At 51.1% G+C, this 70,685-nt stretch overlaps 1 long non-coding RNA gene across 8 annotated transcripts; it reads left to right on the forward strand.

Moving 5' to 3' along the window:
• The first annotated feature begins 14,099 nt into the window (after positions 1-14,099).
• On the forward strand, positions 14,100-46,323 carry LOC144733818 (uncharacterized). 8 transcript variants are annotated; one of them, XR_013588402.1, is made up of 8 exons: positions 39,098-39,681; positions 40,213-40,307; positions 40,672-40,745; positions 42,155-42,226; positions 42,784-42,853; positions 43,057-43,217; positions 44,274-44,394; positions 45,066-46,323. It is a non-coding gene; the product is annotated as an uncharacterized LOC144733818 (long non-coding RNA). The 8 variants fall into 8 exon arrangements; XR_013588405.1 differs by lacking the exon at positions 42,784-42,853 and having other exon boundaries at positions 39,108-39,681; positions 43,057-43,188; XR_013588404.1 differs by lacking the exon at positions 42,784-42,853 and having other exon boundaries at positions 39,110-39,681; positions 43,057-43,188; positions 44,277-44,394.
• The last annotated feature ends 24,362 nt before the right edge of the window (positions 46,324-70,685 follow it).

A 70,685-nucleotide genomic window follows, 5' to 3' on the forward strand; every position in this document is an offset into this window, starting at 1 on the left:
TCCCCTCCCCCACTCGCGCGTGCACGTCAACACAAATATCGTACAAGGACGATTCTCCTCTCACACGGCTGCGTAGTCACGCCAACACACCAAAAGTGCTCTCCCCGGGCGTTAACGCACACACCTCCGTACCCGCACAATCGTACAGAGACCACGGCCTTTATGCGTACAACGACCACACACTCGCGAATGCAGTGCACGCTAATACCACGTTCCAAAAACACCCAACAACACGGTTTTGTTACTACGCTCGAGATTTTATTAGCCCTTGCTAACCAACCGAGCCACCCGTGTGTGTGTGCGGGACAGCAAGGCGCTTCTAACCCACACTCTGGTGCCGTGTAGCCCTATTCTATGCTGCGCTCTCTGCTAAACCGCTTTCCTACTCGTCCTTACCCCGAACTAACCCTCTCCTACGGATCCTACCCTCCGCTCTGAGGTGTTGTAAGGCGCGCAACACGATACCGTCTGTAGTCCTTGGTGACCTTGCGGCGCTCAGATCGTCCTGCAGACAATCTAGCGGCTCGCCCGATGACTCCTTCGTCGCTGACCCCGTGTCCAAACTCCAGAAGAAGAGAGTTCCCTACTGCCCCTGCGTTTTCTTTTAAACTATTTACATCAAAGGCTAGGCGCCCCCGTCCCGACCGCCTTGGTCTCTCGACCAATCCTGAGCCCAGGATTTCCCGCTCCCCTGCGATCCCGCCGGCCTTTGAACTTTCGACCAATCAGTCGTCCCGGGTCCTGATCCCAGCTATCTGCCTTGCTGACCCGTGTTTGTGTTTGTATGCGTTTCTAACTGCGGGGCTCTCTGAGCTCGCCGTGGTCGTGCGATCTCAAATCCGCCCACGGCGCCGCAGTGTTACTTGGCCTGGGAAGGGTCCTGTCCAATTCCCTGGCCCTGAGAAACCGTGGGGTAACCCCCCTAGGGGGCCCTCGGGTGAAAACTCAGGGTAGGTGACCCGACCACGAGGCCCTACGTGGGTGCGGGTGCGTGTTTATGTGGGGGGGGTGATGGGGGGCAGTGCGGCGGTGGAAGCCGGGTGGCTCCCTGGCTCGGCCGAGCGGCCCCGTCGCTGTGGCACCACATAGCCCCCCGGGGTGCCAGTCCCCGTCCCGGGTTGACTGGAGCACCTCGCCTGGGTTGCCCCCACGAGGTATCGCCGTGGGGTCCGCGGGATTCGCCCGGCCCTTGTTGCTGGCCTCGGGGGTGGCGGCTCCGTCTCCTGGGGCTCCGGCGGTGGTCTCCTCCTCCATTCCAACGGCTCCCCTCGGTCTCTGGCACTTGCGGGCTGGGGAACAAACTCAGAGGCGGTGGGGTTTAAGGGTCGCCGTCCTCGTCGCCCCCGGCCCCGCCCGGGGCCCCTCGGAGCCCGGGGCTCCGTGGGGCCCATATACTGCGCGAGGCCCCCGGGCACGGGGGGTGGGGGGACCCCGGGGTTTCGGGGTACTTGGACGGCGGGGTTCCCCCCCTCGGGGGCTGCTCGCCACGGCTTCAGTCGGCGGATGTTGACCACCATCTCCCGGCCCCTCTCTCCTCCCTGAATCAGCACCGTCCATGGTGAGATCTGCCGTCTCACAATCCAGGGTCCTCGCCAGTAGGTGGTCAGCTTCCCCACCTGTCCGGCACCGACGCGGGGAGTGTACAGCCACACCTCGGAGCCCGCAGTGTAGAAGGGGGGCTCCATACGGGGTCGGGCGCCCTGCTCTTGCCGCTGGTGCGCGGCCTCTCCGTTCGGGTAGGCTCGGCCCCTGGCCCCTCGCAGGGTCTCCAGCAAGTGCTCCACGGGGTGGCTCCCTTCCTCCCGTTGCGGCGGAGGGACACCGAACAGCAGATCTGCGGGCAGGCGAGACTCGCGACCAAACATCATTAGGAACGGGGTCTGTCCTGTAGATGTGTGAACGGCGGTGGTGTAGGCGAACAGGGCATAGGGGAGGTGTTCGTCCCAGTCCTGTTGATTCGCGGCCGCCATGCGTTTAAGCTTCCCGGCCAGAGTCTGGTTCATCCTCTCTACCATCCCGTTCGCCTGGGGGTGATATGCCGTGGTTCGGTCCTTCTGGATCCCGAACTCTCGGCACAGCGCCTGGAATAGTTCGGCCTCGAATTCACTACCCTGGTCGGTAATGACTCGTTCGGGGATCCCGCACTTAAGTACGTAGTTTTCCACGAATGCCCGGGCCACTACGAGGGCTGTTTTATCCGGGATAGCCACCGCCACGGGGGTAGCGGGTGAAGTACTCCACCGCTACAAGAATATATCGGTTGCCCCGGTGGGATCGTGGAAAGGGCCCCTGCAGGTCGATTCCGACCAACTGATTCGTCCGACTGACTCGGAACGGCCTCAGTGGTACCTGGTACCTCGCCGGCTTTTGCCCACACTGCTGACAGGCCCGGCAGCCCTGCACCCAGGCGGCCACATCTTGCGCCAATTTAGGCCAGAGATACTGGCGACGCAGAGTCTCCCGGGTGCGCCGTTCCCCATCATGGCCCCCGAGCGGGTGGTCGTGTACCAGTCGTAGTAGTTGGGGTCGCACATGTGCGGGAACGCAGATGCACCCCGGCTGCCCAGCGTCGGCCAGTTCTCTCACCACCCCGTTTTCTACACACAACCGGGCATACAAACCGCTCCAGGGCCCTGGTAGTGCATCCTTCCTCTCTCGCAGTGCCGCCTCCACCGCCGCCAGATCCGGATCCCGCTGCTGGGTTTGTCGCAGCTGCTCGTCGTCCAAGCCCGGGAAGGCGCAGCCGACATCCTCTTGGATCCGCCCGGTTGGGGTGGGATGATCCGTCTGTCCCCGGGCTCCTTCTGCAGGGGTTCCTGCGGCGCACACTGCACTCTCTCTCGGGGGGGGGAGTTTAGTTTCCGCGCGCTCCTTGAGTTCTGCTGCCTGGCGGCAGCGTCCCCCCGTGAAGCACGGGCAGGCGTCTCCCTCCCTCGTCTCAGCGCGCACCGCGGGCCGTCTTGACAAGGCGTCCGCGTTCGCGTGTGTCCGCCCCGCTCGGTACTCGATCTGCAGGTGGTACTCCTGCAGCTGCGCCAGCCATCGAGCCATCTGCCCCCGCGGTTCCTTGAATGTAAGGAGGAACTGCAGTGCATAATGATCGGTGCGCACACGACATTTCCTGCCGTACAAGTACGGTCGGAACTGTTTACACGCGAAAATTACAGCATACAGTTCCTGACGGGTTACACAATAGTTCAGTTCGGCCCCGCTCAGGGTCCGACTGGCGTACGCGATGACCCGCTCCGTCCCACCCTGCACTTGCGACAGCACCGCGCCCAGCCCACTGCTGCAGGCGTCAGTGTCCAAAATAAAATCGGTGGTGAAATCTGGGAAAGCCAAGGTGGGGGTGTGGGTGAGGTGGTCTTTGAGTGTGGTGAAAGCCGTCTGGCAGGCCTCCGACCACTGATAGGGGTTCTTAGGGGAGGTGAGTTGGGTGAGGGGGCGTGCAATCTCACTGAATCCCTTTACAAATCGACGGTAATAAGTGGCGAGTCCCAAGAATGACCTGATCTCCGTCAGGTTCCTCGGCCGCGGCCAATCCACTACGGCACGCACCTTCTCGGGATCGGTGCTCACCCCTGCCTCGCTGACTCGGTGTCCGAGGTACCCCACCTCGCGTTGCGCAATGTAACACTTACGTGGCTTGAGCTTGAGATGGGCTGCTCGCAGTCGCTGGAATACTTCCCGCAGCCTGGACCAGTGTTCGGACAGCGACCTACTGAACACTATTACGTCGTCCAGGTAAATCAGGCACTGTTCCCACTGCAAGCCCCGCATCACCAACTCCATCAACCGCTGGAACGTCGCGGGCGCGTTAGTGAGTCCGAACGGCAACACTCGAAACTCAAACAGGCCCATCGGGGTGGTGAATGCTGTTTTTGGCCGATCCTCCTCCGTCATCTCCACCTGCCAGTAACCGGACGCCAGATCGAGGGTGGAAAAATACCGCGCTCCTGCGAGACTGTCGAAGGTGTCGTCGATGCGTGGGATGGGAAAAGCGTCGCCGAGGGTGACTGCGTTCAATTTTCGGTAATCAACGCAGAACCGAGTCGATCCGTCCTTTTTCGTTACCAGTACCACCGGGGCAGACCAAGGGCTCGCGGAGGGCTGGATTATGTTATCGCGTAGCATATCCGTGACTGCCTCTTTGATCTGGGTCCGTTCAGGCGCGCCCACTCGGTATGCGGGGAGTTTGATGGGTCGGGCTGCACCTGTGTCAATTTGGTGCTTGACCAGGTCGGTCCGGCCCACGTCCGAATCGTGCTCACTGAACACGTCGGCGTACTCCCGCAATAACCCGCGCAGCTGATCGGCCTCCCCCTTAGGTAAGGCTGCCCAAGGCACATGTAACGCATCCTGCAGGGGAACAATCTCGGCTCGGGGGGTCGGGCCGACCCGCCAGGCCAGATCCTGGCTGTCCTCGGGGCGGCCAGGGTCCTCCGCCCAGAGTGCGAACACCGAGTCGTTCGAGTGGCGAGCGTGCAGGGGGTGTACGGTGGCTACCGGGGTGCGTCGTCGTATCATTGCCGGGGTACTGTGTGGGTTAAACACACGTATAAACAGCCGGCCCCCATCTGCGTTTACCAGTGTGGCTGACCCTACCACCCCGTATCGCGATGCCAACTCCGGGTGAGGAGTCAGCATTACCTCGCCCGATGGTCGGTGGGTTGGGTCGGTGGAGAGGGTTGCCACTGGCACCAGCATCTCGGCGAGAGGCCCGATGGTGACGGCCGACACCAGCGTAGCGGCCACGGGTGTGAAGCGTGGGCGATTCGGCTCCTGTCCTAGGAACGGAATCCGCTCCCCGCTGCCCTCCACCGTAGCGCATCGTTGCCGGGGCTGTACGTTAAGTCCCAACTTTTCCAGGAGGTCCGTTCCTGCAATGCACTCGTGGCACAACACACTCGAAACGTAGAATTCCTGTGTGCACACCTGGTTTCCTAGACGGACCTCGAGGGAGACCTTCCCCAGCAACCCCATCCCGGCTCCGCTTGCCGTGTGCAGCGCGCGATCCGGGGCCTGCAGGCAGCCCACGTCCACCCCGAGCATGCTGCAGTGCGCGGCGCTCATGAGAGAGGCCACGGCGCCCGTGTCCAGCAGGATCCGGGTGCGCTGCCCGTTCACCTGGCCTTCCACCAGCGACGTGGCTCCCGTTATCCCTGCCACCAGCTCCCGCAGCCAATCGCCCGAGGTCCCTGCGCCCTTGGGTGTTGTCGTTGTAACCTGTTTATGGATCACTCGCTCGCCATTATTATTACAGCTGGTTTGGGTCGGGTCTACGTCGATTTCATACCCCGGTGGTCCCCTCTCTAGGGGGGGCTTAGTGTTTGACCTATGCATCGGCCTCGCACGGGCGAGCTGAGGGCAGTCCCTCATGAGATGCCCTCGACGGTCGCACACATAACACGTCCTGGGAGGAGTGGCGGCTCTGTGGCGAACTTTCTGCCCACTCCCTCCTCCCCCCGTGCGCTGTTGCTCATACTCTGCTTCTAGTCGGGCTATCCTTCCAGTTAGCCCTCCTACCGTGGAGTCTAGGTCCCCCATTTCGGATCGGATGGTCTCAACGGAGGATTGCAGTTGGGTCATATTTTTATTCGTTTCCTCGCGTACCTGGGTTACTTGGCCGGAGACATTCTTTATACCCGTTTGTATACCGGCAACCCATCCCGGGGTTGTCTCGCGGGACACTGGAGGCTCTCTTTCCCGGCCCCTTACCGTCCTCGCGAGCTCCTGTTCCTCCTCCTCGTCTTCCGAGAGCAGGCTCGCAATGGCGCGCTCTCGTCCCAGCCCCCGGAGCTGCGCGCGTTCGCTGTGAATTCTTTCACACTTACGTGCGCGCTCGACAAGGGTGTTAAAGGGAAGACGTGGGCAGCTCATGTCTGGCTGCCACCACGCCGTGCGAGACAGGTACCGCTGGATTTTCTCGGCGGCCAGTTCCTCAATAACATCAGTTGCGTACCCCGGGCGTGCGATCTTTGTTAACTCGCGCACATCCTCGGCGTAATCACGAAGATCCTCGCCAGGTTGACGACGGCGCTTTCCTCTAAGGCCGATTTTGCTTCCTCCTCGTCACGCGTGCCAAAACGCTGATCGAGTCGGCGCATCAACTCCTCTAGCTGTGTCTGTGCGCTCGCGGGTAACGCTTCTACAAAATCGGCTGCCCGTCCATCAAGATTCATATTAAGTTGACGTACTGCCTGCGCGTCCGTCCATCCATTAATTTCCTTGGCCCCTAAGAGATTGCGGGCGAATGCCTTCCATGAAGGGGCCCCCCGGCCGGTAAATATTAGTCTTATTTTAGCGTGAGGTAACGCGGGGGTCCATCCCACTTCTGACACCAATTTGTGGGGGTCGCTAGCCCCCGAGATCCCTCCCTCGATAATACTAACGGCCGGACTAACATCATCAATCGCCCCCCCGCTGCTAAGCGAACCGCCGCTAGGCTCCTCACCCAGGGTGTGGGAGCCGTCACCCGAGGATTCCCCTCCACCGCGGGTCCGCGTAGCAGGCATGGATAACCACGCACGCGCACACCCACACACAGCTCTGCACGGCACTCACCCAACCCTGACCACTCACGTTAGGATCGCGCACCTGTGTTACACACGTCGTGAACGTGCGCGCACACACGCATACAGCTCCACACGCGATACCCACTCCTGCGCCGCTCTGCGCCGCGCTGGCCGCCCACGTTACGATCGCGCACCTTGGGCACGCCGATTACGCACGCCGAGAGCTTACGCAAGTAACGAGCGCACGCAAGCGGGGCACACGCCGACACGACGACTCGTCCCCTCCCCCACTCGCGCGTGCACGTCAACACAAATATCGTACAAGGACGATTCTCCTCTCACACGGCTGCGTAGTCACGCCAACACACCAAAAGTGCTCTCCCCGGGCGTTAACGCACACACCTCCGTACCCGCACAATCGTACAGAGACCACGGCCTTTATGCGTACAACGACCACACACTCGCGAATGCAGTGCACGCTAATACCACGTTCCAAAAACACCCAACAACACGGTTTTGTTACTACGCTCGAGATTTTATTAGCCCTTGCTAACCAACCGAGCCACCCGTGTGTGTGTGCGGGACAGCAAGGCGCTTCTAACCCACACTCTGGTGCCGTGTAGCCCTATTCTATGCTGCGCTCTCTGCTAAACCGCTTTCCTACTCGTCCTTACCCCGAACTAACCCTCTCCTACGGATCCTACCCTCCGCTCTGAGGTGTTGTAAGGCGCGCAACACGATACCGTCTGTAGTCCTTGGTGACCTTGCGGCGCTCAGATCGTCCTGCAGACAATCTAGCGGCTCGCCCGATGACTCCTTCGTCGCTGACCCCGTGTCCAAACTCCAGAAGAAGAGAGTTCCCTACTGCCCCTGCGTTTTCTTTTAAACTATTTACATCAAAGGCTAGGCGCCCCCGTCCCGACCGCCTTGGTCTCTCGACCAATCCTGAGCCCAGGATTTCCCGCTCCCCTGCGATCCCGCCGGCCTTTGAACTTTCGACCAATCAGTCGTCCCGGGTCCTGATCCCAGCTATCTGCCTTGCTGACCCGTGTTTGTGTTTGTATGCGTTTCTAACTGCGGGGCTCTCTGAGCTCGCCGTGGTCGTGCGATCTCAAATCCGCCCACGGCGCCGCAGTGTTACTTGGCCTGGGAAGGGTCCTGTCCAATTCCCTGGCCCTGAGAAACCGTGGGGTAACCCCCCTAGGGGGCCCTCGGGTGAAAACTCAGGGTAGGTGACCCGACCACGAGGCCCTACGTGGGTGCGGGTGCGTGTTTATGTGGGGGGGGTGATGGGGGGCAGTGCGGCGGTGGAAGCCGGGTGGCTCCCTGGCTCGGCCGAGCGGCCCCGTCGCTGTGGCACCACAGTGGCTCGGTTGGTTAGCAAGGGCTAATAAAATCTCGAGCGTAGTAACAAAACCGTGTTGTTGGGTGTTTTTGGAACGTGGTATTAGCGTGCACTGCATTCGCGAGTGTGTGGTCGTTCTATGCATAAAGGCCGTGGTCTCTGTACGATTGTGCGGGTACGGAGGTGTGTGCGTTAACGCCCGGGGGGAGCACTTTTGTGTGTTGGCGTGACTACGCAGCCGTGTGAGAGGAGAATCGTCCTTGTACGATATTTGTGTTGACGTGCACGCGCGAGTGGGGGAGGGGACGAGTCGTCGTGTCGGCGTGTGCCCCGCTTGCGTGTGCTCGTTACTTGCGTAAAGTGCGGCGCGGTGGTGGACCCCTGACCCCCGACCCCGCCGCTCGAGCGCGTAATCGGCTGCGCATTGTTGTACGGTTTGTCTCGCGCGCACGGCGGCGGCGGCTTGAGTCGTTGTGTCGGCGTGTGCCCCGCTCGCGTGTGCTCGTTACTTGCGTAAGCTCTCGGCGTGCGTAATCGGCGTACCCCAGGTGCGCGATCGTAACGTGAGCGGCCAGCGTTGGGTGAGTGCCGTGCAGAGCTGTGTGTGGGTGTGCGCGTACGTGGTTAACCATGCCTGCTACGCGGACCCGCGGTGGAGGGGAATCCTCGGGTGACGGCTCCCACACCATGGGTGAGGAGCCTAGCGGCGGTTCGCTTAGCAGCGGGGGGGCGATTGATGATGTTAGTCCGGCCGTTAGTATTATCGAGGGAGGGATCTCGGGGGCTAGCGACCCCCACACACCGCCTCCACGGTGGCCACGTGCATCAGCCAGGGCAGCCTCGTGGAGCACGAGGACGTCCTCATCGAGCAGGACCTCTTGGAGGAGGACGAGAATCGGCACCACTGACCGTGCCGCGAGCGGGGATCGAACACGAGTCGCGCGCGAGCCTCCTCCGCTCCTTTGCGTTGGGTCGTGTTTTTAAATCGAGCTATAAAAGTTTCTAAACCCAACGATGATCCCTTGTTTATCGAAGATGGGGGTGGATGAACGGTGCGGTGGTTTTTGTGCATTGCGCTGTGAACCCAGCGAAGCAAGTTCGATCCCCGGCCACCACTAAAAAGCAGTGCGGAGTGGTATCTGAACTGGTCCTGGATGCCCCCTTTGTTAAACCGCACTGACAAGCTGAGTGGAGTATGGTCAAACATTCCTCGTGAACAACACTGCTTTAGGATATTTGACCATTTTTTTTGTGTCCCAAATTTGTATTCATAAAAAATATTTTATTCCACATCCTCCCTCGCATCATACATTGCACTATTTTGACACTCCGGGCAGCAATTCCAAGGGGCATCGAAGGTATCGGGCATACCGGACTTATCAGGGCAGGCGGGAGGGTTTTTTTTCCCCCTTTTTAAAGTGCTCTTGTAATTGTTTTGATTTAACCTTGTTTTGGACTTTTTGTGTTTATTCACATTATAAACAGTGATGTGCACGAGGTGAAAAATGTTCCGAAAAAAAAGTATTTGCAGTCGGCATGTGAGACGTGATAACAATGGCTCTTTCATGCATCATGCTATCGTGCTGTGTAGCCAGATGGAAATTCAGTAGGTACCTTGAAACACATACTCTTATACTCTTAGTTCTTTCGGTAAAGTCACGTAGGTAAAAAATGAAATAAAAATTAATAAAAATAAAACAATAAAATTCACGACGTTTCGGAGGCAACACAAGTCTCCGTCATCAGGTGGGACCGTCACAGCCAGATTTGCTGCATCAAGTGAAGGAGGGATTCAAGATGTAAGCTCTTAAGTACCAGTAATTGTTTCTGTGGGGTGGTTTATTTGAAATATATCGGTTAGTGGAGGTACACTGGCCAACTGGAGAGCATCTACTCTATACGCGACTAATCTATATGCTTGGATGTATGTTTGTTTCTTTCTATACTCTCCACGAAATTCAATGAACAAGGAGTCTTTTGAAAACTAAAGTAGTTTATATTATATTAAAACAATACAAATACTTTTTAAATTTCGATTCAAAGCTTTCGTGACTGCAGGGATTTATCTTCTTGGTTTTTTCGGTAAAGTCATGTAGAAGGGAAATAATAAAATAATAAAAATAAAACATCATAAAATAATTCTCACAACGTTTCGACCACAACGCAAGCAGCCGTCCTCAGGTGAAGAACAGGTCTGTCGGAAAGACAGACGTCGTGAGAATTATTTTATTATGTTTTATTTGTATTATTTTATTATTTCCCTTCTACGTGACTTTACCGAAAAAACCAAGAAGGTAAATACTTTTTACCTGATAAATCTGCTTAGCTGCTCTATCATTTACAATAGCTTGGCAAGTGATGGCAAACTCTTGTAAATTCGTACAATGGATAGGGTTATAGAGGGCGGGGTGGCACAGAGAGCTGTTGAAACTTAATGGCTTCTCTTTAGTCTCCAATAAAACCACCTCCATAACAAGGATCAACAACATCTATACAGCATATCTCAATGTAAAACCAAATACACTTGTATGTGCGTGTAGCGCAAGGACGTGCGGTCAGGGGAGACAGAGCCTCACCTGTTATACTCCAATGAAAATAGCTGTTACGAAAAAAAAGAATCATCAAATAAAAAATATCATTTTCCACTGATCTGTGTTATAAATGTCATTTCTGTACGATTACAATAATTTTTATAGTCAAAATCGCCAAATTTGTGGAGCTCCGCTGCAAATACAGGAAGAGACGAGAGGTGAGGCAGCGACGCGCTCAGCCTCCCCTCTGATTGTGCAACCCCTGTTCTGTAATGCTGCGTGTTTTCATAAGGCGAATTGGATATTATTCGATGAATGTATTAGGGAACACATTTTTATAACACGTATACGAGTGAACAGAACTACGTTACGCGAGTAGGAATAAGCAGTTGTAAGGCTACCTCGGTGTAGCATCACACAAGGTGGGATGCTGCTGGATGCTCTTGATGCTACCCACACGCCTCAGTCTTTGTTCAGCCTGCGTACGCACATCAAGTGTTATCGCAGACCGTGGCTTACCCTACATTGTACAGAGTGCTTCAACATTTTTTTAACACTTATATGGGACTATCGTTTTTAAGGGAAAAAGAACGGATAATACACTGTAACATGATTAAACAAATTCATGTTAATAGCTTCAAAAAGTCAAAGAGTCTCCACTTGTTCGCCATCATTGTCAATGCATGCCTGGAATCTTCTTCAGGTGGCCTCCAGAGCCCAGAGGCGCATTTCTTGTGGTATTGTTGCAAATTCTTACAAGTATTACCATTTTTTTGAAGCACCCTGTACATTATTTATTGTAGCGCGATTTTCCATAACGCGGTGTTCTTCAGGAACGCAACTACTGCGTTACAGGAGTGCAGACTGTATAATCATGCAGGGTCTCGAACTCAGGACACTGCTACATCTTCCATATAGTTCGTCTCTTTGCTATATCTCTTCTGTCGTCTCACAATGAGTTTATGGATAGGAAAGGGGTGGGGGCAAAATTATATCTGCTCGGGGCCACCAAATAGGCCAGCACCACCACTGCCTGAATGTACCACGAGGAGGCGTTTCAAGTCTTGCGCTCGCAGTCTCAGACTCGCATACTCGACATGCCCCTCAACCATCGCCCACAAACACCGCCTTGTTGTGAAAGAGCCAACGCAAGAAGATCCCTGGGTTTGATCTTCCACGAAGCTCATGGTCCACCCTAAACTGTATTCACTGCACAAACCACGGCAGTAGATTCGGATACCTGATGCACAAGTGGAAAATGAAAAACTCCCCAGTAGTGTGTGACTGGTCATTCAGAACAGACCGTACAGCATACAATGATGCAACGCCCGATCCACAAATACGAAAGAGACATCTCAGTGATGATGATACACTCCACTGCTTTTGGCGCGATTGTCTGGCTTGACCATCTGAATGTGAGATTGCAGTTGTTGCTCTGCGTCTACATTAGCCATACGAAAGAAGATGAAGACCCATCGCCCAGCTTGAGGGCAGGGTGGGGTCTAAATAAGGAATTCACCATAAAAACACATGATTTCAGTAAAACAAATCCATATGATCTCGCAAGTGCGTGTCACACAACGACATATCAAACAGAATGTGACAATGAACTCACCTGCGAAATAGCAAACTCAATGTATCCGTGTGCTACCGATTTTGTCTTTATAGTATTCGCTATTCATGGTTTCCTGCTGCAACAAAAACACGTTATAGCAATTGTTTTTACCTTTAGCAGGGTCCAAGATAATGGATGGAGTGATGATGCAGTGGTTCATGCACTGCCCCATCTGAGTGTGATTCCTGGCCATGGCTGACATCGGTGACAAGTGACATTTGAACAGATCCTGTACCCCCCCAACCCATACCGAGCAGCATGGTAAAGTATGGTCGAACAACCCAAATGACCGACACGGTGTGTGGAGGCCCTTGTACAGCAGTGGACTGGCAAATGAGCTGTAATGTTTGCATTTGTATATGAAAGCGTATTTTGCCATAAACTGAAAAATCTGAGTCTTGCTGCTCCAAACGATCATGGGGTGAAATTCCATTCTGTATGCAGCTCTCAGCAAGGTGGTCAATATTCCACATTCCTTTGGGAGGGGGAACTCTATGGAACCACCACTTCTGCATTTCCACACAGTGGATTTTATTTTATAAACTCCCGACCTTCAGTGTAGCATTCTAGCACAATGTCAGCAACGGTTTGTCCAGAATTACCAGTAAGCCAGGGCCAATCTGGTTTCCTGTACCATGTTCAATGGTCCATCCGTTTAAGTGTAAACCTTAGATTCATCCATTCCATCAAATGCAGTATTGTAATTGGTATCTATCAGATACAATGCAATGCAATTCAACCACATCCCAATACTCTGTAAGGAAAAAAAATGGCATATTTTATCGAGGCAGTCTATAAAAACTAAAACTATAAACTTTATTTTACCAGGTGAGGCCCACTGAGCTATGTAGCTCTTTTTCAGAAGAGACCTGGCTCAGGTGTTTCACAATATTACGTGTTACTCTTGTTCAAGATAAATACAATTACAAGATGTTACCTCAAGTGTCTGGGATGGTTGCCCTGTATGCTGTCGATTGGCTGCGGTTTGTTATGATTTTATCCATCAGTGTTCAATACTCACGTGGGTCTCTTTCCTTTGACATATGATGGTGCTGTTTGTTGCTGGACGCTTGGCGTTTTTAGGACTCTGCACAGATCAACTTGAATATTTTGATTGTGTGGAATACCCTCCATATTTGCAATTAATCAATTACACTAATATTAGATTCTCAAGATTACAATTTAACCGCACTGTATAGCAGCACTTTCCAATTTGTTTCCAATATGACCCTATTTTAATACAAAATTAATCTTAAACTCACAATAACCAATAATAAAAAAAACATTTCAAGTGACAGGATATTATGTACGTTCATTTTATTTCGGTATTGCAGAACAACAAATGTGAAAATTTTGGATAAAGAAATGATGAAGCAATAATTTGGACTCAGCAGGTTAAGTGGGCTTGAGGCATGCGACACAGTTTCTTAAAATCTTGCGGTGTGGGTGACATTGCACATCCCACCTTCTTCAGCTGTCACATCCAAAGTCAGTGTGCTCACTCACGTGTACACTACATACTTGCAAAAGGCGGATTTTTTTCTTTTCCGTGAGAAAAAACTTGTCACGTGACATTTCAATGAGTTTCGTTTCAGCTGCGGTCACATCCATTGTTTTAGGCTGGGCATTGAAATGATTTTTGTACCCAATCACACCTTTTCACGTCAAAATCATGGAAATTGGTTGCGAAGTGTGCTTCCAGGCAGCTGAGGTGGTCAGTCTTCGCCCAAGTGGGGGCACGGGTCAATTTCGTCGTCTGAAAAAAACTTTGAAAATTGAGTGGAGCCGGCAGCTCAACTTCAACAAACTCATCTTCCACACACTATCTCTCACGGATGCTGTGATTTGATCGCTCATTTGTATATTTGTGGATTCATTGCATATTTGCATTCACGTCGTTTCGTTTCCCAAACACAGGCGCGTCTCGCTTAACGAGCGTTCTTCTTCACTAGAATCTGCTAGAACGCGCAATTTGAATTTAGCCCAATTTGTTCGCAACACGAGAAAATGTTCCCGAAACAAGCGGAGACCGATCAATCAAACGCGTCCCGTGTTGGCAAGGGGAGCTACGCGACAACGAAGTGATCGTCGTAAGGCGGTGCCCTGCGCACGCCGCCTGAGCACGTGACCCAGGTGGGGGCCACGTGGTGGTAGCAGCACTGTCATGGCGGCGCGTGGGGAGCGACTCGCGACTCCCGCTCACGGCCAACACCGGTGGCGATTGTACGAAGTGGTCATGGGACACTCCGAGATCGACTCTGCATCAAATGAGTACGGCCTGTAAACATCGCCACCGGGGAGGCAAAGGCGGCCGGGCGTGGCGTTAGCCACCACACCCACCCACCCACACCCGAGGATCGGCGGGCAGGGCCGCCATCGCAAACCAACAGCGGTGGGTAAGTGAGCTCTTTACTAATATTATTGTTACATTTATATATTATATCAGGTATGTAGTTTCTTCTTTTCGTTGTGCCCGACGCTTAAGGGCTAACTTTTTGGTAGCGGCAAGTTTGAGTAAAATTCACGTGTACAATATTTTGGCGGGAAAACTACTACTGTACTAACATTCGTGGAAATATCACATAATTTATTTGTGCGTTACCCCCCCCCCCCCTCCTAGAGGTTCACTCAACGTTTATTTTGCAAAATGAGCACTTTTCTCTCTCTCGAAAAAAGTGGTAAGCATTTAAAAGTAAAACTTAACCAAGTCGTCAATTTAAGTGTCGTTTGCATATTTTTGTTCGTATGTTTGATTATATTCTGTCTAGATTCGTTTAAAAATAATGGAACTACGAGACGTCCAGTTTGCAATCAGCTGCCTGCTCTACCCTCCCCTCCGTGCTGATATTTATTTTCAGAGCGTGACTTATGGCATTCAAAATGGTAAAATAAAGTGCCCAATATAATGTGGGTCTAAAGCCTTCCAAATATTTCACTTTAAACTATATACATGTATTAGCGAATGTCCAAAATATAAACTGCCTCGTGTTAACCTCCCCATTGTGTTGTCATCCTCGCGTCCGTCGGGCAAATATTTACCCGATTGTCCTCAGAGTAGTGGTTCTCAACCTTCTCTGGCTACTACTAGTCTTCTTGTAGAAGTGTTTCAACCGATTACCCTCACTTGCCTGACCCATCATGGCTCTGAGAAATACATGTTTGACTAATGGACCTCGATATGTTAACCAGTTCTCCATTTTGTGAGGTATTCCTAACTAGCCAGTAACTTGTAAGCGAATACAAAATCAACGACGTCATTTGTTCGCGCTCGCTGGTTACTTTTGGAAACAACATTGTTGATAATTAATGAATTTAGAAAGGTCTTTTATATCGTTCTAAGTTACGATATGGATTTAAATGTTAGCGTCGTAATTTTCAATTGGCAGATTCATACGTGATTATTCACCAGTGACTCATGTATGCTATAATTTCACACATTTATAAATCACCTCACGTACACCCGGTTGCGAACCACTGGCCTAGAGAAGCCATTAGTGACAGACATTACCATCACATCGACAATGAGGATGGCTTTGAGATCATACTCTTAGTTCTTTCGGTAATGTCACGTAGGTAAAAAATGAAATTAAAATTTATAAAAATAAAACAATAAAAATCACGACGTTTCGGAGGCAACACAAGCTTCCGTCTTCAGGTGAAACAGTCACAGCAAAATATCTGTACCTTATATAGTGGTTAAGGGGGGAGGAGCCAGGAAGGGCAGCGGGGGAGGAGGAGTTGTGAAGTGGTCAATTACTGCTTTTGTTATACTGCTGGGTGGGTAAATGAATTAGATACGATTAAGCCGCTCTTTGTTATGCTGTTTGTGCGCAAGTCACTGTGGGATGAATGGACTCGTGGTCAGGGACGTGTTGCGCAAGTAACTGTGGATGTACATAATAGAAAAGGGGCGGAAATGCCCATGTTTATACCAGTGTTGGCTGACAATAAAGAGTACTGTTAAACGTTAGGGATGTTAACACTCGGTGAAGTAAAATAGTGCCTGTCAGATGTGTAATTAAATCTTTTTTGCATGGTTGATAACATCTTTCCAATGATTACTAAGTCTGTACCCATCATCACGGTTGAAATTATGTCTGTGTTTGTATATCTGAATGGCTTCGTGTACAAACCTTTGATGGTAGCCACAAGGCTTGCAGAGCACCTTAGTCTCGGAGAAAACAATCTCATGAGAGCCCACCGAGTTGTAGCAATGATCGGCAACGGCGGACGACTCAATTTTGCCGTGTTTCAAATCTGACTTGTGCTCGCGGACACGATCAAAGACATGATGTTTCGTTTCCCCAATGTAACAGTCACCACAGCTGCAACTCAGTTTATAGACTCCAGGGTATTGCAAGTCAGGGATGACATCCTTCACAGATGGAATTAGATCACGGATTTTATGTACTGTACTGAATCGGACTTGGATCTTATGTTTGTTTAGAATTTTGGAGATATTTTTGGTCACGCCTGCTATGTATGGTAACGTGACAGGCGTGACCAAAAAGATCTCCAAAATTCTAAACAAACATAAGATCCAAGTCCGATTCAGTACAGTACATAAAATCCGTGATCTAATTCCATCTGTGAAGGATGTCATCCCTGACTTGCAATACCCTGGAGTCTATAAACTGAGTTGCAGCTGTGGTGACTGTTATATTGGGGAAACGAAACGTCATGTCTCTGGTCGTGTCCGCGAGCACAAGTCAGATTTGAAACACGGCAAAACTGAGTCGTCCGCCGTTGCCGATCATTGCTACAACTCGGTGGGCTCTCATGAGATTGTTTTCTCCGAGACTAAGGTGCTCTGCAAGCCTTCTGGCTACCATCAAAGGTTCAGATATACAAACACAGACATAATTTCAACCGTGATGATGGGTACAAACTTAGTAATCAACGGAAAGATGTTATCAACCATGCAAAAAAGATTTAATTACACATTTTTAGACCATCTTATCTGACAGGCACTATTTTACTTCACCGAGTGTTAACATCCCTAACGTTTAACAGTACTCTTTATTGTCAGCCAACACTGGTATAAACATGGGCATTTCCGCCCCTTTTCTATTATGTACATCCACAGTTACTTGCGCAACACGTCCCTGACCACGAGTCCATTCATCCCACAGTGACTTGCACACAAACAGCATAACAAAGAGCGGCTTAATCGTATCTAATTCATTTACCCACCCAGCAGTATAACAAAAGCAGTAATTGACCACTTCACAACTCCTCCTCCCCCCTTAACCACTATATAAGGTACAGATATTTTGCTGTGACGGTTTCACCTGAAGACGGAAGCTTGTGTTGCCTCCGAAACGTCGTGATTTTTATTGTTTTATTTTTATTAATTTTAATTTTATTTTTTACCTACGTGACTTTACCGAAAGAACTAATAGTTTGAATCCTTGTAGTCACGAAAGCTTCAAATCTAGATGGCTTTGAGACCCAAGGCTACATGGAATGCACAAATACGTTTAAAATGCCAATGTATTCTTTGCGCGGCATTGACCTGCAAGGCTGTGAGCCTGAAATCGATGAAATGATGCAAAACTATCCCACCCAGTTGGGTCGCATAATTGAAAATGACCCTGAAGAAAAATGCAGTCGTGTATTTTGACGGTACACTATATGAAATGCACAATCGATGATTCATTTAGATGAAGGGTGAGCAGTCAGATTCATTCCCTCACCCATGTTAACAATTTTGGTCTACCACACCGACTACTTGGTCTCATACACATTGCACACCAAATGACTTGGTGTTTCTACGTTGGCAGTGGTACACAAGCACAACAACAAATAAATTGACGCATTCGTCAATAACACTGGCTTTTTTTCAAGATAAAATATCGACGGTAAACCCTCTCAACCCGCAAGGGTTATGTTCTTAAAAACGCTCGCGAATGTAGAAACCTTGTTCAACAGGAAAAATGGGGTTATATTCCTGGCACGAGTGAACATAGGGGGGAATGGTAAAAGTTTAATAACACTGACTGCAATAAATAATAACATGAATGGCAATGTTTTTTTTATTCCCTTTCATGATGATGATTTGATGACAATGGAGATGGTGAGGAATTCAGGTGGACGACTCCTCGGGAGATACAGGTGTTTGATAACAACGCACAGTTATAATTTTAGCACTCGAGAGTATGTCTGTGATGAGGTGACATTTTGGCGTCGACTGTGAGATCCATTAAGAATAAGGCGAATGCAATCAGGGAAAGTGTTGCGGCTAGTGCCCCCAGTGCTATCTTCTCGTATCAAGAACTTATCCAATTTTTCCTGTTGAACAAGATTTCTACATTTGCGAATTCTGGATTCGTGACTTTATAAGACGGCTGTAACCCTCGCGTCGTCAACTGCGAGCCGTTGGGGAGTGTCAGGGAAAAGCTGTCCCAGGTCGTCCAGGAAGCCGTTAACATGACTTTTATGATTTCATGGGTGCCACACATTTCTATTTACAGCGATTTTCAATGTACTGCTGGATCAGGGCTTTCCTACTAGAGCTCCTTCGGATTTCCATAAGTCACACACACACACTCAGACACGCTCCCAACCACATATACTCGCTCACACTCTACACTCTGCAAAACATACAGACTCAGCACGTGGTTTCAACTCAGCACTTGCCCCAACGTAGCATTGAGGATATGGGGGAATTTTTGTGTTTGTTGTTGTTTCAGGACCAGGACCCCCCGGTGACGGGGAGTCTATCTGCACGATCGTCACCGGCGCGTGGAGTCACCGGCTCACCGGCCACTCCCAGAATGCGTGTTGGAAGGGCAGGTGGTGCACAGCGACACGTGATACGTGTGCAGTGGATTCCTAAATATCAGCGTCTTATCTCCACTTACACATGGCAGGTTTTCTCCCGGTTTCCTCCCACATGATGCTAATCTGTGACGAGTAATGGAATTTGTCGTCAAACATCCAAATGTGGCAGCACCCGCCTCACGGTGTCTTCGTTAAATCACTGGCATTGCTGTTACGATGGAGAGTGACGTAGCCGTGGAGACAGGCGTCCTCAACGTATGTTGTTGTCTCGCTACTCCCGGGGGAGGTTGGCTGTTGTTGTGAAGTCGTCCCACCCTGACTGTCCCCGCCCACCAACACCACCTTCCCCACAGTTCCTGCACGAGCTCCCAACACGTGGAGCAAGACGTCGATCATCGTGCTGAACCACGCCTCGCGGCACGACCCAGAAACACACCTATGAACCAGACACGATTCTTAAGTGTCCCAGAGTTGATTTTATGTCACCAGGTGAGGACTCGAGAGAGGAGCTTGGAAGAATTTGCAAGGGTGAAATAGAGCAAGAACAACCGCATCCCGTGAGGAATCAAGAATATTCCATGAACTCCCTGTGGTGGGAGTCTGCTCGGGTAGATCCTGATCCCGCTCCTCCCTCCTGTGCTCCCCCGCTGCAGCTCGATGCGCTGCCACATCGTCCACCCAGCAGCAAATCAATCGGCGAGCGTCTGCTTCTCTCTGTGTCTGACCCCCGCCCCCACAGCGCAGCTGGGGTCTGCACCCAGCTGTGGCGCGGCGAGTGTGGTGGGAACTCAACACCAGCGGGGCCACTCGCCTACCTGGAACTGCGCGCCGGTCCCGGGGCAGCTGGCATGGCTACAATGCAACGCAAACTCGCAGGGAAGAAACAGGTGCGTTTGTGGAGGGGAGTAGAGTAAGATGGAAGGGGAGAGGCAGGGGAGTGTGTGGAGAGGCGTAGAGTGGGATTTCAGAGGAGCGACAGTGAGGGTGTGGAGGGGAGTCCTTTGAAATGAGGGGAGAGACTGGTGAGTTTGTGGAGGGGAGTAGAGTTAGAAGAGAGGGGAGAGACAAGTGAGTTTGTGGAGGGGAGTAGATTTGGATGAGAGGGGGGGGCAGGTGAGTTTGTGGAGGGGATTAGAGTTAGAAGAAAGGGGAGAGAGGCAGGATAGTGTGTGGAGAGGAGTAGAGAGATATGAGCGTGGAGAGACGGGTGAGTTTGTGGAGGGGAGTAGAGTGGGATGAGAGGCAGGTTAGTGTGTGGAAGAAAGTACAGTGGGATGAGAGGAGAGACAGGTCAGTGTGTGGAGGGGAGTCGATTGGGATGAGAGGGGGAAACAGGTGAGTGTGTGGATGGGAGTAGAGTGAGGTGAAAGGGGAGAGGCAGTGGAGTGTGTGAGGGGAGTACTGTGGGATGAGAGGTTAGTGACTGTGAGGTTGTGGAGGTCAGTAGAGTGAGATGAGACGAGAGGTACAGGTGAGTTTGTTTAAGGGAGTAGATTGGGATGAGAGGGGGAGACAGGTGAGTTTGTGGATGGGAGTAAAGTAAGATGGAAGGGGAGAGGCAGGTGAGTGTGTGGAGGATAGTACAGTGAGATGAAAGAGGAGTGACTGGGTGTGTGGATGGGAGAACATTGGGATGAGGGGAGAGACTTGTGAGTGTGGAGCTGAGTAGAGTGGGATGAGATGGGAGAGACACGTGAGTTTGTGGAGGGGAGTAGAGTGGGATGAGAGGGGAGAGACAGGTGAGTGTTTGGATGGGAGTAGAGTGAGATGAAAGAGGAGAGGCAGGTGAGTGTAGCCTAGAGTGAGATGAGAGGGGAGAGACAGGTTAGTGTGGAGGGGAGTACAGTGGGATGAGAGGGGGAGACAGGAGAGTGTGTTGTGAGGAGTAGTGAGATGAAAGGGGCGACACAGGCGAGTGTGTGGAGAGGAGTAGAGTAAGATGGAAGGGGAGAGGCAGGTGAGTGTGGAGGAGAGTCCAGTGGGATGAGAGAGGAGTGACAGTGAGTGTGTGGAGGGGAGAACATTGAGATTAGGGGAGAAACAGGTGAGTGTGTGGAGCGGAGTAGAGTGAGATGAAAGCGGAGAGGCAAGTGAGTGTAGCCTAGAGTGAGATGATAGGGGAGAGACACGTTAGTTTGTGGCGGGGATTACAGTGCGATGAGAGGGGTAGACAGGAGAGTGTGTTGTGAGGAGTAGTGGGATGAGAGGGGAGAGATAGGTGAGTGTGTGGAGAGGAGTACAGTGGATAAGAGGGGACATAGGAAGCCGAGTGTGTGGAGGGGCGTAGAGGCAGATTCGAGTGGAGTGACAGCGAGTGTGTGGAGGGGAGTTCATAGAAATGAGGGGAGAGACTGGTGATTGTGTGGAGGGGACTGCAGTGGTGTGAGTGTGGGGAGAGGAGTAGAATGAGATGAAAGGAGAGACAGCTGAGTGTTGCCTAGATTGAGATGAGAGGGGAGAGAGACAGCTGAGTGTGTGGAGGTCAGTAGAGTGAGATGAGAGGAGAGGTACAGGTGAGTTTGTTTAAGGGAGTAGATTGGGATGAGAGGGGGAGACAGGTGAGTTTGTGGATGGGAGTAAAGTAAGATGGAAGGGGAGAGGCAGGTGAGTGTGTGGAGGAGAGTACAGTGAGATGAAAGAGGAGTGACTGGGTGTGTGGATGGGAGAACATTGGGATGAGGGGAGAGACTTGTGAGTGTGGAGCTGAGTAGAGTGGGATGAGATGGGAGAGACACGTGAGTTTGTGGGGGGGAGTAGAGTGGGATGAGAGGGGAGAGACAGGTGAGTGTTTGGATGGGAGTAGAGTGAGATGAAAGAGGTGAGGCAGGTGAGTGGGGAGGAGAGTCCAGTGGGATGAGAGAGGAGTGATAGTGAGTGTGTGGAGGGGAGAACATTGAGATTAGGGGAGAGACAGGTGAGTGTGTGGAGCGGAGTAGAGTGAGATGAAAGTGGAGAGGCAGGTGAGTGTAGCCTAGAGTGAGATGATAGGGGAGAGACACGTTAGTGTTTGGAGGGGATTACAGTGGGATGAGAGGGGTAGACAAGAGAGTGTGTTGTGAGGAGTAGTGGGATGAGAGGGGAGAGATAGGTGAGTGTGTGGAGAGGAGTAGAGTAAGATGGATGGAGAGAGGCACGTGAGTGTGTGGAGAGGAGTACAGTGGATGAGAGGGGACATAGGAAGCCGAGTGTGTGGAGGGGCGTAGAGGTGGATTCGAGTGGAGTGACAGCGAGTGTGTGGAGGGGAGTTCATAGAAATGAGGGGAGAGACTGGTGATTGTGTGGAGGGGACTGCAGTGGTGTGAGTGTGGGGAGAGGAGTAGAATGAGATGAAAGGAGAGACAGGTGAGTGTTGGCTAGAGTGAGATGAGAGGGGAGAGAGACAGCTGAGTGTGGCCTAAAGTGAGATGAGAGGGGAGAGAGACAGCTGAGTGTGGCCTAGAGTTATATGAAAGGGGGAGACAGGTGAGTGTGTGGATGGGAGTAGAGTGATGTGAAAGGGTAGAGGCAGGGGAGTGGGTGCGGGGAGTACAGTGGGATAAAAGGTTAGTGACTGAGTTTGTGGAGGGGAGTAGAGTGGGATGAGAGGGGAGAGGCAGTTGAGTGTGTGGAGGTCAGTAGAGTGAGATGAGAGGAGAGGTACAGGTGAGTTTGTTGAAGGGAGTAGATTGGGATGAGAGGGGGAGACAGGTGAGTTTGTGGAGTGGAGTAAAGTAAGATGGAAGGGGAGAGGCAGGTGAGTGTGTGGAGGAGAGTACAGTGAGATGAAAGAGGAGTGACTATGTGTGTGGAGGGGAGAACATTGGGATGAGGGGAGAGACTTGTGAGTGTGGAGCTGAGTAGAGTGAGACGAGAGGGGAGAGACGGGTGAGTTTATTGATGGGAGTAGAGTTGGATGAGAGGGTCAGACAGGTGAGTGTGTGGAGAGGAGTAGAGTAAGTTGGAAGGGGAGAGGCAGGGGAGTGTATGGAGGGGGTACAGTGAGATGAGAGGTTAGTGACTGCGTTTGTGGAGGCGAGTAGAGTGGAATGAGAGGGGAGAGGCAGTTTAGTGTGTGGAGGTCAGTAGAATGAGAGGAGAGGGACAGGTGAGTTTGTTGAAGGGAGTCGAGTGGGACGAGAGGAGGTGACAGCTGAGTGTGTGGAGAGGAGTAGAGTAAGATGGAAGGGGAGAGGCAGGGAAGTGTGTGGAGGTGGAGTACAGTGGATGAGAGGGGACAGAGGAAGCAGAGTGTGTGGAGGGGCAGAGAGGGGGATTCGAGAGGAGCGACAGTGAGTGTGTGGAGGGGAGTACATTGAAATGAGGGGAGAGACTGGTGAGTGTCGAGCGGAGTAGAGTGGGATGAGATGGGAGAGACATGTGAGTTTGTGGAGGGGAGTAGAGTGAGATGAGAGGGGAGAGACAGGTGAGTGAGGAGAGGAGTAGAGTGGGATGAAAGAGGAGAGGCAGGTGAGTGTAGCCTAGAGTGAGATGAGAGGGGAGAGACACGTTAGTGTGGAGGGGAGTACAGAGGGATGAGAGGGGGAGACAGGATAGTGTGTTGTGAGGAGTAGTGAGATGAAAGGGGCGACACAGGCGAGTGTGTGGAGAGGAGTAGAGTAAGATGGAAGGGGAGAGGCAGGTGAGTGTGGAGGAGAGTCCAGTGGGATGAGAGAGGAGTGACAGTGAGTGTGTGGAGGGGAGAACATTGAGATTAGGGGAGAAACAGGTGAGTGTGTGGAGCGGAGTAGAGTGAGATGAAAGCGGAGAGGCAAGTGAGTGTAGCCGAGAGTGAGATGATAGGGGAGAGACACGTTAGTTTGTGGAGGGGATTACAGTGGGATGAGAGGGGTAGACAGGAGAGTGTGTTGTGAGGAGTAGTGGGATGAGAGGGGAGAGATAGGTGAGTGTGTGGAGAGGAGTAGAGTAAGATGGATGGAGAGAGGCACGTGAGTGTGTGGAGAGGAGTACAGTGGATGAGAGGGGACATAGGAAGCCGAGTGTGTGGAGGGGCGTAGAGGCAGATTCGAGTGGAGTGACAGCGAGTGTGTGGAGGGGAGTTCATAGAAATGAGGGGAGAGACTGGTGATTGTGTGGAGGGGACTGCAGTGGTGTGAGTGTGGGGAGAGGAGTAGAATGAGATGAAAGGAGAGACAGCTGAGTGTTGGCTAGAGTGAGATGAGAGGGGAGAGAGACAGCTGAGTGTGGCCTAAAGTGAGATGAGAGGGGAGAGAGACAGCTGAGTGTGGCCTAGAGTTATATGAAAGGGGGAGACAGGTGAGTGTGTGGATGGGAGTAGAGTGATGTGAAAGGGTAGAGGCAGGGGAATGGGTGCGGGGAGCACAGTGGGATAAGAGGTTAGTGACTGAGTTTGTGGAGGGGAGTAGAGTGGGATGAGAGGGGAGAGGCAGTTGAGTGTGTGGAGGTCAGTAGAGTGAGATGAGAGGAGAGGTACAGGTGAGTTTGTTGAAGGGAGTAGATTGGGATGAGAGGGGGAGACAGGTGAGTTTGTGGAGGGGAGTAAAGTAAGATGGAAGGGGAGAGGCAGGTGAGTGTGTGGAGGAGAGTACAGTGAGATGAAAGAGGAGTGACTATGTGTGTGGAGGGGAGAACATTGGGATGAGGGGAGAGACTTGTGAGTGTGGAGCTGAGTAGAGTGAGACGAGAGGGGAGAGACGGGTGAGTTTATTCATGGGAGTAGAGTTGGATGAGAGGGTCAGACAGGTGAGTGTGTGGAGAGGAGTAGAGTAAGATGGAAGGGGAGAGGCAGGGAAGTGTGTGGAGGTGGAGTACAGTGGATTTAAGGGGACAGAGGAAGCAGAGTGTGTGGAGGGGCAGAGAGGGGGATTCGAGAGGAGTGACAGTGAGTGTGTGGAGGGGCGTACATTGAAATTAGGGGAGAGACTTGTGAGTGTCGAGCAGAGTAGAGTGGGATGAGATGGGAGAGACACGTGAGTTTGTGGAGGGGAGTAAGAGTGGGATGAGAGGGGAGAGACAGGTGAGTGTGTGGATGGGAGTAGAGTGAGATGAAAGAGGAGAGGCAGGTGAGTGTAGCCTAGAGTGAGATGAGAGGGGAGAGACACGTTAGTGTGGAGGGGAGTACAGAGGGATGAGAGGGGGAGACAGGATAGTGTGTTGTGAGGAGTAGTGAGATGAAAGGGGCGAGACAGGCGAGTGTGTGGAGAGGAGTAGAGTAAGATGGATGGAGAGAGGCACGTGAGTGTGTGGAGAGGAGTACAGTGGATGAGAGGGGACATAGGAAGCCGAGTTTGTGGAGGGGCGTAGAGGCGGATTCGAGTGAAGTGACAGCGAGTGTGTGGAGGGGAGTTCATAGAAATGAGGGGAGAGACTGGTGATTGTGTGGAGGGGACTGCAGTGGTGTGAGTGTGGGGAGAGGAGTAGAATGAGATGAAAGGAGAGACAGCTGAGTGTTGGCTAGAGTGAGATGAGAGGGGAGAGAGACAGCTGAGTGTGGCCTAAAGTGAGATGAGAGGGGAGAGAGACAGCTGAGTGTGGCCTAGAGTTATATGAAAGGGGGAGACAGGTGAGTGTGTGGATGGGAGTAGAGTGATGTGAAAGGGTAGAGGCAGGGGAGTGGATGCGGGGAGTACAGTGGGATAAGAGGTTAGTGACTGAGTTTGTGGAGGGGAGTAGAGTGGGATGAGAGGGGAGAGGCAGTTGAGTGTGTGGAGGTCAGTAGAGTGAGATGAGAGGTACAGGTGAGTTTGTTGAAGGGAGTAGATTGGGATGAGAGGGGGAGACAGGTGACTTTGTGGAGGGGAGTAAAGTAAGATGGAAGGGGAGAGGCAGGTGAGTGTGTGGAGGAGAGTACAGTGAGATGAAAGAGGAGTGACTATGTGTGTGGAGGGGAGAACATTGGGATGAGGGGAGAGACTTGTGAGTGTGGAGCTGAGTAGAGTGAGACAAGAGGGGAGAGACGGGTGAGTTTATTGATGGGAGTAGAGTTGGATGAGAGGGTCAGACAGGTGAGTGTGTGGAGAGGAGTAGAGTAAGTTGGAAGGGGAGAGGCAGGGGAGTGTATGGAGGGGGTACAGTGAGATGAGAGGTTAGTGACTGCGTTTGTGGAGGCGAGTAGAGTGGAATGAGAGGGGAGAGGCAGTTGAGTGTGTGGAGGTCAGTAGAATGAGAGGAGAGGGACAGGTGAGTTTGTTGAAGGGAGTCGAGTGGGACGAGAGGAGGTTACAGCTGAGTGTGTGGAGAGGAATAGAGTAATATGGAAGGGGAGAAGCAGGGAAGTGTGTGGAGGTGGAGTACAGTGGATGAGAGGGGACAGGAAGCAGAGTGTGTGGAGGGACAGAGAGGGGGATTCGAGAGGAGTGACTGAGTGTGTGGAGGGGCGTACATTGAAATTAGGGAAGAGACTTGTGAGTGTCGAGCAGAGTAGAGTGGGATGAGATGGGAGAGACACGTGAGTTTGTGGAGGGGAGTAGAGTGGGATGAGAGGGGAGAGGCAGTTGAGTGTGTGGAGGTCAGTAGAATGAGAGGAGAGGGACAGGTGAGTTTGTTGAAGGGAGTCGAGTGGGACGAGAGGAGGTGACAGCTGAGTGTGTGGAGAGGAGTAGAGTAAGATGGAAGGGGAGAGGCAGGGAAGTGTGTGGAGGTGGAGTACAGTGGATGAGAGGGGACAGAGGAAGCAGAGTGTGTGGAGGGGCAGAGAGGGGGGTTCGAGAGGAGCGACAGTGAATGTGTTGAGGGGAGTACATTGAAATGAGGGGAGAGACTGGTGAGTGTCGAGCGGAGTAGAGTGGGATGAGAGGGGAGAGACAGGTGAGTGTTTGGATGGGAGTAGAGTGAGATGAAAGAGGAGAGGCAGGTGAGTGTGGAGGAGAGTCCAGTGGGATGAGAGAGGAGTGATAGTGAGTGTGTGTAGGGGAGAACCTTGAGATTAGGGGAGAGACAGGTGAATGTGTGAAGCGGAGTAGAGTGAGATGAAAGTGGAGAGGCAGGTGAGTGTAGCCTAGAGTGAGATGATAGGGGAGAGACACGTTAGTGTTTGGAGGGGATTACAGTGGGATGAGAGGGGTAGACAGGAGAGTGTGTTGTGAGGAGTAGTGGGATGAGAGGGGAGAGATAGGTGAGTGTGTGGAGAGGAGTAGAGTAAGATGGATGGAGAGAGGCACGTGAGTGTGGAGAGGAGTACAGTGGATGAGAGGGGACATAGGAAGCCGAGTGTGTGGAGGGGCGTAGAGGTGGATTCGAGTGGAGTGACAGCGAGTGTGTGGAGGGGAGTTCATAGAAATGAGGGGAGAGACTGGTGATTGTGTGGAGGGAACTGCAGTGGTGTGAGTGTGGGGAGAGGAGTAGAATGAGATGAAAGGAGAGACAGCTGAGTGTTGGCGAGAGTGAGATGAGAGGGGAGAGAGACAGCTGAGTGTGGCCTAAAGTGAGATGAGAGGGGAGAGAGACAGCTGAGTGTGGCCTAGAGTTATATGAAAGGGGGAGACAGGTGAGTGTGTGGATAGGAGTAGAGTGATGTGAAAGGGTAGAGGCAGGGGAATGGGTGCGGGTAGCACAGTGGGATAAGAGGTTAGTGACTGAGTTTGTGGAGGGGAGTAGAGTGGGATGAGAGGGGAGAGGCAGTTGAGTGTGTGGAGGTCAGTAGAGTGAGATGAGAGGAGAGGTACAGGTGAGTTTGTTGAAGGGAGTAGATTGGGATGAGAGGGGGAGACAGGTGAGTTTGTGGAGGGGAGTAAAGTAAGATGGAAGGGGAGAGGCAGGTGAGTGTGTGGAGGAGAGTACAGTGAGATGAAAGAGGAGTGACTATGTGTGTGGAGGGGAGAACATTGGGATGAGGGGAGAGATTTGAGAGTGTGGAGCTGAGTAGAGTGAGACGAGAGGGGAGAGACGGGTGAGTTTATTGATGGAAGTAGAGTTGGATGAGAGGGTCAGACAGGTGAGTGTGTGGAGAGGAGTAGAGTAAGTTGAAAGGGGAGAGGCAGGGGAGTGTATGGAGGGGGTACAGTGAGATGACAGGTTAGTGACTGCGTTTGTGGAGGCGAGTAGAGTGGAATGAGAGGGGAGAGGCAGTTGAGTGTGTGGAGGTCAGTATAATGAGAGGAGAGGGACAGGTGAGTTTGTTGAAGGGAGTCGAGTGGGACGAGAGGAGGTGACAGCTGAGTGTGTGGAGAGGAGTAGAGTAAGATGGAAGGGGAGAGGCAGGGAAGTGTGTTGAGGTGGAGTACAGTGGATGAGAGGGGACAGAGGAAGCAGAGTGTGTGGAGGGGCAGAGAGGGGGATTCGAGAGGAGCGACAGTGAGTGTGTGGAGCGGAGTACATTGAAATGAGGGGAGAGACTGGTGAGTGTCGAGCGGAGTAGAGTGGGATGAGATGGGAGAGACATGTGAGTTTGTGGAGGGGAGTAGAGTGGGATGAGAGGGGAGAGACAGGTGAGTGAGGAGAGGAGTAGAGTGGGATGAAAGAGGAGAGGCAGGTGAGTGTAGCCTAGAGTGAGATGAGAGGGGAGAGACACGTTAGTTTGTGGAGGGGATTACAGTGGGATGAGAGGGGTAGACAGGAGAGTGTGTTGTGAGGAGTAGTGGGATGAGAGGGGAGAGATAGGTGAGTGTGTGGAGCGGAGTAGAGTGAGATGGATGGAGAGAGGCACGTGAGTGTGTGGAGAGGAGTACAGTGGATGAGAGGGGACATAGGAAGTCGAGTGTGTGGAGAGGCGTAGAGGCAGATTCGAGTGGAGTGACAGCGAGTGTGTGGAGGGGAGTTCATAGAAATGAGGGGAGAGACTGGTGATTGTGTGGAGGGGACTGCAGTGGTGTGAGTGTGGGGAGAGGAGTAGAATGAGATGAAAGGAGAGACAGCTGAGTGTTGCCTAGATTGAGATGAGAGGGGAGAGAGACAGCTGAGTGTGGAGGTCAGTAGAGTGAGATGAGAGGAGAGGTGCAGGTGAGTTTGTTTAAGGGAGTAGATTGGGATGAGAGGGGGAGACAGGTGAGTTTGTGGATGGGAGTAAAGTAAGATGGAAGGGGAGAGGCAGGTGAGTGTGTGGAGGAGAGTACAGTGAGATGAAAGAGGAGTGACTGGGTGTGTGGATGGGAGAACATTGGGATGAGGTGAGAGACTTGTGAGTGTGGAGCTGAGTAGAGTGGGATAAGATGGGAGAGACACGTGAGTTTGTGGAGGGGAGTAGAGTGGGATGAGAGGGGAGAGACAGGTGAGTGTTTGGATGGGAGTAGAGTGAGATGAAAGAGGAGAGGCAGGTGAGTGTGGAGGAGAGTCCAGTGGGATGAGAGAGGAGTGATAGTGAGTGTGTGTAGGGGAGAACCTTGAGATTAGGGGAGAGACAGGTGAATGTGTGAAGCGGAGTAGAGTGAGATGAAAGTGGAGAGGCAGGTGAGTGTAGCCTAGAGTGAGATGATAGGGGAGAGACACGTTAGTGTTTGGAGGGGATTACAGTGGGATGAGAGGGGTAGACAGGAGAGTGTGTTGTGAGGAGTAGTGGGATGAGAGGGGAGAGATAGGTGAGTGTGTGGAGAGGAGTAGAGTAAGATGGATGGAGAGAGGCACGTGAGTGTGTGGAGAGGAGTACAGTGGATGAGAGGGGACATAGGAAGCCGAGTGTGTGGGGGGGCGTAGAGGTGGATTCGAGTGGAGTGACAGCGAGTGTGTGGAGGGGAGTTCATAGAAATGAGGGGAGAGACTGGTGATTGTGTGGAGGGAATTGCAGTGGTGTGAGTGTGGGGAGAGGAGTAGAATGAGATGAAAGGAGAGACAGCTGAGTGTTGGCTAGAGTGAGATGAGAGGGGAGAGAGACAGCTGAGTGTGGCCTAAAGTGAGATGAGAGGGGAGAGAGACAGCTGAGTGTGGCCTAAAGTTATATGAAAGGGGGAGACAGGTGAGTGTGTGGATGGGAGTAGAGTGATGTGAAAGGGTAGAGGCAGGGGAGTGTGTGCGGCGAGTCCAGTGGGATAAGAGGTTAGTGACTGAGTTTGTAGAGGGGAGTAGAGTGGGATGAGAGGGGAGAGGCAGTTGAGTGTGGAGGTCAGTAGAGTGAGATGAGAGGAGAGGTACAGGTGAGTTTGTTGAAGGGAGTAGATTGGGATGAGAGGGGGAGACAGCTGAGTTTGTGGAGGGGAGTAAAGTAAGATGGAAGGGGAGAGGCAGGTGAGTGTGTGGAGGAGAGTACAGTGAGATGAAAGAGGAGTGACTGGGTGTGTGGAGGGGAGAACATTGGGATGAGGGGAGAGACTTGTGAGTGTGGAGCTGAGTAGAGTGGGATGAGATCGGAGAGACATGTGAGTTTGTGGAGGGGAGTAGAGTGGGATGAGAGGGGAGAGTCAGGTGAGTGGAGAGGAGTAGAGTAAGTTGGAAGTGGAGAGGCAGGTGAGTGTGGAGGGGAGAACATTGGGATTTGGGGAGAAACAAGTGAGTGAGTAGAGCAGAGTCGATTGGGATGAGAGGGGGAAACAGGTGAGTGTGTGGATGGGAGTAGAGTGAGATGAAAGAGGAGAGGCAGGTGAGTGAGGAATACAGTGGGATGAGAGGGGAGTGATGGTGAGTGTGGGGAGGGGAGTAGAGTTAGATGAAAGGGTAGAGACAGGTGAGTGTGTGAAGAGGAGTACAGTGTATGAGAGGGGACAGAGGAAGCAGAGTGTGTGGAGGGGCGTAGAGGGGGTTCGAGAGGAGCTACAGTGAGTGTGTGGTGGGGATTACATTGAAGTGAGTGGAGAGACTAGTGAGTGTGGAGTGTAGTATAGTGAGACGAGATGGGAGAGGCAGTTGAGTGTGGAGGTCAGTCGAGTGAGATGAGAGGAGAGGGACAGGTGAGTTTGTTGAAGGGAGTAGATTGGGATTAGAGGGGGAGACAGGTGAGTGTGGAGGAGAGTCGAGTGAGGTGAAAGGGGAGAGGCAGGGGAGTGTGGGGAAAGGAGTACAGTGGATGAGAGAGGAGTAACAGTGAGTGTGTAGATAGGAGTAGAGTAGGATGGAAGGGGAGAGACTAGTGAGTGTGGGGAGGGGAGTCCAGTGGATGAGAGAGTACAGAGGAAGCGGAGTGTGTGGAGGGGCGTTGAGGGGGATTCAAGAGGAGCGATAGTGAGTGTGTGGAGAGGAGTCCATTGAAATGACGGGAGAGACAGGTGAGTTTGTGGAGGGGAGTTCAGTGGATGAGAGGGGACATAGGAATCCGAGTGTGTGGAGGGGCGTAGAGGGGGATTCGAGAGGAGCGATAGTGAGTGTGTGGAGGGGCATGGACTGGGATGAGAAGGTTGAGAAGGTTGAGAAAGGTGAGTATGTGGAGCGGAGTCGAGTAGGTTGAGAGGGGGAGACAGGTGAGTGTGGAGGGGAGAAGAGTGAGGTGAAAGGGGAGAGTCAGGGGAGTGTGTGGAGGGGAGTACAGTGGGATTCGGTGAAAAACAGGCGAGTGTGGCCTAGAGTGAGATGAGAGGTGAGAGACATGTGATTGTGTATGAAGGGGAGTAGATCTCTAAACGTTTGTAAACAGCTCTTTGATTGGGGTAGACCTGCCTCAGCAGCTTTCCCCCTCTTTTTTCACCTGATGATGATTGCTTGTGTTTTGATCAAAACGTCGTGATAGCGTTTCTTTTTTTTCTATCTCCGTGGCTTTACTGAAAGACCCAGTATTATTCGTAATAATGTTTTTTGGGTGAGATCGCGTTATTATAAATGTGTTGCAACCCTCCACCACCCGACACAGCCAATCAGTAAAAAAATGTGTCTCGTTAACAAAACGTCAATTAGTTACTTGAGCCCAGTGGTGGGTTTGAAGAGTGAAACCACGATATTTAGAATTTGAGTATGACGTTTTGCTGGTCATTACATCCAGCATCTTCAGGCGATTTGCCAGAATAGTGAAGCCATCCCCACCTGCTTCCGGCCTTAAATAGTGCATGATGACGTCATCATTGTTGAATCTCATCAGGTTTCGAGATAAGAGGTGGGGGGCGGGTATTGCAGTTATGTAATAGATCAGTAATCGGCCACTTAGCACTCTATAAGGAATTGCAATATGTATTGTGTATTACTTAATAATAGCTTCCAGGCTTCACTGAGTATAGCTATCACAGCGGTTGAAATTATTTGTATTCTCAATTTTGATTGATTCTCTAATTAGTCTTGGCCAGTAATAATTAGTTTTGCATAACACTTCAACGTTATCAAAATCAATTGAATGTCCTTGTTAGTAAGCATGCTCTGCCACTGCTGACAGCTGTGTTTGGGAGAATTTAACGTTCCTTTGGTGTTCTTTTAGTCTTACGCTTATGTTACGTCCCGGCTGTCCAATATAGCATTTACTGCATAAGCAATTGATCCGATATACACCATCTGTTGATAACTTTGGTAATTAATCTTTAGTACAAGACACTATTTTTTGAGTTTTGTGTACCGTACCAAATCTCACTTTAAAGTTTTGCTTTTGCAAAACACGGGCTAATTTTTCAGTAACACCCGAGATATATGGTATTTTAATTGTTTTGATAATCTGATCACTTTCAGCAGTATTGTTGTTCGGTCTTGGTTTTGCATTCACTGCTCTGTTAATTTGAGCATTATTTTAGCCATTCGGTCGTAGTGCTTCTTTAACATGTTTAATCTCTCTCCTTAGACTTTCACCATCTGACACTGTTTTTGCCTGATGTATGAACGTCTTGATGAGAGAGGATTTCTGTGCTGGGTGATGATGCGAATCTGTATTCAGATAGGCATCAGTGTGCGTTCCCTTTCGGTAGATGATGTGTGTTTTTTTACCATTTTTACCGCATCCAAGCAAAGTATCCAGGAAGGGGAGTGTGTTGCTCACCTCCATTTCCATGGTGAACTGGATACCTGGGTTTTGTGCATTGAGATGATTTAAAAATTAATTAAGTGTATCTTTACCATGTGGCAAGACAACCAAAGTGTCATCGACATATCTGAACCAAAAGGATGGTTTTAATGTACTTGAGGTAAATGCTCTTGTTTCAAAGTTTTACATGCACAGATTTGCTATAGCAGGAGACAAAGGATAGCCCATTGCTGCTCCTTCCTTTTGTCTAAAGAAGTCAGCTCTCGAAAAGAAATAAGTGTTATTTAGACAATGGTCAGCTAGTTTTGGAATATCTTCTGGTAAACCTGTCTTCTTTACTAGTGTATCAAGTAATGTAAGTGACTTGTTAACTGTAACCTTAGTAAATAGAGAAAAATACATCAAAACTCATCAGAATATCATTAGGTGAATATGTGTGAAGGGGAGCAGAGTGAATGAGAGTTGACAGGCAGGATGATGTGTGGAGGGGAGTAGAGTAGGGTAAGTGGGGAGAGACAGGTGAGTTTGTGGAGGAGAGTAGAGTTGGATGAGAGGGGAGAAAGGCAGGTGAGTGTCTGGAAGGTAGTAGAGTGAGATTAGAGGGGAGAAACAGTTGAGTGTGTGGACTCAAGTGAAATGAGAGGGGAGAGACAGGTGAGTTTGTTAAAGGGAGTAGAGTGAGAAGAGGGGAGAAACAGGTGAGTGTGTGGAGCAGAGTCGAGTGGGATGAGAGGTAAGATACAGTTTTGTGGAGGGGAGTCTAGTGGGATGCAGTGAGGGAAAAAGTATTTGATCCCCTGCTGATTTTGTACGTTTGCCCACTGACAAAGAAATGATAAGTCTATAATTTTAATGGTAGGTTTATTTGAACAGTGAGAGACAGAATAACAACAACAAAATCCAGAAAAACGCATGTCAAAAATGTTATGAATTGATTTGCATTTTTATGAGGGAAATAAGTATTTGACCCCCTCTCAATCAGAAAGATTACTGGCTCCCAGGTGTCTTTTATACAGGTAACAAGCTGAGATTAGGAGCACTCCCTTTAAGAGTGTGCTCCTAATCTCAGCTCGTTACCTGTGTTAAGTAGTTGTTGCTGTTGTAGACGGAGGTACTCGGAGACGGAGGTGAGTTAGGGGCTTCCGCCAGGGTTTATTAACAGGTATCACTATAAGGGTTCCCTCTTCACCCCTTCCACTATCCCCGTTCCTCCAGTGACCCCGCTTACGTCACGGGGTCTCCCTTAAATACCCTCTGAGGCGAGACGTCACGTGCACTGCCCGGCGCGTGCGACCCCACGTCCCGTGATGTCACCGCACCGGACAGCGCACGCGACGCCACCACTCTCCTCTACTCCTCTACATTACCCCCCCCCCGTGAAAAAAAACAGCCGACCCGGCTGCAAGCACCCCGCAAGCGGGGCCCCACACCGGACCGAAGACCGAATATTCACGAGTTCGTGTGCCTGAAGGTATAACCGGCTGCTAGAAACTAAACCTTAGGGCAGCACGGTCCCTCAAGCAGAACAGCAACAACAAAAAACAAAACAAATAGACCCCGAAGGCCTCATCCGCCGGATAGCGCCGAACGGGCGCCAGGGCTGGGCCCGCTGAACGGCCATCAGGGCCGTCACCGGAGCCGCATCCCCCTCGAGCGGGTATGCGCTGCTGGCCCGCTCCTCCGTATGATGTCCGCCTCCCGTGCAGGTGGCCCGTCAGCGGGCAACAGGCCCACCGCCGTGGCCTCCGGCGACCGGGGGGTCTCTGTCGGCCTCACTCGGGAGGGGCCTGGGGGCACACACACAGGTCGGACGTCACCTCTGTCAACGAGACCCGGCCGGTCAGGCACGCCGGACACATCATCAGCCGGCCGCTCCGGAATTGGGGGTGGATCCCCCAGGGTAGATGGAACATAACGTTTGAGCCGGGACGGGTGCACTATCCACTGCCGGCGACCGAACCGAATCCGGACGCATTGCGGCCGGCGGACCTCCACAACCTCCACGGGGCCCTGCCAAGGGCGATGCAATTTGGCCGATGTGTCAACGGGGACCTGGGGACAATGCAGCCACGCTTTTTGACCCGCTATCCACGGGAGGCCAGCTGCCTGGTGTTTGGGCAGCCGCTCATTAGCCGCCTGCCGGCTTGCGGAATTCTCGGCAGCGGCCTGTCGCGCCTCGCGCAGCCGGTCAAGCGCGACCTTCAAAGGGGTCGGCACCGCCGACCCCTTCTTGGAGGAGCCAACGTCCATCTGGACGTGCACCGGGGGCTCCGGTTCCCTACCGTACATCAAATAAAAAGGCGAAAATCCCGTGGAGGCATGAGGGGCCAACCGATACGCCGCCAAGACCCCCGGGACGAACAGGTCCCAGTCTGACTGGGACGTGTTCACCTGGTGGCACAGCATGGATGTAAGGGTGCGGTTCAAGCGCTCTACCATCCCGTCTGACTGGGGGTGGTAGGGCGAGGTGCGGATTTTCTTGGTGCCAAGGAGGTCACACACCTCCTTGAGCAACCTAGACGAGAAATTCCGCCCCTGGTCAGTCAACAATTGTTCTGGCGCGCCCTTGTCAAACACGTACCCCTGGACGAAGGCCTCGGTGATAGAAGAGGCCAACTGATCGACCAAAGGCCATGCCATGGGCCAACGTGTGAGGTACTCAACGCCCACCAAGAGGTATTTGTGGCCCCGTTGGGATGCAGGGAATGGCCCCAAAATGTCGAGCGCCACGAGCTCATTAACGCGAGAAACCCGGATGGACTGCAGCGGGGCCCGGTCCCGGACAACTGGGGCCTTCCTCCGCGCGCAGTCGTGGCAACCCTTTAAAATCAGTGCCACGTCACCCTCAACACCCGGCCAGTAATAGTCCCGCTTAAGGGTCAATAAGGTCTTGTGGTAGCCAAGGTGCATAAGCTTCTCGTGAATGGCTCGGGTTAATTTACCACGCAGGCTAGTGGGCACAACCACACAATAGCGTTCCAATTGGGCATCCCAACGCATGAGCAGTCCGTCATGCACGGCGATCTCCGGGGCAGCCGACGAAGCTGAGCTCCGGGCCTTATGTCCGACACGGCGCCGTAGCTTCAGCAGAGAGGAATCCTCCATCTGCAAGCCGGACCATACCTCCCGGGGAAGTCCAAGGCCGAAATCCGCGGGCGACGCCGCACCTGGAGGGGTGTCCGCCTCGGCCGACGCGACCAACTGGGCCGCGGCGTCCCCTGGGGCCTTGCAACGGCTAGAGCCCAGGGCGCAAGCACACCCACCGCCTGCCGGCAATCGGGATAAACCGTCCGCATTTCCATGCTGTGTCCCCTTCCTGTGGATTACATCAAAGGGGTAATCCTGGAGCACTTCGAGCCAGCGAGACAGCTGACTCGAGGGCTGACTAATCTTCAGCGAATATTGCAGGGCCGCGTGGTCGGTTCGGACCGTAAACAGCCTACCGTACAAATATGGTCTATACAACTGAACAAAATAAACTATGGCCAAAAGTTCCCTCCGGGTCACACAATATCGCTGTTCCGTCGAGGACAGAACGCGACTGCCATAGGCTACCACCCTCTCAACCCCGTCGACCACCTGGGCCAGGACAGCCCCAATTCCCGTGTCGCTGGCATCGGTATCGAGCAGGAAGGGTTTCGTAAAATCCGGGTACCCCAAGGGCGGCGCATCCGCCAAGGCCGTGCGAAGCGCCGCAAAAGCCGCCTCCTCCTCCGCGCCCCAGTGAAACCTTTGGCCTTTGGCGGAAAGGGCGTGCAGTGGCTTCGCAATGGTCGCAAAATCGCGGACAAACCGGCGATAGTACGATGCGAAGCCAACGAAGCTACGCACCTCCGCGACAGATGTGGGAGTCGGCCACGTCCGGACACAAGCCGTTTTATCCGGGTCCGTGGCGACACCTGACGTGCTAACAATGTGTCCCAAATACCTCACCGATGGTTGTAGCAAGTGCAGCGGCTGAGAGTGCGCGGGGCTCTGCCGTGCTGTGGGATGAGGGCCTCTGCTCACCACAAGTGCTGGAGAACAAAGATGCAATGGACTCAGCACTGGCCCAGGCGAGGCCTGTGGGTCTGGCGGGGCACAGGAGGGAGGATCTGCACGCGGTGGAGCTCGCCAGGGGCCCGCTCGGCTACGGCTTCACGGTGGTGGCGCGTGCCCCGTGCCTGGTGAACTGCGTGCTACCAGGAGGCCCCGCCGACGTGGCCGGCCTGCGTGCCGGAGACCAAATCGTGGCCATAAACGACAAAGATGTGTCCTGCGCCAGCCATCACGGTGTGGTCGCCCTTATTGGGCAATCCCTCCACACTCTGAAGTTAGTGATGGCACAACATTACAACAAACCACATGTTCTTTCAAACAATGAGACATCCCCCTGCAAATACAGAGAATCATTTGAAATGGATGGTGTACTTAAAGGTGCTCCCATATTGCACAAGATGGAAAACAACCATGGCTTCATGACAGACGAGCGCCTGCCTCCTGCCCACAGGGCCCAGTCGCTGGTTTATCCCATTGTGGCGGTCCCACACGCAGGCTCAGGTGATGGAGGCTGCGAGCTGCCATCTCGGTGGGAAGGGACCGATGACCCTGATGATTCACTGTCGGGGGATGTTGACCTCTTAAGCGTTAAAATGATTGTGTGCTATTTGGGGTCAGTGGAGCTACCTTCGTTTGACATGGACGCAGAGGTGGAAGTGTTGTCCACCATACAGTCGTGTTTACAGCGCCTTCGTACCAAGCACAGGATCCATTCCCTTCTGCTCATGAAAATCCTCCAGGACTGCATTCAGTTGTTAAGTAGTTGTTGCTGTTGTAGACGGAGGTACTCGGAGACGGAGGTGAGTTAGGGGCTTCCGCCAGGGTTTATTAACAGGTATCACTATAAGGGTTCCCTCTTCACCCCTTCCACTATCCCCGTTCCTCCAGTGACCCCGCTTACGTCACGGGGTCTCCCTTAAATACCCTCTGAGGCGAGACGTCACGTGCACTGCCCGGCGCGTGCGACCCCACGTCCCGTGATGTCACCGCACCGGACAGCGCACGCGACGCCACCACTCTCCTCTACTCCTCTACACCTGTATAAAAGACACATGTTCACAGAAGCAATCAATCAAATCAGATTCCAAACTCTCCACCATGGCCAAGACCAAAGAGCTCTCCAAGGATGTCAGGGACAAGGTTGTAGACCTACACAAGGCTGGAATGGGCTACAAGACCATCGCCAAGCAGCTTGGTGAGAAGGTGACAACAGTTGGTGCGATTATTCGCAAATGGAAGAAACACAAAAGAACTGTCAATCTCCCTCGGCCTGGGACTCCATCCAAGATCTCACCTCGTGGAGTTGCAATGATCATGAGAACGGTGAGGAATCAGCCCAGAACTACACGGGAGGATCTTGTCAATGATCTCAAGGCAGCTGGGACCATAGTCACCAAGAAAACAGTTGGTAACACACTACGCCGTGAAGGACTGAAATCCTGCGGCGCCCGCAAGGTCCCCCTGCTCAAGAAAGCACATATACATGCCCGTTTGAAGTTTGCCAATGAACATCTGAATGATTCGGAGGACAACTGGGTGAAAGTGTTGTGGTCAGATGAGACCAAAATGGACCTCTTTGGCATCAACTCAACTCGCCGTGTTTGGAGGAGGAGGAATGCTGCCTATGACCCCGAGAACACCATCCCTACCGTCAAACATGGAGGTGGAAACATTATGCTTTGGGGGTGTTTTTCTGCTAAGGGGACAGGACAACTTCACCGCATCAAAGGGATGATGGACGGGGCCATGTACAGTCAAATCTTGGGTGAGAACCTCCTTCCCTCAGCCAGGGCATTGAAAATGGGTCGTGGATGGGTATTCCAGCATGACAATGACCCAAAACACACGGCCAAGGCAACAAAGGAGTGGCTCAAGAAGAAGCACATTAAGGTCCTGGAGTGGCTTAGCCAGTCTCCAGACCTTAATCCCATAGAAAATCTGTGGAGGGAGCTGAAGGTTCGAGTTGCCAAACATCAGCCTCGAAACCTTAATGACTTGGAGAAGATCTGCAAAGAGGAGTGGGACAAAATCCCCCCTGAGATGTCTGACCTCTGTGATTGCCAACAAGGGTTTTGCCACCAAGTACTAAGTCATGTTTTGCAGAGGGGTCAAATACTTATTTCCACCTTTATTATTCAGGCACTTTGTTATGCTGCTTTTGATGATCAAATCGATATTCCAAAAGCACTTTCTTCTGCCCTAATTGTCTTTATTTCATACTTTTATTCACAATTCACCTTCAATTACCACACCTCCGATTAGCACAGTTGACTTTGAATGGTGCAAAAGAAGTTCAACATACATACGTACACATGGTATTATTTATTTTTCTTGGCAAATTCAGAAGAAGAGAGAAGAGCTGAGGATTATCATTACATCTGCTCCTCTTAATGCATAGGTTTGAGTTGATTGCGTGGTTGATGCTAGCGTGGCTTTAAAATCCATGTATCGATGCCGTGCTATTGCATGTGATGAGCAGGCAGTGTTGGTTTTCAGTGCTATGGTTATACTGACCCATGCTGCTTTGTTCCCATTCTGATTGTTGGTCAACTCTGACTAAAAGTAGTCGGTAACTTCCGATGTATCAACATGAGCGTTAATTTTGTTGGTTACCGAAAGCCTGTGGAATTTACGTAAAGTCTTATTCTGTGGATTTAATTTAGTTGATTACTTATTTTAATGACTAAATGAAACAGATGATGGGTTGGCTAAAATGTTGCAGGTTATTGTAGACTATTACTAAAAGAGTGAAATGCTGACGAAATCAACACTGATCATCACCAACCTCAGGAACACAAAGGCCTCGCTACTGCTTGGTGCACCAGCCACTGCACGGTCTCTCTAGTGGAGGCCCTTCTGCCAGCAGTGACGCGAGCAAGTAATTGTAGAACTGCACCATTACTTTCTACTTTTAATCCAGAAATTCCAAAGCTCTTCAACCACAAGTACACGAGCACCGTCCTAGCCGTGGAGAGATGTTATACAAGTACAGATGACTTCCCGACGATGTCTGCTTCTGCCCAGGCTAGGGGCACTTTGAGACCACGTGGAGTGACAGGCTCACGGGCTGAACTCGTGCAAGTCCGATCCAAGTGTCACAGGTAAACATACCGGGTTGACTAGCAGTTGCAGTTACCTGGGTTCCCAACTATGTCAATGCAGTGGTTTGTAACCGTTCGTTGTAATTTTGTTTGCAATTCACCTTAAATTAGCACACTTTTCTTTAGTACGGTTGGCTAGATCAGTCTCTGAGTGCGGAGGAGTGCAACATTCCTTCCCATACAGATGGAACAGGTGGCGTCAAGATTTGTGTTGTGCTGCATTCTAACACACATTTGTGTGATCTACCAACTCTTGCCTCCACAGTACTGGATCACAGGCTTGCGCCACCTCCACCTGGCTGAAGTGCAAAACCAATTGTAATGTGAAATGTTGCATGACAACTCTTATCTCATTGCTCCTGTCCATCTCTTGTCATCGTCATAACCGAGGGTTGATGCCCAAGGACGATGCTCCTCATCTTTCGTGATCTTCAGGCTCTCTCATGGAGAGTCCCATCTAACTGTTCACATTTTGCCACCAACTGATCAGTTCCTCCCTCTTCCCCGTTTCCTTTCCATTTTTCTTTGCAGAGTTATCTTCATCAAATCCCCAGCTGACCCAGGATATTTCCCACATTGCCAACTTTCTCATTATCTGCTCTTACCCGTGGACAAATACAGATAAGGTGAAAATTTAATCACAGATAATTGGATTTTAATCTTGATTTGAAGCTTTCGTGACTGCAGGAATCCATATGCTTTGGTTCTTTCGGTAAAGCCACGTAGGTAGAAAATTTTAATCAAAAAAATAATATATCACAACGTTTCGACTGCAACACAAGCGGTCGTCCTCGGGCAGAAAAAATAATCCTGCAGTGGAACTGCTGAACCAGCACTTGTGTTGAGATCGCAACGTCGTGATATATTATTATTTTTGTTTTATTTTTCTACCTACGTGACTTTACTGAGAGAACCAAAGAATTGGATTTTAGTCACTATTCCCAATGTGTGTGTTGTGTGTCTTGTTTTCCGCTCTGTCTGCATGAGCAGGAGATGCCAACCCCGTGTATTGTGTCCGGTTTCTTCACCAATGCTGCCAAACTGCACCACCGTGAATCTTACAGGTGCAGTTTCTCCACACTGCCTCATGTTTTAATATGACGAAGTGGTCATGTGCCTTATGGGTTATTGAGATTATCACGAAGGTTAGAGAGGTGAGACTTTGATGGTTTGTGTTGAGAAGAGACAAAGAAGGTGTAAGGGAAATGTGCTATGGAGATGCTACCGATGCAGCACAAAAGGAGTAGAGGGTGACCGAGGGGGAGATGGGAGGCTGCGGTGACACGAGACACGACGGTGGATTTGACGAGAAAAGAGGCACGGAATGGAAGTTCACGGAGAAAGGAAATAGAAGCAGCTGACCCCATGCAATAATGGAACGTTTGGCTTAGAATAAGAAAAGTTGGTTGTGTGGTTCAGGGCAATCAGAATGGCTATGTCCTACATGAAGTGATGAGCACTGCTGAGATCCTGGATGAAGAGGGGTATCTACCTGTTGCTCTGAAAGAGTTCACAATGGCCAGAGTCAGAGACACTACGCTGGCACTGTTGAGACCTGAGATTGGATCCTTGGTATTTTCTGGGGTTTTTTCAGGGGTTTGAGTGTACTTGTGTAGAAATTGGCATATGTGTTGCAGGAGGCTAGTGGCTACAAATCCAGCGACCTAAGTTTGATTTCGTGCCATGGCTCGCATCAGTGATGAGTGATATCTGAACCAATTCGAGTCTCCTATATGTAGACTCAGCTCCAAATAAGTACATGCTTCAGTGTGTATTAACATCAGCAAAGGGAGCTAGGCTTGGAACTGGCCCCACCACCCCCTTGTGCACATTGCCAGTCTTAATAGGCACATGCCAGCAGCACTTGCCAGGCATGTGCCAGGCAGCCTGTATAAACTGTGACTCTGTGTTTTTGTTTTGTGTGTGAGAGTACGTATGTGTGTAGTGGTGGGGAGTGGTATTGTAGCGGTTAGCGAGCTGCACTATGAACTTGGTGACCCGAGTTCGGTCCCGCTCATGGCTAGTACCAGTGACGATTATCCGAACCGGTCTTCGGCCTCCTCTATGTCGACTCAACCTGAAATCAGTACCTGGTGCGGTGTGTAAACATAACCACTTGGGAGACCAAGGCGGCCGGGCGTGGTGCTGGCCACCCAGCTCCTAGTATGCCAGCCGGACTTCATGGGTTCTTGCAAACACCACTTGTTCCAAAAGTTTGGTAAAGGCTATATGGGGTGTCTTTGTATGTGTACATGCTTCTGGGTCAGTGTGTTTTGTCAGATAAACTGATCTAACAGTGCTGAGATTCTTCATGCTGTCCCCAGCTTTGACTGTCTCACTGGGTTCATCATGGCCATGTTGGAGACGTGGACAATTTCATGCAAATGTGCGTGTTATATATTTTTTGTTTGTTATTAATGGCAGTAGACGTCTGTTGACTAGTACTCTGTTTTTCCACTTTTTCGTGAAACAGGACGGTAGGAGATGACTTTGAGCCCCACATCCACACCACCTCCGTGCTCAATGCCGAGGAGCCACTGTAGTGGTAATAAACCCGCAATGTTTTTTATTTGTAAACCTGCATTTTTTTCCATATTTTCCGAATTTACCGCGATTGTGCTCTCGCTATCATGTCATGGATCCCCAAGTATTCATTCGTGTCTTACAGAGCAATACAAGCCTTGTTTTAGATCATAGCCCAATGAATATGATGTCACAGAGCTACTTTGTATCCTTTAATTGACCTTTCGTCCACATAGTAAAGGGCAGGACTTGCCCACCCGTTTCTCATATGAGAGTAATATTAGTCGTGCAGAATTACAGTAAATATGATGCATTATTTTGTGCAGTCAATGACAACCGGAATGAGACCATTAACTCACTCGATTTGAGAACCCGCTTTAATCACAGGCAGCTGCCTGGATTCAAACTCAGGTACTCGGTGGTGCCATTTCGGTGCTCTGGCCTCTAAACACCCACATGTTAAATACATAAGCAACCTTTTTAATTACCAACATTCTTTGAACACTTTGCCAAAACAATTGGGATTGTGGAGCTGTGGCACAGTCATAACGTTGCTTTTTCTCATGCCTCTGCTGGCAGAAATAATTCCACAAGAGGATGCTCGTGTGAGAGCCCCTTTACAAAGTATTTAGTCTACTCTTCCACACTGGTAAGATGTTTTACTGCTTGGCAGATAGGCAGGGGAATATAAGATTACTTGACCATTTGTTTCAACTGCTGTGTCAGAGGGTCGAACGAGCAACCTCTCTGTTGCCAGGCCAGCGTGCTAGGCATTGCACCACAGCAGCCCCCTCCAGTATTTAATTCTAAACGAGGGTCACTATCTGCGTGCTTTTGTGCACACGCGTTTAGGTGGTGTTGAACGAGATGGTACAGATGTCTCGCTTCTTCGTGAGGAAAGTGACGGCACTGGAGCCGGCCTGGCTCACGAGACGCGCTCCGCGCTTCTCCTGGCAGAGGCCTCATTGTCGCCACTGCGCTCCGGTGACACTCACCGGGCCACGGTTCATTTGGTTCGTGAAATTGGTGACGAAAACAAACGTCAACAAAGTGATTTTTTTTTATTTCATGCAAAAATAATGGGAGGTCGAAAATCATCAAAAAGGGTGGTGACCGCCTAGCAGTCGTGCGTTTGCCGCTTATTACGAAGGTGCACGGTTAGAATCCAGCGGCTGCTCGGATTTAATACTGCGGGTTTTTTAGCTGTAAACATACACTCAGTCTGCTTCAGAGTAGACATTAAAGATCCCGTGACGTCATTCGCAAGGTTAGGCCATTGTGTGGCGGCATCATGAGCCATGTTATTCTCATGAGAAATTGTGCCTGAATGATTCAATTGGGGATATACATAGCAATCGTAACCCCCTCCTGTGCAAACCTGGCAAGACTCTTCTGAAAAATAGTCGATGTGCTCAATGACGCTTTGCTGGGTAAATCAGCATGATAACCACTGTGACATGAGCCTGTGAACCAGTGGTTTGTAGTTGAGGTTTGGTGGATTTTGGGGAGATGGAGCTATCGTGTTTGCTGGGGGCACGCGCCTGCAGGGTGATGGGATGGTACCTGTAGGATTTGGTACAGCAAGTATGCTTGACATACAGTACGTTGCATATCCGTCCTGATCAATTCACCGGCCACACCCAGTGCAGCATCTTTGCATGTTTTGACTGTCATTGCATATGCATTTTCGGTCACATATCCAAACGTTTCACCGATCTGCCTATACCACACTCCCCAGCAAGTCGGATATGCGACGTAGTACTGAATGACTTAGCTTGAGTGTTATCCTGTGGTTTCTGTGGGCTTTCTCGTGTTCATTTCCACACATATAATATTCAAAGGGGCAGATTGCAAACAAACACATTGAAATGAAATGTTTTCCTGTTTAAACACAAAATAAGTTTGTACAAAATAAGTGAATATCATGTTTAAATACTGCTTGCAATGTATATATTGTAGGAAGATTACTCTTACAAAATGTTTTGTTGCACTATATCCATAACAAAACTCTACTATTAAGAAAACATGTGGTCATCCGTCGTGAAACATTACTGTATGCTCTCAATCAGCAGCCATGATGGTCACTGATCAAGGCTACTTACCACCCTGCACTGTCCTGTGATGCCAGGACCCGTCCCCTGCACACAGCCCATCTCATCGTTCTATTTCTACCATGGACAACTTCCTGTGGCGAGTTTTCTCCCCACTGAGTATATTACAACGTTGCAAGACCCATGCTGCAAATTTACATCTAAAATCCAAGCACATACACTTTCATATGAAGTGTAACCTTCTGGCTATAGACAGGAGCAAATGTTAGGAGTAGATTTAGGGGTAGGGATAGTATGGTTATGAGTATTAGTTATAATAATTGTGCCTTGTATGTATCCAAAGTAAACCATAAGAGAGGGCCAATATAGGTTTGTATTAACTTAAGGCTGATTTGACCTAGGGGAGACCTAGTATAGGTTGACTAATTTAAGGCTGAGTTGACCTAAAGGTGAAAGCAAGTTTCCTAAATTCACGGTGCCTGTCCACCCAGCAGTAAAATAGGTGCACTGCAACGAGTTGATTGGCAATATGCATGTGGTGAGGTAAAGTGTGGGTACTTCCTTTCCAAGACGCCTGGCCATCTTGAAAGATAAGTTATAATCCTCGAGGAGCTCTCCAGAGCTCCCCCAGTTGAGTTCCTTCTGCTGGCAGTAGTGCGAGCAATCAGCTGCATGTTGATATTTCTGAGATGAGCACTTACACTAAAACAATGTTAAGTTAAATGTACTTAATTTCACATTTCAAAAGAAAATTTGTGACCAAAGATGGAATTTGACTCATCGCCAATATTTGTTTTGTGATGCTGGCAGATTCGTATGTGGACGTCTCCGATTCCAAACAGTATTCCTCTTCTGTGAAGATGTGGACGACGGACTTGTCCGAGACCCACATTCTCCACCGAGGACCACACGCGCTGCACACGAGCCGCGTGTCGAGTGAACCCCAGCAGCGACGTCTCGATGTTCCTGCCTGCCCACTGAATGACACCTAGCAGCGCTACAACACTGGATTAGAGTTGCAGTGCACAGTAGTGAAGAGGCGTGTCTATAAACTTCGTAAATGGAGAGACGGTAGCGCCGACATTTTAAGCTGCTTAAAACATGTCTTACTGGTAAATATCAATAAAAGATTATTTGGGTCTTTTGGTAAAGCCACGTAGATAGAAAAAATAACAATAGAATAGCAATTTTGCCGTCTCAAGGGGGATGCGATCGCCCCCATCGCCTCACCCTTGGATAGAACCCGCACGATTGGCGTGATCACAAAGGTGTACAGCATGCGCTGGACATCTTAAAAGTGTTCAGCAGCCAGTCAATGCAGACGAGGGCTCACATGTTTCTCTGCAGCAGGGCTCGGTGCAGCTGCACGTGACCCTTACGTCATTCTGGTTCCTTCAGAGGCTTGTCCACCTGAACCACTTGACAGTGGAGAGACTGAGATGGGGAAGCAGGGAGCATCTGTTTTAGTAAAGGAGATGGTATCCAACACAGTCCCTACATGTGTGTACTGATTGCTACCTTAAAGAAAGTCTCGTGGTTTAAAAATGGAAGATGTTGCTCACGCACAATTCCCTCTTTCTGTTCTATGTGGAAGAGGATGATGACGGCTCAAGATATCTGTTTTTGAAAGATGTTACATCCAGGAGCTCCAGCATTAACAGTATTTAGAACTGCTTTTTGTACTTCTTTCCCGGCACTTATTAAGCATGGTTGGATATGTATGGTGCGAAAGACGTTCAACATACGTCCAGCAACCTGCTGTGTCAGGATATTTCTTCAAACTCAGCCAAAAAAGTCAATAGTGCAGACTGTCAGTTGAGTCGTAACAAATTATTAAGAGTTATGAATGTGGATTGTGATACATTCCAACGTATTTGCATATTTTCAAATAGTATAAATATCCTATGGTTTGCATCTTGATAGCTTTGTGCAACCCCTTAGTGAATTTGACTGATTTTGAATAAGGCAAGTCTTTAAAGGCAACACAATTTTGTACAAAATTGTATTTAATATAAGATCATGTTTTGTGCAGTCCTTGTGGTACAGTACACGAGTTGGGGGAATCCTTGCATGTCTACATGTCTGTGTCAACCATACGTATGCGCATTATCTGGCAATTGCTGCCCACTGAGCAAAAGTTGCAGATCCTGCTGCTGAACCTGGAGCATGCTACTTCAGAAATAGCGCCTTGCCATTGGCCCCACAAAAACAAAGCACCGGCCTGGGTATTTTATGGCATCACATGCTCCCCTCCATTAACTCCTCAAGTGATGAGATAGTTGTGGGGAGAGTAGAGAAGTCTGTACTTGGGCAGTGTGCGTATGACCACCTCTGGTTTGGCAGCCGAGGTCTTGCTCTAAATCAGTCGAGCGACTTTTCATCAGCTGTGTAACGCTATGTAGAAGCTACCTGGCTTGTTGATACATACAAAGCTCCGGGTCTTCTCGGTCACAGTTATGCCCTCTATGCTTGTGAAACGTGTAGCCCTCTTAAAGGAACATCTGCGCTACTTTTAAACATTTAGGATAGCCATACGATCTATTCTGGATTTAACCAGACTGGATTGTGCAAGGAACTCGCAGAACCTTGGAAGATCTGGACACTTCCATCGGTGACATGTAGCCTGCATACATAGCCACTGCATGCCAGCTTCTGTTTGGCCGGATAGGGCTAAACGGGTGTGGCATATACTAGAGAGATGGAATACAGTGGTACAGAAGGATGCGGAGTTGATTGGACTTGCCGATTACTGGTACCAGCGGTGTTAAGATCAGCCACTGTAGGAAGTTCGTGAAGGACGCTGCTGCGGAGTTGGAGGCAGTCGCCCTCCAGCGCCAACTAGCAGAGCGCTATACGGCTAAAACCCAGAAGGTTAACAGTTGTGACCACGATGTATTTTCCCGTCCGTCATCTCAGCCCATGGCACCTGGGTATGTTCTGTAACCTGCCAGCGGATCTTGAACACTTCGTTTGGCCAAGTGCACTTATCATTACACAAGCGCCGTGGTTATGGTCACCGCCATCTAGTGGTGAATGGCGGTAGTGCATTCATAAGTGGCCACGTGACCATCGCTCGAGTCGATGGGCGTGGCCTTTGTTCACCACGCCCCCTTCCTTACGACGTCACGCGTCGCCTAGCAACTAAAGGCACAACAAGTGGCGGCAGCGGTGGCGGAGGCAGCACGAAGTCTTCTCTCCCAGCACGGAGTCGTCTCGCCGCACGGACGTGGTTTTAAGCTCTATCGACATTCGAGACGACAGCCATCCGAGTGGCGGAGCAGATTCGGGTTAGTGATTCGGGTCAATTTGAAGGCGACATCAATTACAAGTAGGTTAAATTTGCGCTACGACTGCGACTTGTCACGTACGAATATACATCTAAATTCTGCTACACCGCTTAACCACGCCATTTGCTATGGCCGGCCGTTAGGGACGCCGCCGTTAAGGCGGGACCGACAGGGTCCGTATGTTGTGTTTTTTGTGTTATGTCTACTCGTGGTTCCGCTACAACGTTTCGTAGTGACTCCAGCGCTTCTTAGCGTTTGGGCGTGAAGAAAGACCACGCCCCCTTTCTTATTACGTCACTCGCGGGTGACGTAATAAGGAAGACCACGCCCCCTTATTACGTTGCGCTCGGGTGTAAAGGTAGGTAACGCCCCTTTACGGCACGCTGCGAGTAAAGTAATGAAGGGGGCGTAGTTGACCACGCCCCTTTTCCTATTACGGCACGCGCGGGTGAAGAAGGGTGCGTGACTAACCACGCCCCCTTGTTACGTCACGCGCGGGTGATGTCACCGCCAAGCAACGAATCGGCACAGTCGCGGCGGCAGCGCGACGTCTCTCAGCCTCTGGCCGCACTCACGCGGGTTTCGCGTCTACCGAGAGTCGAGACGACGGACGTCCGATGCGTGGCGGTGAGCAGATGCGGGTGAGTGCGGTTCGGGTCAAATTTAAGGCGACATCAATTTCAAGTAGGTTCAACTGCGCTCCGCCTCACGACTGCACTATACCACGCGACTATATTAACACGTTGTACACTTCCACCACAACCGCACAACTCTGGACCGCTTTACCACAACACTTGTTATGGCCAGCCCTTGCTAGGAATGCCGGCGCTAAGACTCGACCGACGGTCAACAGTTCGATTATGTCCCTATGTTATGGTCGTGTTTGTGTCACGTTCACTCGTGTGTGTCGCGTTCACTCGTGTGTGTGTGTGTCGCGTTCACGAGTGTGTGTGTCGCGTTCACGAGTGTGAGTGTCGCGTTCACGAGTGTGTGTGTCGCGTTCACGAGTGTGTGTGTCGCGTTCACGAGTGTGAGTGTCGCGTTCACGAGTGTGAGTGTCGCGTTCACGAGTGTGAGTGTCGCGTTCACGAGTGTGAGTGTCGCGTTCACGAGTGTGAGTGTCGCGTTCACGAGTGTGAGTGTCGCGTTCACGAGTGTGAGCGTCGCGTTCACGAGTGTGAGCGTCGCGTTCACGAGTGTGAGCGTCGCGTTCACGAGTGTGAGCGTCGCGTTCACGAGTGTGAGCGTCGCGTTCACGAGTGTGAGCGTCGCGTTCACGAGTGTGAGCGTCGCGTTCACGAGTGTGAGCGTCGCGTTCACGAGTGTGAGCGTCGCGTTCACGAGTGTGAGCGTCGCGTTCACGAGTGTGAGCGTCGCGTTCACGAGTGTGAGCGTCGCGTTCACGAGTGTGAGCGTCGCGTTCACGAGTGTGAGTGTTGTATATGTCGGGTTATGAAAAACTTATAAAAACGATACAAATTAAGTGAAGATTCGAAAAATGCGCAAATCTCTGTAATCTCTGGACTCAAGGATTAAAAAAACATAATTTTGAAAAAAATTTCACCTTCGTGATACTGATTCACATCGCCTGCGTAGTATGCTCTTTTAAATCGTAGGAGGTAATCTCGCGGATCCTCATCCACGCCCTGGGTCATTGATTTTACAGCATTAAACCCCTCAGACAGTGTTGAATATTCTCCAAACTTCCGAATCACTGCCAGGCTCAGTTTGAAATCATTCCTAACCTTGAATGGTAATGACTTTACCCATGGTATAGACTGTTCATGTAAATTTCTTTTCAGCAGACTCGCTTTCTCATCCCTTCTCCTCAGTCCTCTGATCATTGCCTCTGCTTCTACTGTTGCGATGCGAGTGTATATATCTCTGTTCTTATTGTGTGGATCACAATAGGAAATTCATATGAGAGCTTTGTCCATCAATTTCAGAGTTTTACTATCGAATGAGTATTCGGAAAGTTGGTCGTCATCAGAGGAGTCAGCGTCAGACGAGCTGTCACTGCAATTGTGGCACTGCTTAACATAACTCTTGCAGTGTATTTTGCCCCTGTGATGTGACTTGTGTTCTTTAGGTTTCCTATATTGGTCTCGTGACTCGTGCCTGTCGTGATGTCTGTGTCTGTCACCTGTGGTGCGGATTGTTTTGTGTTGGTGGTTTTTGCGTAGCCCGCGTCTCTCTGGAGAGGTGTCCCTTTGATCTGTGCTGTGTTGGGCATGTTTGAGTGGTGTGCGTTTTTCTAGAGAGCTGTCTCTGCTTTCCTGGTCGTGTTGCCAAGTTTCCGCCCTTTTTGCCTCTGCTCTTAGTGCAGCATATTCTGGCAACTTTCTTTTAAGATTTTGTCTCCCTCTGACTTCGGGGTTGTCGGTCTCCCTTTTTGCCTGCTGCATCTGTATTTCTCCATCCCTTCTCTCGCGTTGCGAGGGGGTTTGTTTGTTAAAGTTATTTTGATTGATAACCATACTTTCTGTGCGATTTGTCCCTGGACTATGTCCTCAAGAATGTGGTAGACTGCTACCTTCATATTTGTTCTGTGAATCAACGTCTGAGTTTCGCTGGTGTCGCGAGCACTGATTCCTTCATATTTACGAGGGTGTGAGGACATTTTACCTCTTCGATTAGAGACGGTTTCTCGCCTGTTTCCTTTCCGAAATTTTCCTCATTCCACAATCTCTGCCTGTCTGCCTGTGTGAGAAGGCATGAGTCCTGTCCTGCTTTTTCTGAAGTTTTTACATCGCGTTCGCCTTCGTCACATTTTATCCAGTCAAGTAGTTCCTCTCGACATGTCGTAGTGTCATCGATACAGCTCCCCTCCCATGTGTTTTTCTGCCTTGTCTGTTCTGTAGCAGACCAGCCTGTGTTTTAATACGAGTTCCCAGTATTCCGCAATCCATTCAAAAATTCCTATTAATCCTAGCATCTCATTTGTGGCAGAAGCTACTCTGGCATTCCACTTCAGAGCGCATATAAAACAATTGTATCACAGAATGTAGTCGGTTTGACTCGAGCTACTCTGGTATTCCGCTCCAGATTGCGTATATCTAACACAATTTTATAACAGGATGCAATCGGTTCGATATGAGATTATCTTAATCCCACTGTATTCGTTATACTCTGCTACTCTGGAATTTCGCCTCGGAGAGCATTTTAGTTTTTAGTTTTACGCCCGTTTACAATCACAGGGCAATGTTGAATCACAATACTCTGGTTAACACAACAGTGATTTGTTCCTTGGCTTGCACAAGTCCAAAAAGTTATAGAAAGTGGGGGGTAAATAGTTGATCTAAAAGGTTTCCGAAAATTGTCGACCCCCACCCCCTCAAAAAATATCTTTACCCCCACGTAGGTATATATACCTACACATCCTACATACAACAGAGGAAGTAGTATCTATTGACTCTGTAGCTGTATCGACTGACTGTACAGTAGTATCTACTGAGCCAGTAGTAGCCACTGACTGTGTAGTAGTATTTACTGACTAATAACTACTGACCATAGTAGTATTGACTGGGCCTACAGTAGTATCTACCGACTCTATAGTAGTAATGACTAACTGTATAGTAGTATCTGCTGACTCTAGTAGCTAGTCACCGTAGTAGTATGTACTGACTGTATAGTAGTATATACTGGCTGCAGCAGTATTGACTGACTAGTGGTATATACTAAATGTTTTAGTATCTACTAACTCAATATAGCATGATCTAGCAACTCGATAGCAGTATCTACTATCACTACAGCAGTGCATACCGACTGAGGTGGTACCTGTTATCACTACAGCAGTGCATACTGACAGTGGTGGCACCTGCTATGACTACAGCAGTGCATACCGACTTTGGTGGTACCTGCTATGATTACAGCAGTGCATACTGACTGGTGGTACCTGCTATGATTACAGCAGTGCATATTGTGGTGGTACCTGCTATGATTACAGCAGTGCATACCGACTGTGGTGGTACCTGGTTTCACTACAGCAGTGCATACCGACTGTGGTGTTACCTGCTATGATGACAGCAGTACATACTGTGGTGGTGGTGGTACCTGCTCTGATGAGAGCAGTACATACTGTGGTGGTGGTACCTGCCATGATTGAAGCAGTGCATACTGACTGTACTCATCACCCACCACTCACCACTCACCCTCACCACTAACCCTCACCACTCACCCTCACCCTTACTACTCACCACTCACCCTCACCACTCATTCTCACCACTCACCCTCACCACTCACGCTCACCACTCACCCTCACCACTCTCCCTCACCACTGACCCTCACCACCACCACTCACCCTATTCCCGTTTTAAAAACGTGCTTGCATGTCGCCAAGTATGCTTAACATTTCGAACAGACACACACATTCACAAATGTAGCTTTTTACATTTAACATACAAAACGTCAGCATGTACTGCTGTCATCATAGCAGGTACCACCACCACAGTCAGGGTGAGTGGTGAGTGGTGAGGGTGAGTGGTGAGGGTGAGTGGTGAGAGTGAGTGGTGAGAGTGAGTGGTTAATTGGTTAGGGTGACTGGTTAGGGTGAGTGGTGGTGGTGAGTGGTGAGCCTGAGTAGTGAGTAGTGAGGGTGAGTAGTGAGTGGCGAGGGTGAGTGGTGAGGGTGAGTGGTGAGGGTGAGTGGTGAGGGTGAGTGGTGAGAGTGAGTGGTGAGAGTGAGTGGTTAATTGGTTAGGGTGACTGGTTAGGGTGAGTGGTGGTGGTGAGTGGTGAGCCTGAGTAGTGAGTAGTGAGGGTGAGTGGTTAGGGTGAGTGGTTAGGGTGAGTGGTGAGAGTGAGTGGCGAGGGTGAGTGGCGAGGGTGAGTGGTGAGTGGTGAGCGTGAGTGGTGAGAGTGAGTGGTTAATTGGTTAGGGTGAGTGGTTAGGGTGAGTGGTGAGGGTGAGTGGTGAGTGGTGAGCGTGAGTGGTGAGAGTGAGCGGTGAGAGTGAGTGGTGAGCGTGAGTAGTGAGTGGTGATGGTGAGTGATGAGCGTGAGGGTGAGTGGTGAGTGGTGAGGGTGAGCGTGAGTGGTGAGCATGAGTGGTGAGCATAAGTGGTGAGTGGTGAGCATGAGTGGTGAGGGGTGAGCGTGAGGGGTGAGTGGTGAGGGTGAGTGGTGAGCAATGAGGGTGAGTGGTGGTGGTGAGGGTGAGTGGTGAGGGTGAGTGGTGGGTGAGTGAGTGAGAGTGAGGGGTGAGTGGTGAGGGTGAGTGGTGAGGGTGAGTGGTGAGGGTGAGGGTGAGTGGTGAGGGTGAGTGAGTGGTGAGCGGTAAGGGTGAGTGAGTGGTGAGCGGTAAGGGTGAGTGGTGATGGTGAGTGGTGAGTGAGTGGTAAGGGTGAGTGGTGAGTGAGTGGTAAGGGTGAGTGGTGAGGGTGAGTGGTGAGGGTGAGTGGTGAGGGTGAATGATGAGCGGTGAGTGGTGAGTGGTGACGGTGAGGGTGAGGCGTGAGTGGCGAGGGTGAGTGGCGAGGGTGAGTGGCGAGTGGTGAGGGTGAGTGTGAGTGGTGAGGGGTGAGTGAGTGGTGAGGGTGAGTGGTGAGCAGTGAGGGGTGATGGTGAGTGGTGAGGGTGAGTGGTGACGGTGAGTGGTGAGTGGTGAGCGGTGAGGGTGAGTGGTGACGGTGAGTGGTGACGGTGAGTGGTGAGGGTGAGTGGTGAGCAGTGAGGGTGAGTGGTGACGGTGAGTGGTGAGGGTGAGTGGTGAGAGTGGTGAGGGTGAGTGGTGAGGGTGAGTGAGTGGTGAGGGGTGAGGCGTGAGTGTGAGTGGTTAAGGTGGGGCGTGAGTGGTGGTAGGGAGGGGTGAGTGGTGTGTGTGAGTGGTGAGCGGGAGTGGCGAGTGGTGAGCGGTGAGCGGTGTGGGGTGAGAGTGGTGTGAGTGGTGAGGGTGAGTGTGAGTGGTGAGGGGTGAGGCGTGAGTGGTGGTAGGGAGTGGTGAGTGGTGAGTGGTGAGGAGTGAGTGGTGAGCGGTGAGGGTGAGTGGTGATGGTGAGGGTGAGTGGTGATGGTGAGTGGTGAGCGGTGAGGGTGAGTGGTGATGGTGAGTGGTGAGCGGTGAGGGGTGAGTGGTGAGTGAGGGGTGAGGAGTGAGTGGTGAGGGTGAGTGGTGAGTGTGCGTGGTGAGTGGTGAGGGTGAGTGGTGTGAGTGGTGAGCGGTGAGGGAGTGGTGAGAGTGAATGATGAGCGGTGAGGGGTGAGGGTGAGTGGTGAAGGTGAGGGTGAGTGGTAAGGGTGAGGCTTGAGTGGTAGGGGTGAGTGTGAGTGGTGAGGGTGAGTGAGCGGTGAGGGTGAGTGTGAGTGGTGAGGGGTGGGTGAGTGGTGAGCAGTGAGGGGTGATGGTGAGTGGTGAGGGTGAGTGGTGACGGTGAGTGGTGAGTGGTGAGCGGTGAGTGGTGAGCGGTGAGGGAGTGGTGAGGTTGAGTGGTTAGGGTGAATAATGAGTGGTGAGGGTGAGCGGTGAGGGTGAGGGTGAGGCGTGAGTGGTGAGGGTGAGTGGTGAGAGTGGTGAGGGTGAGTGGTGAGGGTTGAGTGGTGAGGGTGAGTGGTGAGGGTGAGTGAGTGGTGAGGGTGAGTGATGAGCGGTTAGGGGAGATGGTGAGTGGTGAGGGGTGAGGGGTGAGTGGTGAGGGGTGAGTGTGAGGTGAGAGTGGTGAGTGGTGAGTGGTGAGCGGTGAGCGGTGAGGGGTGAGCGTGAGGGGTGAGGTTGAGTGGTGAGAGTGAGTGTGCGTGGTGAGTGGTGAGCGTGAGGGTGAGTGGTGAGAGTGAGTGTGTGTGGTGAGTGGTGAGAGTGAGTGTGCGTGGTGAGCGGTGAGTGGTGAGGGTGAGTGGTGAGGGAGTGGTGAGGGGGAGTGGTGAGAGTGAGTGTGCGTGGTGAGTGGTGAGCGTGAGGCGTGAGGGGGAGTGGTGAGCGGTGAGGGAGTGGTGAGGTTGAGTGGTGAGGGGGAATGATGAGCGGTGAGTGGTGAGTGGTGACGGTGAGGGTGAGTGGTGAGTGGTTAGAGTGGTGAGTGGTGAGGGTGAGTGGTGAGGGTGAATGATGAGCGGTGAGTGGTGACGGTGAGGGGTGAGTGGTGAGGGTGAGTGGTGAGGGTGAGTGGTGAGGGTGAGTGGTGAGGGTGAGTGGTGAGGGTGAGTGGTGAGGGTGAGTGGTGAGGGTGAGTGTGAGTGGTGAGAGGTGAGTGAGTGGTGAGGGTGAGTGGTGAGCGGTGAGGGGTGATGGTGAGTGTGCGTGGTGAGGGGTGAGTGTGAGGGGTGAGTCGTGAGTGAGTGGTGAGGGTGAGTGAGTGATGAGCGGTTAGGGGTGCGGGTGAGAGGTGAGTGAGTGGTGTGGGTGAGTGGTGAGCGGTGAGGGTGAGTGGTGAGGGTGAGTGGTGAGAGTGGTGAGAGTAGTGAGGGTGAGTGTGAGTGGTGAGGGTGCGTGGTGAGTGGTGAGTGGTGAGGGTGAGTGGTGTGAGTGGTGAGCGGTGAGGGAGTGGTGAGGTTGAGTGGTTAGGGTGAATGATGAGTGGTGAGGGTGAGGTGTGAGGGTGAGGCGTGAGTGGTGAGGGTGAGTGGTGAGAGTGGTGAGGGTGAGTGGTGAGTGGTGAGTGGTGAGGGGTGAGTGGTGAGTGGTGAGGGTGAGTGGTGAGGGTGAGTGGTTAGAGTGGTGAGGGTGAGTGGTGAGGGTGAGTGGTGAGGGGTGAGTGGTGAGGGTGAGTGAGTGGTGAGGGTGAGTGAGTGGTGAGGGTGAGTGATGAGCGGTTAGGGGAGATGGTGAGGGGTGAGGGGTGAGTGGTGAGGGGTGAGTGTGAGGCGTGAGTGGTGAGAGTGGTGAGTGGTGAGTGGTGAGCGGTGAGGGGTGAGCGTGAGGGGTGAGGTTGAGTGGTGAGAGTGAGTGTGCGTGGTGAGCGGTGAGTGGTGAGGGTGAGTGGTGAGGGAGTGGTGAGGGGGAGTGGTGAGTGTGCGTGGTGAGTGGTGAGCGTGAGGCGTGAGGGGGAGTGGTGAGCGGTGAGGGAGTGGTGAGGTTGAGTGGTGAGGGGGAATGATGAGCGGTGAGTGGTGACGGTGAGTGGTGAGGGTGAGGCGTGAGTGGTGAGGGTGAGTGGTGAGTGGTTAGAGTGGTGAGTGGTGAGGGTGAGTGGTGAGGGTGAATGATGAGCGGTGAGTGGTGACGGTGAGGGGTGAGTGGTGAGGGTGAGTGGTGAGCGGTGAGGGGTGATGGTGAGTGTGCGTGGTGAGGGGTGAGTGTGAGGGGTGAGTGGTGAGTGAGTGGTGAGGGTGAGTGCGTGATGAGCGGTTAGGGGTGCGGGTGAGTGGTGAGTGAGTGGTGTGGGTGAGTGGTGAGCGATGAGGGTGAGTGGTGACGGTGAGAATGGTGAGGGTGAGTGGTGAGAGTGGTGAGAGTAGTGAGGGTGAGTGTGAGTGGTGAGGGGTTAGTGTGAGTGGTTAGGGTGAGGCGTGAGTGGTGGTAGGGAGTGGTGAGTGGTGAGGGGTGAGTGGTGAGTGGGAGTGGTGAGCGGCAGTGGCAAGTGGTGACGGTGAGTGGTGAGTGGTGAGCGTGAGTGGTGAGGGTGAGGCATGAGTGGTAGGGGTGAGGGTGAGTGGGGAGTGGTGAGTGAGTGGTGAGGGTGGGTGGTGATGGTGAGTGGTGATGGTGAGCGGTGAGTGGTGAGGGTGAGTGGTGAGGGTGGGTGGTGAGTGGTGATTGGTGAGGCGTGAGTGGTGAGGGTGTGAGTGGTGAGGGTGTGAGTGGTGAGGGTGTGAGTGGTGAGGGTGTGAGTGGTGAGGGTGTGAGTGGTGAGGGTGTGAGTGGTGAGGGTGTGAGTGGTGAGGGTGTGAGTGGTGAGGCTGTGAGTGGTGAGCAGTGAGCGGTGATGGTGAAGAGTGAGTGGTGATGGTGAGGGTGAGCAGTGAGGGTGAGTGGGGATGGTGAGTGGTTATGGTGAGCGGTGATGGAGAGGGTGAGTGGTGATTGGTGAGGCGTGAGTGGTGAGGGTGAGTGGTGAAAGTGGTGAGTGGTGAGGGTGCGAGTGGTGAGGGTGTGAGGGTGAGTGGTGAGTGTGAGTGGTGAGGGTGAGTGGTGGTGGTGAGTGTTGAGGGGTGAGGGTGAGTTGGGAGGGTGAGGGGTGAGGGTGAGTGGGGAAGGGTGAGTGGTGAGGGGTGAGTGGTGAGTGTGAGTGGTGAGGGTGAGGCGTGAGTGGTGAGAGTGGTGAGCGGTGAGTGGTGAGCGTGAGGGGTGAGGTTGAGTGAGTGTGACTGGTGAGTGGTGAGCGTGAGGGGTGATGGTGAGTGGTGAGAGTGAGTGTGTGTGGTGAGTGGTGAGCGGTGAGGGTGAGCGGTAAGGGTGAGCAGTGAGGGTGAGTGGTGATGGTGAGTGGTGATGGTGAGCGGTGATGGTGAGCGGTGAGTGGTGAGCGGTGAGGATGAGTGGAGAGGGTGAGTGGTGATTGGTGAGTGGTGGTGGTGAGGGTGAGTGGTGAGGGTGTGAGTGGTGAGGGTGTGAGTGGTGAGGGTGTGAGTGGTGAGGTTGTGAGTGGTGAGTGTGAGTGGTGAGGGGTGGTGGTGAGTGAGGGGTGGTGGTGAGTGAGGGGTGGGGGTGAGTGGGGAGAGTGAGGGGTGGGGGTGAGTGGGGAGGGTGAGTGGGGAGGGTGAGTGGTGAGGGGTGAGTGGTGAGTGTGAGTGGTGAGGGTGAGGCGAGAGTGGTGAGTGGTGAGCGGTGAGTGGTGAGCGTGAGGGGTGAGGTTGAGTGGTGAGAGTGAGTGTGCGTGGTGGATGGTGAACGTGAGGGGTGAGGGTGAGTGGTGAGAGTGAGTGTGCGTGGTGAGCGGTGATTGGTGAGTGGTGAGGGGGAGTGGTGAGGGTGACTGATGAGCGGTGAGGGGTGAGTGTGAGTGGTGATGGTGAGTGGTGAGTGAACGATGAGTGGTGAGTGAGCATGAGTGGTGAGGGTGAGGGAGAGTGGTGAGAGTGAGTGGTGAGGGTGAGCCTGAGTGGTGAGTGTGAGTGGTGAGCGTGAGGGGTGAGTGGTGAGAGTGAGTGTGCATGTTGAGTGGTGAGCATGAGGCGTGAGGGTGAGTGGTGGTGAGTGGTGAGCGGTGAGGGAGTGGTGACGGTGAGTAGTGAGGGTGAGTGGTGAGGGTGAGTGGTTAGAGTGGTTAGAGTGGTTAGAGTGGTTAGAGTGGTGAGTGGTGAGGGGTGAGGGTGAGTGGTGAGGGTGAGGTGTGAGTGGTGAGGGTGAGTGGTGAGGGTGAGTGATGAGGGTGAGTGTTGAGGGTGAGGGTGAGTGGTGAGGGTGAGGGTGAGTGTTGAGGGTGAGTGAGTGGTGAGTGGTGAGTGTTGAGGGTGAGTGTGAGTGGTGAGGGGTGGGTGAGTGGTGAGGGTGAGTGGTGAGCGGTGAGGGGTGATGGTGAGTGGTGAGTGAGTGGTGAGGGTGAGTGAGTGGTGATGGTGAGTGAGTGGTGAGGGTGAGTGATGAGCGGTGAGGGGTGAGGGTGAGTGGTGAGTGAGTGGTGTGGGTGAGTGGTGAACGGTCAGGGTGAGTGGTGAGGGTGAGTGGTGAGCGGTGAGTGGTGAGGGTGAGTGATGAGAGTGTTGAGAGTAGTGAGGGTGAGTGTGAGTGGTGAGGGGTGAGTGTGAGTGGTTAGGGTGAGGCGTGAGTGGTGGTAGGGAGTGGTGAGGGGTGAGTGGTGAGTGGTGAGGGTGAGGGGTGAGGGTGAGTGGTGAGGAGTGAGTGGTGATGGTGAGTGGGAGTGGCGAGTGATGAGCGATGAGCGGTGTGGGGTGAGAGTGGTGTGAGTGAGGGTGAGTGTGAGTGGTGAGGGGTGAGTGGTTAGTGTGAGTGATTAGGGTGAGGCGTGAGTGGTTGTAGGGAGTGGTGAGTGGTGAGGAGGGCGTGGTGAGTGTGAATGGTGAGCGGTGAGGGTGAGTGGTGAGGGTGAATGGTGAGGGTGATGGTGAGGAGTGAGTGGTGATGGTGAGTGGTGAGCGGTGATGGTGAGTAGTGTGGGTGAGTGGTGAGCGGTGAGTGGTGAGTGGGAGTGGTGAGCGGCAGTGGCGAGTGGTGACTGGTGAGGGGTGACGGTGAGTGGTGAGTGGTGAGCGTGAGTGGTAAGGGTGAGGCTTGAGTGGTAGGGGTGAGTGTGAGTGGTGAGGGTGAGTGAGCGGTGAGGGGTGGTGGTGCGTGGTGAGGGTGAGTGGTGAGGGTGAGTGTGAGTGGTTAGCGTGAGGCGTGAGTGGTGGTGGGGAGTGGTGAGTGGTGAGGGGTGAGTGGTGAGTGTGAGTGGTGAGGGTGAGGCGTGAGTGGTGAGCGGTGAGGGTGAGGGGTGAAGGTGAGTGGTGAGTGGTGAGGGGTGAGTGGTGAGTGGTTAGGGTGAGGCGTGAGTGGTGAGGGATGAGTGGTGGGGGTGAGTGGTGAGTAGTGAATGTGAGTGGTGAGGGTGAGTGGTGGTGGTGGGGGTGAGTGGTGGTGGTGAGGGTGAGTGGTGGTGGTGAGGGGTATATATTTTTGCCTTTGATGAGAGCAGTACATACTGTGGTGGTGGTACCTGCTATTTTGACAGCAGTACATGCTGACGTTATATATGTTAAATGCAAAAGCTAAATTTGTGAATGTGTGTGTCTGTTCGAAATGTTAAGCATACAGTTCTTGGTGATATGCAGTTTCTAAAACGGGAATAGGGCGATTCTAAAGTAATCTACAACCTTCGATGATTTCTTTGCGCGATTCAAAGAATTGATTCATGGCGCGCTCGGGTTAAATTTTTATTACAGAGTTTTATTTTCATTGGTATGTTATGTTTTAAAGTTATCAGAAGATTTTAAATGTATTTTTGCCCAAGGCAGCGCTGGGTATATCGAGTTTATAGCACAAAGTCTTCGCCTGACAAGTGTGGGGTGTCGAGGCCTAGTACCGTGCAGAGCCTCCGGCCTTGCCTAGATTGCCCAGCCGGCCGAGGCTGGGTGCTAGGCCGTCCCCCCCCTCCCCCCCGCGCTAGAATAATACTGTCCAATCGCTATAATTGTATTATCTACCGACCCTATAATAGTAATTGCACACATTGGGGTGGGAGAGAAGACGTGAAACTTTGATGAGTTTACCTCAGCGTCGCGTGTACATTTTTGTGCATTTGGAATGGGAATGAGCAATGGCGTCCGCCCTGCATCGATGGCGTGCTGCCCGTTGCCAGGGGCAACCGCCCGTTGCCAGGGGCAACCCTCGGTCGGCGTCTCGCGCATGCGCAACGGCGTGCTTCGTCGCGCGCTGGTCAGAACACTTAAATAAATAAATAAGGAGAAATCACACTAAATCGATAATCGGACCGCTTTAAAGTTTAGGAACGAAAAAACGGAAATGCCTATTCCCACCGCAGGGCTCGGGGCATGCCTCCCGGCTAAATTTTCTCTCGGCGAACCCCACGGTCCGAGAGCCAAATCCCCCGCAAGCGAGCGTACGCAGACAGACAAACGGACAGACAGACAAAAAAATTATTATATAGGTTAGATATCTTAGTGTGTTATGTTAGGTCTCCAAATTCATATCTCAACGCAGGATACAATTCTTATAAATAAGATGTTATGCATGAACTTAGGAACAAAAACATAACACTCTAATATGTGAACTCTCATGCTTGGAATTTTTAACGCAGTAATCCTGGAGATGTTCTCCTTATTGATCCGTGCAATTAACCCTCAGTGATTACGTTGTCAAACTGGGTAATCAGAACAATCAATTAATTCCACGGAGTAACGCGAGCATATCCGGCGACAGGTAGAGTCTTTAAAACAGGTATGCAATGATATTCATACGAAAGGCAATAAAAGCAAATTACTATACCCCAAAGGCAAAAGTATATGTCAATAGATTCATAGGCAAGATTTTATATATATATGTTTAACGAAATGTCTTGGAACAATGGTGTACGAAGGCGTGCGTGTGCCCTCTTACGGAAGATTATTATCTCTAGCTAAGCTTTAATTAATTCGTGGACAAGGTTCCATGACAAAGAAACAGGTTTAAAACGATATTCTCTCTTCATGAGCGTGTAGATTCGTGATGAAGGTGACGAAGGTTTCAAGGGTTTAGTTCGTCTCGATGAATCTATTGGTAATTAATGCGATTTAGAAGTAAAATAATAAAAACGACTAATGCACTTAGAAACGACCTATTCTTATCACTCGATGAGCCACGATGCCTTCACAGCCAGCTGATAGTTCATGCACTTTTATGATTAGTCTTCTTATGATTGGCTAGGGTTGGTTCCATTGTGTGGGTGAGGTAGCTTGTCTCTTTGATAAATTATCGTGTGAGTCTGGGGATGTAGATGTGTGCGTGTGTGATTTTGATTCCTTGGGTCAATTCTTTATATTAATCAGACGCCGGGCGCGTCGTGGGTTTGTGAGTGTGGGGGGGGTGGGATACGAACGGCTTGGAGTTTTCCTCTCGCTCGGGCGTGGCTGCAGTGAGCCGCCAGTTTTCTCTCTCCAGTGCTAGATGAGCGGCATCGGCACGATGTTGTGCTTGAAGAGTATCGGTCGTTCGTAGCGCTTGGTGGTGCCCGGTGGCCCCCGGTGGTTCCCGGTGACCTCCGGTGGTGCCCGGTGGCCCTGGTGGTGCCCGGCGGCGCTTGGCGGTGCTCGTTCGCTCGTGTGCTGGTGGCTGACACCTGTGCTCTGGGCACTGGGCGATGCGGCTGTGCGCGCGCTCCGGCTCCGGGTTATCTGGCGATGAACGATGCTCTCGTTCATTGCTTGATCGATGTTGGGCACTTTCCGCTATTTCACGAGAGTAATAGCTGGAATTTTCGCCAGCTTTACTCGCACGGCAGCGGCTCGGTGGAGCGATACTTCTTCTGTTGGCGCTTCTCCTGTGTTGGTGGTGATGATCTCCTGTGTCGGTGGTGATGGTCTCCTGCGTCGGTGGTGATGATGATCTCACGGCGCTTTTGCTGCGCGCTCACTTTCAAAAGTTGTGAATTGTATTCGCACACCTCTTAAACAGCTGTGAAAGCTTAGGACATTACCACTTGTCGCAATCCTTGACTTTGCGAATGTATCAACACATCAGCGTAAATGTAGCATAACACTTTCAGTGATACTCTTGTCGGCTCATGCCGAACCCAGCTGTAGTAAGACTGACAATTTGTGAATCGTGTTCGTACTTCGAATTGTATAATCCCTCCCCTCTCTTTCTTCACAAAAGGCCTGACTTTGATGTCGCTTGCTGTGGGGAGGGGGAGTGGTATGTGTGTCCGTGTGTTCCATTTTATTGGGGGTGATAATTGGCTTCCTCGGGTTCTCTCGCCAACAAAGGAATTTGCTCCAGATAGCCCCCACTCGTGCCTCTCCTCAGCCTCTAATGATTAACTTGGAAGGAGGGGGATTTCTCCGTCTCCGGCGGTGGGTGTGACTCTTTGTCTTACACAAACTTCCAATTTTTTCCATTTTCTGTTTGGAAGTTAAAATGAGACTCACTTTACTTCTTATAACATTACTTGTAATTTTGATTGTAAGTGATTCAAGGTATGTTGTTGTTTTTATGGGGAGATGTTCTTTGCTTGTGTATGCAAATCTTGCTATCCGTGCTGCGGGAAGACAAAGGCGGTTGGGAGGCTCTTTCCCTATGGAGTACATTCTATCTTGGTTAGTTATGACTGACTTATTTCACCTTTCATTCTTCTAGATGACTATTTGCCTATTACTCATAATTATTATTTGGTTTGTGTTTATTCAAGATTTGTGATTTAGCATTATTATTCCCACGTATATTCATAGGGTTTTACTAACCTTCGTTCCACTGCCTGTATCCTGGGTTTGTGCTGTTTGTTCTCGAGTTATTATTATTATCTGATATCCCGAGGCAAGGGAATTCATTTTGGCTTGGGTCGCGTAGATAAAGATAAAAATAAATGATATTTATATAAAAAAATGAATGGGAAATAATAGTAACTGATGTAGATTTTAGCCTGGTTTTTGTTTACTTGGAGTGAGTGTGAGGCGTACTGCGATAATGTTCACTTAATCTTCGTCGCTAAGTTTGGATTTTCGTTATTGGAAGAACCATGAAAAAGTTAACTACAACGAAACTCCTGTGTTCTCTTTCGTCCGGGGGGGGGGGGGCGTGTGTTTTCTTTTTTATGACTGACCCCTTTCCGTTGGTGGGAGGGAGGGGTGTCACCTTTGTCTCTCCTTTGTATGGGGGGGGGGGGTCCTTTCATTATTTTGTATGGTTCATATCCGGCTTCCTGTCGCGAGCGTTTCACGGCAGCTGATCGCAAGGGGGGGGGGGGGGTTCCGTTGTTTGCGCTCCCAAGTGACCTCGCAATTTATTGTATGAAGAAAATGTATTGGCAGAATTATTCTTAATATTAATTTTGGAAAAAGAGTCACATTTACAACAGTCCGCCCTTTTAAAAATGATCAGTGGTCAACTTGGCCACTGGCTATTTTTAAACAAAATAAATTCCCTTTTTTCCATTATGAACTCATCAACCGCTCTCGTGTTTCGGCTGCTATTTCCTTACAACGCGCGCATACGTATCACAACTTAGCATGGTTACATTTGAAATAAGCAAAGAAAAAAAAGTTAAACATCGAGGCAACACGTTACATCGGTTCTTATCCATCATAGCTACTGTGAATTTTTTTTTTTAGTTCCTGGGAAACGCTAGGTAGCGGTTTCGAACGCACTTATGCGTTGTCTTCCTCATGTTACCTCCTTGCTACATTTTTACCAAGTTATGAGTGTTTATTTTGCCACTTTTGGTTTTATTTTGACATGCTGCTTTCCACGTAATTTCCTTCAGACTTGGTTCGTTTATGGCATTTTCAAAATCATTTACAATATTTTCATGGCCAGATATTTTAGAGCAACCATTTACCCTTTTATGCAACATCACAACATTATCAACCTGGTTCATAATTTTTATGGCTTTGATCATTCGATCACGGTTTGCTGGTTCGTTTTTGTAACTTCTCATGTCACTCTCTCCTGCTGTGAGGCTGTGTGGTGTGAAGTCGTGTTGCACATAACCAGAATCCGCACACACCACCAATTTTTGTGCTTCGTTGTCGGTGGCAATTGCCCTCTCTGCAACAATATGCGCATTTGTCGATTCAGTGAGTCGATTCAATTCCGTGCCCCATGGTGTCTCCCTTTTTGTTCTTTTGAGTGTGCTGGATTTCAACACAATTCCCGATACGTCATGGATCTTCATCTCTATTTCAGCATTCTGATCTACATCCATCCTTAATGTGTCAATGCACAATTTTTCATTCAAAGGCTGACGCCCGCATTCCTCAGGGTGTGTCTCCGTGTCCCGATCCCCTGCACCCTTCGGAGTACAATCGTGCGATTTTATGACACCCCAGGTGGCTTTTCCCATTACCTGGCGATCCGGTTTTTCTCTTCCTCCCTGTTGTTTATTATCATCTCCTGTCGGATCGCACCTCAATGCAGTTATGTTTTTACGTTCGATAGGTGTCTCTTACAGGAGCGATGCTTGCGTTCTCTACTACATTATCCGAATTGGTACTCGACGCATTTTAGTGTTTCTCGATCGTGGTTATCCTTCTGGTTTGCCTTGCAACTAGCAGCCTGCTTACATTTTTCAATGGGGCTGTGATTTTGCTTTAATTCAGCGGGTGGTGTGCTTTCTGGCAGCTCATGCTCAATGTGGGCGATTCATCACGTGTTTGTGCCGCATTTTGTATCTCAGTTAAGCCCATTTGTTTTTCCGTATTACCTGTTTCTCTATTCCCTCCTGGTATAGCCGGTGGGGGAATCGGTCGGAAATTGGCAGATTGTGTTTGACCTCCCATGTGCCGTCGCATTGGGTACTGATATGATTCTGCATTTGACCTCCACATCCTGCGATTCTCGTAAATACTTGGCTTTGGGCGCCTCCAATTTGTGTGCCAACCTCCCGCTGGATTGTTATCTTGCTATCTGTGTGTGTAATTATGTTCGTAGCTCGTGGGTGCTTGCTCCTCTTTGCATGGATTGGCTCGTATTTGGAGTGCAATGGCTGCTTGTGTGATTTTTATTTCTCTCTGAGAGGATGGGTTCGTTATCCCTCTCCCTGTGTGTTGGGTCCGAATTATGGCTCTTAGTTTTGTGTGGCCATGCCATGTAAGCTTTATTCTTTATGCGGTGTAAGGAGGCTGTCTCTGGGTCCAAAACCATTCCCACAATTTCTGTAATCTCTGGACTCAAGGATTAAAAAAACAATATTTTGAACATTTTGTCACCTTCGTGATACTGATTCACATCGCCTGCATAGTATGCTCTTTTAAATCGTAGGAGGTAATCTCGCGGATCCTCGTCCACGCCCTGGGTCATTGATTTTACAGCATTAAACCCCTCAAACAGTTTCGATTTAAAGCTTTCGTGACTGCAGGGATTCATCTTCTTGGTTCTTTCGGTAAAGTCACGTAGAAGGGAAGTAATAAAATAATAAAAAGAAAACATAATATAACAATTCTCACGACGTTTCGGCCACAACGCAAGCAGCCGTCCTCAGGCGAAGAATGAGACATTATCAAGCTAGGAGCTTATATAGGTGTAGCGAGGAGGAGCGCCTTAACAAAAGAATGTGCATATGAAGAGGAATTTAGCATACCAATGGGCAATGCGTAGGAGGTGGGCGGAGGGGTTTCAAAGTCCCATTATGCCCATGCATTATGCAGGATCAACAGCACCACGGGGGGGCGCAAGGAACAGCGTTAATAAAGGAAAGGAATGTTAATGATATGTAGCTGCATTTACCAAACAACCATGTAGAAAACCAAAGTAAAAAACTACATAAAAAACTAAAATATAAACTGATACTTACTATACTCTACAATAAGCTGAGTTACTAACAACAAATAATAAATTACAATTCTACGTCGTAAGAAGTATATAATATACTTCCATCTAAACTTTATTCTCTTAGCATATACAGTACTATATACTGCCATAGATAAACCCAACATTAAATTATATACTGTATTGCTGTAAACCACCCTATACTTTATACATTTTAATATAACACTATGTATTATTCAACTCACCCTAATGTGTATCGAAATGGTTTATTACGTCCTTCCAATGATTGCTAAGCCTGAATCCATCTTCTCGGTTAAAATTGTCTCTGTGTTTGTATATGTGGATCGCCTCATGAACGAATCTCTCATGATAGCCAGATGGCTTGCAGAGAACCTCCGTCTTGGAGAAGTCAATGTCATGTGAGCCCACTGAGTTGTAACAGTGGTCTGCCACGGCTGAGGTGTTTGTCCTACCGTGTTTTAGATCAGCTTTATGTTCACGAATGCGGTCTGAGACGTGTCGTTTGGTTTCCCCAATGTAACTGCTACCACAGAGGCAACTTAGTTTGTAGACGCCAGGGTACTGTATGTCTGGAATCACATCTTTTACAGACGGTACCAGATCACGGATTTTATGTACTGTGTTGAATCGGACCTGGATCTTGTGTTTAATCAGGATTTTGGAGATCTTTTTTGTGACCCCAGCAATGTAGGGTAAGGTGATGGTCTTGAAAGGCTCCTCAACAGGATCATTCTTGATGGTTGGAGTGATTTCTTTGCGGATTGTGTAGTCGGAGTAACCATTAGCCTTAAGAGCTTGGCGTACGTGTTTGAGTTCACTGGAAATGTGTTCATGGTCGGAGATGCATTGGGCTCTATGATATAGAGTCTTGATGAGGGAATTCTTCTGGGATGGATGGTGGTGGGAATCCGGTTTTAGATAAGCATCCGTGTGGGTGGCTTTCCTGTAGACAGAGTGGCTCATTGAACCATCAGGTTTCCTTTTGATTAGGACATCCAAAAAGGGTAGCTTGCCATCATTTTCGACTTCCATGGTGAATCTGATGGCTGGGTGTATGGAATTGATGTGGTCGAGAAATTGGTCTAGAGCAGGCCGGCCATGTGGCCAGATGACAAAAATGTCGTCTACGTACCTCTTCCATAAGGTCGGGCGTAGAGTGGCAGTCTGGATGGCGTCCGTCTCAAATTTCTCCATGAAGATATTGGCTACAACCGGAGATAGGGGGGAGCCCATTGGGGTGCCCTCAATTTGCTTGTAGAAGGTTCAATTCCAGGTGAAGTATGTATTGGTTAAGCAGTGTCTCACCAGGGGGGGTACCCCAGCATTTAGTCCTTGATGAACCAAGTCTTCAATGATTGCGATGGTGTCAGGCACAGGCACCTTGGTGAACAAGGAAACCACATCAAAACTGACAAGCAGGTCGTCTGGGGACAGGGCAATCCCCTTGATTGTCGATACCAGGTCAGTAGAGTTTAGTACTGCAGAGGTGTTTTTTCCAGTGAAAGGCCGTAGGATTTCGGACAAAAAACGAGCCAGTTTGTAAGTGGGGGAGTTGATAGTAGAGACAATGGGACGAAGAGGTGTATCTTCTTTATGTATCTTTGGCAAGCCGTACAATCTTGGTGGCCTGGCTGCAGAAGGTTTCAACGAGAACTGTTTGGTCTGATCAATTAATGCGGTTGAAGCAGAAATGATGTTGTTGGTTTTGGAGACGAGGCTGTTGGTGGGGTCTCTTTTTATTTTTGTATAGCTGCCATCGTTGAGTAGTTCTTGAATTTTGTTGTTGTATTCTATTTTGTCCATATAATTGCTCGAGTAGATGTAGCTCTCAAGAGCTTGAGTCACATCGCTGCAGACGTAGCAAGATCTGAAATCTCTGTAACCCTCAAAAACGCTAAGATGCCAGCTAGCAACATCAGCAAAGATGAGCGTTTTGAATTAGCTCAATTAAAAAAGAGGGATGACATTGCCATCCTCTCAGCCGACAAAGGCAATGCCACTGTCATCATGGACAAAATAGAATACAACAACAAAATTCAAGAACTACTCAACGATGGCAGCTATACAAAAATAAAAAGAGACCCCACCAACAGCCTCGTCTCCAAAACCAACAACATCATTTCTGCTTCAACCGCATTAATTGATCAGACCAAACAGTTCTCGTTGAAACCTTCTGCAGCCAGGCCACCAAGATTGTACGGCTTGCCAAAGATACTTAAAGAAGATACACCTCTTGAGGTTGAGTGGTGAGGGGGAATGATGAGCGGTGAGTGGTGAGTGGTGACGGTGAGTGGTGAGGGTGAGGCGTGAGTGGTGAGGGTGAGTGGTGAGGGTGAGTGGTGAGGGTGAGTGGTTAGAGTGGTGAGTGGTGAGGGTGAGTGGTGAGGGTGAATGATGAGCGGTGAGTGGTGGCGGTGAGGGGTGAGTGGTGAGGGTGAGTGGTGAGGGTGAGTGGTGAGGGTGAGTGGTGAGGGTGTGTGGTGAGGGTGTGTGGTGAGGGTGAGTGGTGAGGGTGAGTGTGAGTGGTGAGGGGTGAGTGAGTGGTGAGGGTGAGTGGTGAGCGGTGAGGGGTGATGGTGAGTGTGCGTGGTGAGGGGTGAGTGTGAGGGGTGAGTGGTGAGTGAGTGGTGAGGGTGAGTGAGTGATGAGCGGTTAAGGGGTGCGGGTGAGTGGTGAGTGAGTGGTGTGGGTGAGTGGTGAGCGGTGAGGGTGATTGGTGACGGTGAGAATGGTGAGGGTGAGTGGTGAGAGTGGTGAGAGTAGTGAGGGTGAGTGTGAGTGGTGAGGGGTTAGTGTGAGTGGTTAGGGTGAGGCATGAGTGGTGGTAGGGAGTGGTGAGTGGTGAGGGGTGAGTGGTGAGTGTGAATGGTGAGGGTGAATGGTGAGGGTGAGTGAGTGGTGATGGCGAGGAGTGAGTGGTGAGTGGTGATGGTGAGGAGTGAGTGGTGATGGTGAGTGGTGAGCGGTGATGATGAGTAGTGTGGGTGAGTGGTGATGGTGAGTGGTGATGGTGAGTGGTGAGTGGGAGTGGTGAGCGGCAGTGGCAAGTGGTGACGGTGAGTGGTGAGTGGTGAGCGTGAGTGGTGAGGGTGAGGCATGAGTGGTAGGGGTGAGGGTGAGTGGGGAGTGGTGAGTGAGTGGTGAGGGTGGGTGGTGATGGTGAGTGGTGATGGTGAGCGGTGAGTGGTGAGGGTGAGTGCAGAGGGTGGGTGGTGAGTGGTGATTGGTGAGGCATGAGTGGTGAGAGTGGTGAGTGGTGATTGGTGAGGCGTGAGTGGTGAGAGTGGTGAGTGGTGAGGGTGTGAGTGGTGAGGGTGTGAGTGGTGAGGCTGTGAGTGGTGAGCAGTGAGCGGTGGCGGTGAGTGGTGAGTGAGTGGTGATGCTGAAGAGTGAGTGGTGATGGTGAGGGTGAGCAGTGAGGGTGAGTGGGGATGGTGAGTGGTTATGGTGAGCGGTGATGGAGAGGGTGAGTGGTGATTGGTGAGGCGTGAGTGGTGAGGGTGAGTGGTGAAAGTGGTGAGTGGTGAGGGTGCGAGTGGTGAGGGTGTGAGGGTGAGTGGTGAGTGTGAGTGGTGAGGGTGAGTGGTGGTGGTGAGTGTTGAGGGGTGAGGGTGAGTGGGGAGGGTGAGGGGTGAGGGTGAGTGGGGAAGGGTGAGTGGTGAGGGGTGAGTGGTGAGCGGTGAGTGGTGAGCGTGAGGTTGAGTGAGTGTGACTGGTGAGTGGTGAGCGTGAGGGGTGATGGTGAGTGGTGAGAGTGAGTGTGTGTGGTGAGTGGTGAGCGGTGAGGGTGAGCGGTAAGGGTGAGCAGTGAGGGTGAGTGGTGATGGTGAGCGGTGATGGTGAGCGGTGAGTGGTGAGCGGTGAGGATGAGTGGAGAGGGTGAGTGGTGATTGGTGAGTGGTGGTGGTGAGGGTGAGTGGTGAGAGTGTGAGTGGTGAGGGTGTGAGTGGTGAGGGTGTGAGTGGTGAGGGTGTGAGTGGTGAGGTTGTGAGTGGTGAGGGTGAGTGGTGAGTGTGAGTGGTGAGGGGTGGTGGTGAGTGAGGGGTGGGGGTGAGTGAGGGGTGGGGGTGAGTGGGGAGGGTGAGTGGGGAGGGTGAGTGGTGAGGGGTGAGTGGTGAGTGTGAGTGGTGAGGGTGAGGCGAGAGTGGTGAGTGGTGAGCGGTGAGTGGTGAGCGTGAGGGGTGAGGTTGAGTGGTGAGAGTGAGTGTGCGTGGTGGATGGTGAGCGTGAGGGGTGAGGGTGAGTGGTGAGAGGGAGTGTGTGTGGTGAGTGGTGAGGGGTGAGGGTGAGTGGTGAGAGTGAGTGTGCGTGGTGAGCGGTGATTGGTGAGCGGTGAGGGGGAGTGGTGAGGGTGACTGATGAGCGGTGAGGGGTGAGTGTAAGTGGTGAGTGGTGAGTGAACGATGAGTGGTGAGTGAGCATGAGTGGTGAGGGTGAGGGAGAGTGGTGAGAGTGAGTGGTGAGGGTGAGCCTGAGTGGTGAGTGTGAGTGGTGAGCGTGAGGGGTGAGTGGTGAGAGTGAGTGTGCATGTTGAGTGGTGAGCGTGAGGCGTGAGGGTGAGTGGTGGTGAGTGGTGAGCGGTGAGGGAGTGGTGACGGTGAGTGGTGACGGTGAGTGGTGAGGGTGAGTGGTGAGGGTGAGTGGTTAGAGTGGTTAGAGTGGTTAGAGTGGTGAGTGGTGAGGGGTGAGGGTGAGTGGTGAGGGTGAGGTGTGAGTGGTGAGGGTGAGTGGTGAGGGTGAGTGATGAGGGTGAGTGTTGAGGGTGAGGGTGAGTGTTGAGGGTGAGGGTGAGTGTTGAGGGTGAGTGAGTGGTGAGTGTTGAGGGTGAGTGTGAGTGGTGAGGGGTGAGTGAGTGGTGAGGGTGAGTGGTGAGGGTGAGTGGTGAGCGGTGAGGGGTGATGGTGAGTGGTGAGTGAGTGGTGAGGGTGAGTGAGTGGTGATGGTGAGTGAGTGGTGAGGGTGAGTGATGAGCGGTGAGGGGTGAGGGTGAGTGGTGAGTGAGTGGTGTGGGTGAGTGGTGAACGGTCAGGGTGAGTGGTGAGGGTGAGTGGTGAGCGGTGAGTGGTGAGAGTGGTGAGGGTGAGTGATGAGAGTGTTGAGAGTAGTGAGGGTGAGTGTGAGTGGTGAGGGGTGAGTGTGAGTGGTTAGGGTGAGGCGTGAGTGGTGGTAGGGAGTGGTGAGGGGTGAGGGTGAGGGGTGAGGAGTGAGTGGTGATGGTGAGTGGGAGTGGCGAGTGATGAGCGATGAGCGGTGTGGGGTGAGAGTGGTGTGAGTGAGGGTGAGTGTGAGTGGTGAGGGGTGAGTGGTTAGTGTGAGTGATTAGGGTGAGGCGTGAGT

This window comes from Lampetra planeri, chromosome 48 (assembly GCF_965212315.1).
Source record: "Lampetra planeri chromosome 48, kcLamPlan1.2.h2, whole genome shotgun sequence".
In the NCBI taxonomy this organism is placed as follows: Eukaryota; Metazoa; Chordata; class Hyperoartia; order Petromyzontiformes; family Petromyzontidae; genus Lampetra; species Lampetra planeri.